Source organism: Triticum aestivum, chromosome 6D (assembly GCF_018294505.1).
Source record: "Triticum aestivum cultivar Chinese Spring chromosome 6D, IWGSC CS RefSeq v2.1, whole genome shotgun sequence".
NCBI lineage: Eukaryota > Viridiplantae > Streptophyta > Magnoliopsida > Poales > Poaceae > Triticum > Triticum aestivum.
Window position 1 is genome coordinate 372869361 of NC_057811.1, and position 72089 is coordinate 372941449.

The 72089-nt window shown below is 45.5% G+C and overlaps 3 protein-coding genes across 4 annotated transcripts; all 3 read left to right on the forward strand.

The window, feature by feature from the left end:
- The first annotated feature begins 37538 nt into the window (after positions 1 to 37538).
- LOC123145175 (uncharacterized) lies at positions 37539 to 44742 on the forward strand. Of its 2 annotated transcripts, XM_044564520.1 has the most exons (18): positions 37542 to 38104; positions 38533 to 38591; positions 38700 to 38831; positions 38924 to 39064; positions 39538 to 39594; positions 39781 to 39875; positions 40463 to 40595; positions 41226 to 41405; positions 41619 to 41812; positions 41933 to 41999; positions 42194 to 42327; positions 42541 to 42607; positions 42875 to 42937; positions 43017 to 43249; positions 43345 to 43474; positions 43561 to 43653; positions 43757 to 43960; positions 44059 to 44742. In XM_044564520.1, the coding sequence occupies exons 1-18, from the start codon at positions 37744 to 37746 to the stop codon at positions 44335 to 44337; spliced, it is 2622 nt and encodes an 873-aa protein (XP_044420455.1). In that variant the 5' UTR covers positions 37542 to 37743; the 3' UTR covers positions 44338 to 44742. The 2 variants fall into 2 exon arrangements, 1 of the variants encoding a protein (XP_044420455.1); XR_006472157.1 differs by lacking the exons at positions 43757 to 43960; positions 44059 to 44742 and having other exon boundaries at positions 37539 to 38104; positions 43398 to 43474.
- Positions 44743 to 45424: 682 nt separating this feature from the next.
- LOC123145176 (nucleolar protein dao-5) lies at positions 45425 to 49414 on the forward strand. The gene is made up of 6 exons (XM_044564521.1): positions 45425 to 45719; positions 45871 to 46363; positions 46453 to 46563; positions 46670 to 46765; positions 47385 to 48901; positions 49018 to 49414. The coding sequence occupies exons 1-6, from the start codon at positions 45573 to 45575 to the stop codon at positions 49096 to 49098; spliced, it is 2445 nt and encodes an 814-aa protein (XP_044420456.1). The 5' UTR covers positions 45425 to 45572; the 3' UTR covers positions 49099 to 49414.
- A 2560-nt stretch (positions 49415 to 51974) lies between these two features.
- LOC123145177 (60S ribosomal protein L12) lies at positions 51975 to 53171 on the forward strand. Its single transcript, XM_044564522.1, has 2 exons — positions 51975 to 52557; positions 52929 to 53171. Exon 1 carries the CDS (start codon positions 52056 to 52058, stop codon positions 52551 to 52553), a length of 498 nt encoding a protein of 165 aa, XP_044420457.1. The 5' UTR covers positions 51975 to 52055; the 3' UTR covers positions 52554 to 52557; positions 52929 to 53171.
- Positions 53172 to 72089: the final 18918 nt, after the last annotated feature.

The window sequence follows — 72089 nt, forward strand, 5'->3', positions numbered from 1 at the left end:
AATTTGTATTTAAGCACCCCTTCCCTATTCTTAACAATAAAGTCATGCGCTACCATACTCTTATAATCTAAATAAACAGTAGGCAACAATTTTTCTTCCTTTTCATAATGCCTAATAGGTATGTTATAGCATGCAGCAAGGCGTGAAGCATAAACACCTCCAAAGATGGGGCCCTTTGTACGGTTCAGACTTAACCATTTAGCAATAATACTGCCCATACTAACAGAGTCGTCACAGAATAAATCATGGAAAAATAATAATATCAGGAACACTAAGGTTTCCACAGTTTCCATGACCGATTAAGCAACGACTAGCAAATATTGCAAAGTAGCGTAAAACAGGAAAATGTATGCTAGTGATTCTTGCATCGGAAACCTTCCTAGTTTCCCCTATAGTAATAGTATCAATAAACCCATCCACATCTTTACGATGTGGTTCCTCTAAGCTACCCTGGAAAGGTATTTTGCAAACCCTGCAAAATTCATATAGAGACATCTTCTTAACCACATCATATAAATGAAACTCTACTGAAGGAGGTGATTCCTTAGGATAGTAGTCGAAGTTTTGCACAAAAGTATTGGTGAGTAAGAGATACTGTTCGCGTTGGTCGCGGAGGATGTCGGTGAGGCCTGCATTCTCAGCCAATTCATAAAAATCATCATAAATCCCGGCTGCTCTCAAGAAATCATCGGAAGGCCATTCACACGGCCGAACCTCCGCGGTGCGAGGCAGATTATATTTGGGCCTCTCTGCTTCTTCACTTTGCTTTTTCTTCGAGCTTCGGCTCGATGAGCCTCTCAAAAACCTCTTCATTATTTTCTGAAAATTTCTGAAATTTTTAGTAACTTCAAACAAAAGTAAACCAAACTCAACAAAATTGATAGCAACTACTCCTACAAGTGCCTAGAGCCTATATCATGCATTAGAACTACTTGGAACCATATAAATTTGACATGCAAGCTCAAGAACATGGTCACCTAGGCAGCACAAATTTGCAATGAATAAAGCACTAGAACAAAAACTAATTGGACCAATGGAGGAGTCACATGCCAAGGAACAATCCCCCAAAGCAGTTTTGTGAGAGGAGCTTTGAGCAAGGAGATCAAAAATCGCAGCAAAATGAGCTAGAACTCGTGCTTGAGCTGGATGGTGATTTTTTGGGAGGAAGAAGAAGTGTGTGGGTGCAAGAATAAGTGGAGGGGAGCCACCGTGGGCCCACGAGGCAGGGGGTGCGCCCTGGACCCTCGTGGCCAGGTGCTTGCTTCCCCTGCTGTGTTCTTAGTGCCAGATATTCTCAAATATTCCAGAAAAAATCATATTAAATTGGCAGGGCATTTGGAGAACTTTTATTTTCGGGGTATTTTTATATTGCACGGATAATTCAGAAAACAGACAGAAAAAAATACTATTTTTACTTTATTTCAACTAAATAACAGAAATTAGAGAGAGGGTACAGAAGGTTGTGCTTCTAATTTCATCCATCTCATGCTCATCAAAAGGAATCCACTAACAAGGTTGATCAGGTCTTGTTAACAAACTCATTTCGAGTAACATGAAACCGGAGACATTTCGAATAACACTATGTTACCTCAACGGGGATATGCACATCCCCAATAATAAGAATATCATATTTCTTCTTGACAGTAGGAAGAGGAAATTCAAAACCTCCAAAAATAATCGATGGAATTTTTCCAATAGAATTGATACTATGAACTTGAGGTTGTTTCCTCGGAAAGTGTACCGTATGCTCATTACCATTAACATGAAAAGTGGCATTGCCTTTGTTGCAATCAATAACAGCCCCTGCAGTATTCAAAAAAGGTCTTCCAAGAATAATAGACATAGTATCGTCCTCGGGAATATCAAGAATAACAAAGTCCGTTAAAATAGTAACGTTTGCAACCACAACAGGCACATCCTCACAAATACCGACAGGTATAGAAGTTGATTTATCAGCCATTTGCAAAGATATTTCAGTAGGTGTCAACTTATTCAAATCAAGTCTATGATATAAAGAGAGAGGCATAACACTAACACCGGCTCCAAGATCATATAAAGCAGTTTTAACATAGTTTCTTTTAATGGAGCATGGTATAGTTGGTACTCCTGGATCTCCAAGTTTCTTTGGTATTCCACCCTTAAAAGTGTAATTAGCAAGCATGGTGGAAATTTCAGCTTCCGGTATCTTTCTTTTATTTGTAACAATTTCTTTCATATATTTAGCATAAGGATTCATTTTGAGCATATCGGTCAAACGCATACGCAAGAAGATAGGTCTAATCATTTCAGCAAAGCGCTCAAAATCCTCATCATCCTTTTTCTTGGATGGTTTAGGAGGAAAAGGCATGGGTTTGTGAACCCATGGTTCTCTTTCTTTACCATGTTTCCTAGCAACAAAATCTCTCTTATCATAACGTTGATTCTTTGACTGTGGGTTATCAAGATCAACAGCAGGTTCAATTTCTACATCATTATCATTGCTAGGTTGAGCATCAACATGAACATCATCATTAACATTTTCACTGGGTTCATGTTCGTTACCAGATTGTGTTTCAGCATCAGAAACAGAAATATCATTGGGATCTCAGGTGGTTCAGCAATAGGTTCACTAGAAGCATGCAAAGTCCTATCATTTTTCTTTTTCTTCTTTTTAGAAGGACTAGGTGCATCTATGTTATTTCTCCGAGAATCTTGCTCAATTCTCTTAGGATGGCCTTCAGGATACAAAGGTTCCTGAGTCATTTTACCAGTTCTAGTAGCCACTCTAACAGCATTATCATTATTCTTACTATTTAATTCATTGAGCAAATCATTCTGAGCTTTAAGTACTTTTTCTACTTGCGTGGTAACCATAGAAGCATGTTTACTAATGAGTTTAAGTTCACCTTTAACTCTAGACATATAATCACCCAAGTGTTCAATCATATAAGCATTTTGTTTTAATTGTCTACCAAAATAAGCATTAAAATCTTCTTGCTTAACCATAAAGTTATCAAACTCATCCAAGCATCGGCTAGCAAACTTAGTAGGAGGGATTCCAGCTTTATCATATCTATAGAGAGAATTTACCTTTACTACCTGTGTCGGGTTATCAAGACCATGTGTTTCTTCAATAGGTGATGGATTAAAATCATGTATTTCTTCAACATGCGGTAAATTAAGACCATGTATTTCTTCAATAGGAGGTAAATTCTTTACATCTTCAGCTTTAATACCTTTTTCTTTCATAGACTTCTTTGCCTCTTGCATATCTTCGGGACTGAGAAATAGAACACCTCTTTTCTTCGGAGTTGGTTTAGGAATAGGCTCAGGAAGTGTCCAATTATTTTCATTTGTCAACATATTATTCAATAGAATTTAAGCTTCATCTGGTGTTCTTTCCCTGAAAACAGAACTAGCACAACTATCCAGGTGGTCTCTGGAAGCATCGGTTAGTCCATTATAAAAGGTATCAAGTATTTCATTTTTCTTGAGAGGATGATCAGGCAAAGCATTAAGTAATTGGAGAAGCCTCCCCCAAGCTTGTGGGAGACTCTCTTCTTCAAATTGCACAAAATTGTATATATCCCTTAAAGCAGCTTGTTTCTTATGAGCGGGGAAATATTTAGCAGAGAAGTAATAAATCATATCCTGGGGACTATGCACACAACCAGGATCAACAGAGAATTCATAATCCTTATCAGTAACAAAGATAGGTGAAGTAGCATAAGCAGGATCATATTTCATTCTAGCATTCAGAGTTTTTTGTTTAAGCTTAGCTAATAATTTCTTAAGATCACTTCTATCATTGCAAGCAAGAAAGTCTCTTTTAGTCTCTTCATCCATAACATAGCCCTCAGGCACAACAGGTAATTCATATTTATTGGGAGAGCCTTCATCATCACTTTCATCAATATTATCAGTTTCAATAATTTCATTCTCTCTAGCCCTAGAAAGTTGTTCATCAAGGAATTCACCAAGTGGCACAGTAGTATCAAGCATAGAAGTAGTTTCATCTTAAGTATCATGCATAGCAGAAGTGGCATCATCAATAACATGCGACATATCAGAATTAATAGCAGAAGCGGGTTTAGGTGTCGCAAGCTTACTCAAAACAGAAGGTGAATCAAGTGCAGAGCTAGATGGCAGTTCCTTACCTCCCCTCGTAGTTGAGGGATAAATTTTTGTTTTCTCGTCTTTCAAGTTCCTCAAAATGACCAGCAGATATAAATCCCAAGTGACTCAAAGAATAGATCTATGCTCCCCGGCAACGGCGCCAGAAAATAGTCTTGATAACCCACAAGTATAGGGGATCGCAACAGTTTTCGAGGGTAGAGTATTCAACCCAAATTTATTGATTTGACACAAGGGGAGCCAAAGAATATTCTCAAGTATTAGCAGTTGAGTTGACAATTCAACCACACCTGGATAACTTAGTATCTGCAGCAAGGTATTTAGTAGCAAAGTAGTATGATAGTAATGGTAACGGTAGCAACGGTAAAGTAAATAAGCGGAGAACAATATGTGAAAAGCTCGTAGGCATTGGATCGGTGATGGAGAATTATGCCGGATGCGGTTCATCATGTAACAATCATAACATAGGGTGACACAGAACTAGCTCCAATTCATCAATGTAATGTAGGCATGTATTCCGAATATAGTCATACGTCCTTATGGAAAAGAACTTGCATGACATCTTTTGTCCTACCATCCCGTGGCAGCGGGGTCCTAATGGAAACTAAGGGATATTAAGGCCTCCTTTTAATAGAGTACAGGACCAAAGCATTAACACATAGTGAATACATGAACTCCTCAAACTACGGTCATCACCGGGAGTGGTCCCGATTATTGCCACTTCGGGATTGTCGGATCATAACACATAGTAGGTGACTATAGACTTGCAAGATAGGATCAAGAACTCACATATATTCATGAAAACATAATAGGTTCAGGTCTGAAATCATGGCACTCGGGACCTAGTGACAAGCATTAAGCATAGCAAAGTCATAGCAACATCAATCTCAGAACATAGTGGATACTAGGGATCAAACCCTAACAAAACTAACTCGATTACATGATAAATCTCATCCAACCCATCACCGTCTAGCAAGCCTACGATGGAATTACTCACGCACGACGGTGAGCATCATGAAATTGGTGATGGAGGATGGTTGATGATGACGACGGCGACGGATTCCCCTCTCCGGAGCCCCGAACAGACCCCAGATCAGCCCTCCAGAGAGAGTTTAGGGCTTGGCGGCGGCTCCGTATCGTAAAACGTGATGAATCTTTCTCTCTGATTTTTTTCTCCCCGAACACGAATATATGGAGTTGGAGTTGAGGTCGGTGGAGCTCCAGGGGGCCCACGAGGCAGGGGGCATGCGCGCCCCCCACCCTCGTGGCTAGGGTGTGGGGCCCTTGGCCTTGATTCTTTCGCCAGTATTTTTAATATTTTCCAAAAATAAGTTCCGTGGAGTTTTAGGTCATTCCGAGAACTTTTGATTCTGCACATAAATAACACCATGGCAATTCTGCTGAAAACAACGTCAGTCCGGGTTAGTTCCATTCAAATCATGCAAGTTAGAGTCCAAAACAAGGGTAAAAGTGTTTGGAAAAGTAGATACGACGGAGACGTATCAGGGTCCCGGGTGACCACCCCCCTGGCTGCCCCGCCTCCTCCTCCACGTGCCGCGACCTACTCTCGCCGCACCCGTTCGGCCTCCTCTCCGGCGACTGCCTCCCGCCGGAGCGCTCGGCTGGACGCGGCGTGCCCGGAGGGTAGCCCGGCGCTGCCCATTCGCTAGCGGGCGGAGCTTCGTGCTGCTGCGCGGAACTTGGAGCCAGGTACCCCTTCAGTCCCCCCCTCGGCAGCTACTTGTTCCTTCTCTACTCTCGAGTCGGTTCCGCTTGGTCACCTTGCGAAAGATCGCGACTGATTCCGCGATCATCTTCGGGGGAGAGGTTGGCCCCCCTTAGCCCAGATCGGGGCCATTAGGGCCCGCGAGATCCTCGACGGTAGGTTTGCTGCGGCTACAGCAGCCCTGCTCTCACCCCTCGGCCCGCCGACCACGCCGGTGGATCCTATTCCGCCGCCTCCCCAGAGGGTTGGTGGCATCCCCCCCTGACCGCTGCCGAACTTCGGGGTTGCACCCGTTCTTGGACCGCCGCTCTCCGCGCCCAAAGCGCATCTCGTGTCCTGGGGTCAAGCAACCCCTCAATGGTTGCGTGATGTGTGCCCTCTTCTGGAACATCCGCGGTTTCGGCCATGATGGCCGCCGCCGCCAACTCATCGAGTACATGCGTGATGAACACATTGATATTGTCGCCATCCAAGAAACCATGCGCACGAAATTCTCCCTTCCTGAACTCGACCGCCAGAGCTCCCACCTCTTCGCCTGGCATTGGCTCCCTTCTAGTGGGAGCGCGGGCCATTCCGGTGGCATCCTGTTAGGTGTGAAAGACGCCACCTTCGAGGTGGGCAGTATGGACCGGGTCAGTTCTTTGTTAGCATGGAACTTTTTGAACGCTCCCTCAACTTCAAGTGGGAGGTCATTATTGTCTATGGTCCCGCCGACCACAGTCGATCCGCCTCCTTCCTCGAGGAGCTGCACCGGAAGGTCTCGGCTGCGTCGCTGCCGGTAGTGGTTGGGGGTTATTTTAACCTCCTACGGTTCACGGAAGACAAGAGCAATGCGCACGTCAACTTTGTGCTTATGCAAATGTTCAATGACTGCATTGCTGATCTTGGCCTCCGTGAGATTGATAGGGTTGGTGCCAGGTTCACCTAGACCAACCGTCAGGCTGCTCCGACCCAGTCCATCCTGGACCGGGTCCTAGTTTCCCCGGAATGGGACCTCCGATGCTCTCTTGCCTCCCTCCGGGCCATCACTCGGTTCGGTTCCGACCACGTCCCCTCCTTCTGTCTTCCGCTGACGAACGCCCCCCGACTCCTCCCCGACTTCGGTTTGAGACATTTTGGTTGTCCCAAGCTGGCTTTGTCGACGCGGTTGGTGTCCGTTGGCTGGAGGCTCGCGCCCTCTCGCAGTCTCTTTCTCGCCCCTCCTCCACTGTCGACTCTTGGCATTTCTGCGCCAAGCGAGGCCGACAGTTCATGAAGGGGTGGGGCGCCAACCTGGGGCGAGACCTCCGCGAGCGTAAGAAGGCCCTGCTGTCTGCGATCCAGGCCTTGGACCTGCGCGCCGATGCTACCGGCCTCTCCCGCTACGACCTGGAAGACCAACTCTCTATCATCTACTCCGATGAAGAGGCCTACTGGCGTTTGCGTGGTGCTCAGAAATGGGTCTTGAAGGGCGACGCGAATACGGTGTATTTCCAAGCCATAACTAATGGCCGCCGTAGGCGCAACACCACCCCCTCCTCTGGGATGGACCGACTCTCCTATAGTCCTCACAGGACATTAGGTCCCACGTCGACGGCTTCTATAGATCCCTGTTCACAGCCGATCCTCGGAGCGGCTTATCTCTGGCCCCCGACTGTTGGTCCGGTCGCCAGCTTGTTTCCGATACGGTGAGCGCGGCTCTCACGGCCCCCTTCTCCGAGGATGAGGTCTGGGCCCCATCAAGGGCATGAACCCCGCCTCGGCCCCAGGCCCAGATGGCCTTCCGGTTAAGTTCTTCCAATCCTTCTGGAATATGATCAAGCCGGAGGTCAGGGAAATCTTTGACGAGTTCTACGTTGGGTCCATTGATCTCAGGCGCCTTAACTACGAGACGATCTCGCTTATCCCCAAGGTTCCTGGCGCGTCTGACATCCGTCAGTTCCGCCCGATCACGGTGATAAATGTGATCTTCCGGATTCTGGCAAAAGGGTACGCCAATAGGGTGACCCTGCTCGCGGACCATATTACCCATCCCAACCAATCGGCCTTCATCCAAGGCCGCTATATTCTGGATGGGGTGCTAGTTCTTCACGAAGTCCTCCACGAGGTCTGCTCCAAACACCTCAAGGCGGTCTTCCTGAAGATCGATTTCCATAAGGCCTATGACACTGTTAGTTGGCCCTTCCTTCGGGAAGTCCTTCTCCGGAAAGGTTTCGATGACTGTTGGATTACTAGAGTTATGCAGATGGTCTCTTGTGGTCGCACGGTTGTGAACATCAATGGGGAGATAGGCCCTTACTTCCCCACTTTCTGTGGGGTGAGGCAAGGCGATCCATTCTCCATGTTCCTGTTCAATCTGGCGGTGGATGCACTTGCGGCCATCCTGAACAAGGCTAAGGACGCTGGCCATATTCGTGGGATCACCCCCCACTTGGCCGGTGGCGTCGGCATCTCCTTGCTCCAGTACACCGACGACACCATCATCATGGTTGAAGGCTCGGATACGGACATCGCTAGCCTTAAATTCCTCCTCCTATGCTTCCAACAAATGTCTGGCCTCAAGATCAACTTAGACAAGAGCGACGTGATGGTGATGGGTTATTGAAAGTGCAACTATCCCTGGGTGGTTTTGGTAATTCCTAACAACATATAGCTCATTGAGCTAATGCTATTTCAAGATAGATATTTCAGGAAAGCTCAATGATTGGCATGGCATGGATTAGAAAGTGGACCCTTCAAAATGCTAAGGACAAAAAAGATTGGCTCAAGCTCAAAGCACAAGACTCTACATTTTCTATTTTAGTGATCCAAGATCACATTGAGTCTATAGGAAAAGCCAATACAATTAAGAAGGGATGAGGTGCTGCTTAATGAGGTGCTTGCTCAAAATGCTTAGTGATATGCTCCAAAACCCTCCACTACTTTCTCATATCCACATATGTCCCACACCACAAGTCCAACTCGGCCCCATCGATTCTTTCTATCCGGAGCCACCGAGTTCAGTTGACATAGCCACTGCCAGAAACCCTAGTCTTTTCGGTCTCACCGATAGGGATCTCGGTCTCACCGAGATGGGATTGTAATCTCTCTGTTTCCCTTCGTAACGTTTCGGTCAAACCGAGATGAGCGATCGGTCCCACCGAGATTGCAATGCAAACACTCTGTTTCCTTTTCGTAACATTTCGGTCCAACCGAGATGAGCGAATCGGTCCCACCGAGTTTGCCTGACCAACTCTCTGTTTGACTATTACCAAAATCGGTCCCACCGAGTTTGTGTAATCGGTCTCACCGAGATTACGTTATGCCCTAACTCTAATGAAATCGGTCCCACCGAGTTGACATGTCGATCCCACCGAAACACCTAACGGTCACATTATGAACCAAATCGGTCTGACCGAGTTCTCTGAATCGGTCCCACCGAGTTTGGTGATTTGTGTGTAAGGGGTAGATTTTGTGTGGAGGCTATATATACCCCTCCACCCACTCTTCCAATACATATTTTCTGAGAGAGAACCACCTACACTTGTGTTGAGGTCAAGATATTCCATTCCAACCACATAAATCTTGATCTCTAGCCTTCCTCAAGTTGCTTTCCACTGAAATCTTCTTTCTACCAAATCCAATCCTATGAGAGAGAGTTGAGTGTTGGGGAGACTATCATTTGAAGCACAAGAGCAAGGAGTTCATCATCAACACACCATTTGTTACTTCTTGGAGAGTGGTGTCTCCTAGATTGGCTAGGTGTCACTTGGGAGCCTCCGACAAGATTGTGGAGTTGAACCAAGGAGTTTGTAAGGGCAAGGAGATCGCCTACTTCGTGAAGATCTACCCTAGTGAGGCAAGTCCTTCGTGGGCGACAGCCATGGTGGGATAGACAAGGTTGCTTCTTCGTGGGTGGAGCCCTCCGTGGACTCGCGCAACCGTTACCCTTCGTGGGTTGAAGTCTCCATCAACGTGGATGTACGATAGCACCACCTATCGGAACCATGGATAAAAAATCTCCATGTCAACATTGCGTTTGCTCCCTCAAACTCATCCCTTTACCTTCATATGCAATTGTTTTACATTCCGCTGCTATACTCTTAGAATTGCATGTGTAGGTTGTGTTGAAGATCGTTGCAGAAATTAAAAAATTTCTACGCATCACCAAGAACAATCTATGGAGTCTTCTAGCAACGAGAGGGAAAAGAGTGCATCTACATACCCTTGTAGATCGCGAGCGGAAGCGTTCAAGTGAACGGGGTTGATGGAGTCGTACTCGTCGTGATCCAAATCACCGATGACCGAGCGCCGAACGGACGGCACCTCCGCGTTCAACACACGTACGGTAGGGGAAGACGTCTCCTCCTTCTTGATCCAGCAAGGGGAGGGAGAGGTTGATGGAGATCCAGCAGCACGGCGGCGTGGTGGTGGAAGCAGCGGGGATCTCGGCAGGGCTTCGCCAAGCTCAGCGAGAGGGAGAGGGAGGCGCCAGGGGCTTGGGGTGCTGCTCCCATGCGCCTCCCCACTATATATAGGGGTGGAGGGGGCTGGTTTCTTGCCCTCCAAGTCCATTGGGGCGTTGGAAAAGGTGGGGGAAAGAAATCCCATCATTTCCCTTCCCCACCGATTGTTATCCCCCTTTTTTTAGGGATCTTGATATTATCCCTTCGGGATATGATCTTATTCCTTCTAAGGTGGGATCTTGGTGCGCCTTGACCAGGGGTGTGGGGCCTTGCCCCCACTACCCACGTTCATATGGGTCCCCCCATGCAGGTGGGCCCCACTTCGGAACCTTCTAGAACCTTCCCAGTACAATACCGAAAAATCCCGAACATTTTCCGGTGGCCAAAATAGGACTTCCCATATATAAATCTTTACCTCCGGACCATTCCGGAACTCCTCGTGACGTCCGGGATCTCATCCGGGACTCCAAACAACTTTCGGTTAACCGCATACTAATATCTCTACAACTCTAGCGTCACCGAACCTTAAGTGTGTAGACCCTACGGGTTCGGGAGACATGCAGACATGACCGAGACGACTCTCCGGTCAATAACCAACAGCGGGATCTGGACACCCATGTTGACTCCCACATGTTCCACGATGATCTCATCGGATGAACCACGATGTCGAGGATTCAATCAATCCCGTATACAATTCCCTTTGTCAATCGGTACATTACTTGCCCGAGATTCGATCGTCGGTATCCCAATACCTTGTTCAATCTCGTTACCGGCAAATCACTTTACTCGTACCGTAATGCATGATCCCGTGACCAAACACTTCGTCACATTGAGCTCATTATGATGATGCATTACCGAGTGGGCCCAGAGATACCTCTCCTTCATACGGAGTGACAAATCCCAGTCTCGATTCGTGCCAACCCAACAGACACTTTCGGAGATACCCGTAGTGCATCTTTATAGCCACCCAATTACGTTGTGACGTTTGGCACACCCAAAGAACTCCTATGGTATCCGGGAGTTGCACAATCTCATGGTCTATGGAAATGATACTTGACATTTGGAAAAGCTCTAGCAAACGAACTACACGATCTTGTGCTGTGCTTAGGATTGGGTCTTGTCCATCACATCATTCTCCTAATGATGTGATCCTGTTATCAATGACATCCAATGTCCATAGTCAGGAAACCATGACTATCTGTTGATCAACGAGCTAGTCAACTAGAGGCTCACTAGGGACATGTTGTGGTCTATGTATTTACACATGTATTACGATTTCCGGATAACACAATTATAGCATGAACAATAGACAATTATCATGAACAAGGAAATATAATAATAACCATTTTATTATTGCCTCTAGGGCATATTTCCAACAGTCTCCCCCTTGCACTAGAGTCAATAATCTAGTTACATTGTGATGAATCGAACACCCATAGAGTTATGGTGTTGATCATGTTTTGCTCTAGGGAGAGGTTTAGTCAACGGATCTGCTACATTCAGGTCCGTATGTACTTTACAAATATCTATGTCTCCATTTTGAACATTTTCACGAATGGAATTGAAGCGACGCTTGATATGCCTGGTCTTCCTGTGAAACATGGGCTCCTTGGCAAGGGCAATAGCTCCAGTGTTGTCACAGAAGAGAGTCATCGGGCCCGACGCATTGGGAATAACTCCTAGGTCGGTAATGAACTCCTTCACCCAGATTGCTTCTTGTGCTGCCTCTGAGGCCGCCATGTATTCCGTTTCACATGTAGATCCCACCACAACGCTTTGCTTGCAACTGCACCAGCTTACTGCCCCACCATTCAAAATATACACGTATCCAATTTGTGACTTAGAGTCATCCAGATCTATGTCAAAACTAGCATCGACGTAACCCTTTACGACGAGCTCTTCGTCACCTCCATAAACGAGAAACATATCCTTAGTCCTCTTCAGGTACTTCAGGATATTCTTGACCGCTGTCCAGTGTTCCATGCCGGGATTACTTTGGTACCTTCCTACCAAACTTACGACAAGGTTTACATCAGGTCTGGTACACAGCATGGCATACATAATAGACCCTATGGCCGAGGCATAGGGGACGACACTCATCTTTTCTCTATCTTCTGTCGTGGTCGGGCATTGAGCCGTGCTCAATTGCACACCTTGCAATACAGGCAAGAACCCCTTATTGGACTGATCCATATTGAACTTCTTCAATATCTTGTCAAGGCACGTACTTTGTGAAAGACCAATGAGGCGTCTTGATCTATCTCTATAGATCTTGATGCCTAATATATAAGCAGCTTCTCCAAGGTCCTTCATTGAAAAACACTTGTTCAAGTAGGCCTTTATGCTTCCCAAGAATTCTATATCATTTCCCATCAACAGTATGTCATCCACATATAATATGAGAAATACTACAGAGCTCCCACTCACTTTCTTGTAAACACAGGCTTCTCCATAAGTCTGTGTAAACCCAAACGCTTTGATCATCTCATCAAATCGAATGTTCCAACTCCGAGATGCTTGCACCAGCCCATAGATGGAGCGCTGGAGCTTGCATACCTTGTTAGCATTCTTAGGATCGACAAAACCTTCCGGCTGCATCATATACAATTCTTCCTTAAGAAAGCCGTTAAGGAATGCCGTTTTGACGTCCATTTGCCATATCTCATAATCATAGTATGCGGCAATTGCTAACATGATTCGGACGGACTTCAGCTTCGCTACGGGTGAGAAAGTCTCATCGTAGTCAACCCCTTGAACTTGTCGATAACCCTTAGCGACAAGTCGAGCTTTATAGATGGTAACATTACCATCCGCGTCTGTCTTCTTCTTAAAGATCCATTTGTTTTTTATCGCTCACCGATCATCGGGCAAGACTGTCAAAGTCCACACTTTGTTTTCATACATGGATCCTATCTCGGATTGCATGGCTTTAAGCCATTTGTCGGATCTGGGCCCGCCATTGCTTCTTCATAGTTCGAAGGTTCACCATTGTCTAACAACAGGATTTCCAAGACAGGGTTGCCGTACCACTCTGGCGCGGAACGTGTCCTTGTGGACCTACGAAGTTCAGTAGGAGCTTGATCCGAAGTACCTTGATCATCATCATCATTAACTTCCTCTCTAGTCGGTGCAGGCACCACAGGAACATCTTCCTAAGCTGCGCTACTTTCCGGTTCAAGAGGTAGTACTTCATCAAGTTCCACTTTCCTCCCACTTACTTCTTTTGAGAGAAACTCTTTCTCCAGAAAGGACCCGTTCTTGGCAACAAAGATCTTGCCTTCGGCTCTGAGGTAGAAGGTATACCCAATGGTTTCCTTAGGGTATCCTATGAAGACGCATTTTTCCGACTTGGGTTCGAGCTTTTCAGGTTGAAGTTTCTTGACATAAGCATCGCATCCCAAACTTTTAGAAACGACAGCTTAGGTTTCTTCCCAAACCATAATTCATACGGTGTCGTCTCAACGGATTTCGACGGAGCCCTATTTAAAGTGAATGCGGCAGTCTCTAAAGCATAGCCCCAAAATGAGAGCGGTAGATCGGTAAGAGACATCATAGATCGCACCATATCCAATAGAGTGCGATTACGACGTTCGGACACACCATTTCGCTGAGGTGTTCCAGGCGGCGTGAGTTGTGAAACTATTCCACATTTCCTTAAGTGTGTGCCAAATTCGTGACTCAAATATTCCCCTCCACTATCTGATCATAAGAACTTTATTTTCCTGTCACGTTGATTCTCAACCTCACTCTGAAATTCCTTGAACTTTTCAAAGGTCTCAGACTTGTGTTTCATTAGGTAGACATACCCATATCTACTCAAGTCATCAGTGAGAGTGAGAACATAACGATAGCCACCGCGAGCCTCAACACTCATTGGACCGCACACATCAGTATGTATGATTTCCAATAAGTTGGTTGCTCGCTCCATTGTTCCGGAGAACGGAGTCTTGGTCATCTTATCCATGAGGCATGGTTCGCACGTGTCAAATGATTCGTAATCAAGAGACTCCAAAAGTCCATCTGCATGGAGCTTCTTCATGCGTTTGACACCAATGTGACCAAGACGGCAGTGCCACAAGTATGTGGGACTATCATTATCAACCTTACATCTTTTGGTATTCACACTATGAATATGTGTAACACTACGTTCGAGATTCATTAAGAATAAACCATTAACCAGCGGGGCATGACCATAAAACATATCTCTCATATAAATAGAACAACCATTATTCTCGGATTTAAATGAGTAGCCATCTCGAATTAAACGAGATCCTGATACAATGTTCATGCTCAAAGCTGGCACTAAATAACAATTATTGAGGTTTAAAACTAATCCCGTAGGTAAATGTAGAGGTAGCGTGCCGACGGCAATCACATCGACCTTGGAACCATTCCCGACGCGCATCGTCACCTCGTCCTTTGCCAGTCTCCGTTTATTCCGCAGCTCCTGCTTTGAGTTACAAATATGAGCAACCGCACCGGTATCAAATACCCAGGAGCTACTACGAGTGCTGGTAAGGTACACATCAATAACATGTATATCACATATACCTTTGGTGTTGCCGGCCTTCTTGTCCGCTAAGTACTTGGGGCAGTTCCGCTTCCAGTGACCACTTCCCTTGCAATAAAAGCACTCAGTCTCAGGCTCGGGTCCATTCTTTGGCTTCTTCCCGGCAACTGGCTTACCGGGCGCGGCAACTCCCTTGCCGTCCTTCTTGAAGTTCTTCTTACCCTTGCCTTTCTTGAACTTAGTGGTTTTATTCACCATCAACACTTGATGTTCCTTTTTGATCTCCACCTCCGCTGATTTCAGCATTGAATATACCTCAGGAATGGTCTTTTCCATCCCCTGCATATTGAAGTTCATCACAAAGCTCTTGTAGCTCGGTGGAAGCGACTGAAGGATTCTGTCAATGACCGCATCATCCGGGAGATTAACTCCTAGCTAAGTCAAGCGGTTGTGTAACCCAGACATTTTGAGTATGTGCTCACTGACAGAACTATTTTCCTCCATCTTACAACTGAAGAACTTGTCGGAGAATTCATATCTCTCGACCCGGGCATGAGCTTGGAAAACCATTTTCAGCTCTTCGAACATCTCATATGCTCTGTGTTGCTAAAAACGCTTTTGGAGCCCCGGTTCTAAGCTATAAAGCATGCCGCACTGAACGAGGGAGTAATCATCAGCATGCTGCTGCCAAGCGTTCATAACGTCTTGTTTCTCTGGGATGGGTGCGTCACCTAGTGGTGCTTCTAGGACATAATCTTTCTTGGCAGCTATGAGGATGATCCTCAGGTTCCGGACCTAGTCCGTATAGTTGCTGCCATCATCTTTCAGCTTGGTTTTCTCTAGGAACGCGTTGAAGTTGAGGGCAACATTAGCATGGGCCATTTGATCTACAAGACATATTGTAAAGATTTTAGACTAAGTTCATGATAATTAAGTTCATCTAATCAAAATATTCAATGAACTCCCACTCAGATAGACATCCCTCTAGTCATCTAAGTGAAACATGATCTGAGTCAACTAGGCCGTGTCCGATCATCACGTGAGACGGGCTAGTCAACATCGGTGAACATCTTCATGTTGATCGTATCTTCTATACGACTCATGCTCGACCTTTCGGTCTTCCGTGTTCCGAGGCCATGTCTGTACATGCTAGGCTCGTCAAGTCAACCTAAGTGTATTGCGTGTGTAAATCTGGCTTACACCCGTTGTATTCGAACGTTAGAATCTATCACACCCGATCATCACGTGGTGCTTCGAAACAACGAACCTTCGCAATGGTGCACAGTTAGGGGGAACACTTTCTTGAAATTATTGCGAGGGATCATCTTATTTAAGCTACCGTCGTTCTAAGCAAATAAGATGTAAAACATGATAAACATCACATGCAATCAAATAGTGACATGATATGGCCAGTATCATATTGCTCCTTTGATCTCCATCTTCGGGGCGCCATGATCATCTTCGTCATCGGCATGACACCATGATCTCCATCATCGTGTCTTCATGAAGTTGTCACGCCAACGATTACATCTACTTCTATGGCTAACGTGTTTAGCAATAAAGTAAAGTAATTTACATGGCGTTATTCAATGACACGCAGGTCATACAAAAAATAAAGACAACTCCTATGGCTCCTGCCGGTTGTCATACTCATCGACATGCAAGTCGTGATTCCTATTACAAGAACATGATCAATCTCATACATCACATATATTTCATTCATCACATCCTTTTGGCCATATCACATCACAAGGCATATGCTGCAAAAACAAGTTAGACGTCCTCTAATTATTGTTGCATGTTTTTACGTGGCTTCTATAGGTTTCTAGCAAGAACGTTTCTTACCTACGTAAAACCACAACGTGATATGCCAACTTCTATTTACCCTTCATAAGGACCCTTTTCATCGAATCCGATCCGACTAAAGTGGGAGAGACAGACACCCGCTAGCCACCTTATGCAACTAGTGCATGTCAGTCGGTGGAACCTGTCTCACGTAAGCGTACGTGTAAGGTCGGTCCGGGCCGCTTCATCCCACGATGTCGCCGAAACAAGATAAGACTAGTAGTGGTAATAAAATTGACAACATCTACGCCCACAACAAATTTGTGTTCTACTCGTGCATAGAAACTACGCATAGACCTAGCTCATGATGCCACTGTTGGAGATCGTTGCAGAAATTAAAAAAATTCTACGCATCACCAAGAACAATCTATGGAGTCTTCTAGCAACAAGAGGGAAAAGAGTGCATCTACATACCCTTGTAGATCGCGAGCGGAAGCGTTCAAGTGAACGGGGTTGATGGAGTCGTACTCGTCGTGATCCAAATCACCGATGACCGAGCGCTGAATGGACGGCACCTCCGCGTTCAACACACGTATGGTTGGGGAAGACGTCTCCTCCTTCTTGATCCAGCAAGGGGAGGGAGAGGTTGATGGTGATCCAGCAGCACGACGGCGTGGTGGTGGAAGCAGCGGGGATCTCGGCAGGGCTTCGCCAAGCTCAGCGAGAGGGAGAGGGAGGCGCCAGGGGCTTGGGGTGCTCCTCCCATGCGCCTCCCCACTATATATAGGGGTGGAGGGGGCTGGTTTCCTGCCCTCCAAGTCCATTGGGGCGTTGGCAAAGGTGGGGGAAAGAAATCCCATCATTACCCTTCCCCACCGATTGTTATCCCCCCTTTTTTAGGGATCTTGATCTTATCCCTTCGGGATATGATCTTATTCCTTCTAAGGTGGGATCTTGGTGCGCCTTGACTAGGGGTGTGGGGCCTTGCCCCCACTACCCACGTTCATGTGGGTCCCCCCATGCAGGTGGGCCCCACTTCGGAACCTTCTAGAACCTTCCCAGTACAATACCGAAAAATCCCGAACATTTTCCGGTGGCCAAAATAGGACTTCCCATATATATATCTTTACCTCCGGACCATTCCGGAACTCCTCGTGACGTCCGGGATCTCATCCGAGACTCCGTACAACTTTCGGTTAACCGCATACTAATATCTCTACAACTCTAGCGTCACCGAACCTTAAGTGTGTAGACCCTACGGGTTCGGGAGACATGCAGACATGACCGAGACGACTCTCCGGTCAATAACCAACAGCGGGATCTGGATACCCATGTTGGCTCCCACATGTTCCATGATGATCTCATCGGATGAACCATGATGTCGAGGATTCAATCAATCCCGTATACAATTCCCTTTGTCAATCGGTACGTTACTTGCCCGAGATTCGATCGTCGGTATCCCAATACCTTGTCCAATCTCGTTACCGGCAAGTCACTTTACTCGTATCGTAATGCATGATCCCGTGACCAAACACTTGGTCACATTGAGCTCATTATGATGATGCATTACCGAGTGGGCCCAGAGATACCTCTCCGTCATACGGAGTGACAAATCCCAGTCTCGATTCGTGCCAACCCAACAGACACTTTCAGAGATACCCGTAGTGCACCTTTATAGCCACCCAGTTACGTTGTGACGTTTGGCACACCCAAAGCACTCCTATGGTATCCGGGAGTTGCACAATCTCATGGTCTAAGGAAATGATACTTGACATTTGGAAAAGCTCTAGCAAACGAACTACACGATCTTGTGCTATGCTTAGGATTGGGTCTTGTCCATCACATCATTCTCCTAATGATGTGATCCCGTTATCAATGGCATCCAATGTCCATAGTCAGGAAACCATGACTATCTGTTGATCAACGAACTAGTCAACTAGAGGCTCACTAGGGACATGTTGTGGTCTATGTATTCACACATGTATTACGATTTCCGGATAACACAATTATAGCATGAATAATAGACAATTATCATGAACAAGGAAATATAATAATAACCATTTTATTATTGCCTCTAGGGCATATTTCCAACAGGTTGATTGCTTGACTTGTGCTAAGTTGTTAAAATCTGCCAAGAACTAAAATTGGGAAAAGGCTAGATTTTTATTTGGTCAAGTAGTCTAATCACCCCCCCCCCTCTAGACATACTTTCGATCCTACAAGTGGTATCAGAGCTTTGGTCTCCATTTGCTTTGATTTCCATAGCTTTTGGTGGTCATAGCCTTGGTTTCACAACCTAGGAGAGTATGGCGTCTAGCGAGGGAAATTACCACCGTAGAGGTCCTTACTTTGATGGTACAAGTTTTGCTAGTTGGAAGCATAAGACGAAAATGCATATTCTTGGACATAACCCCGCCGTTTGGGCTATTGTGTGTATTGGCTTGCAAGGTGAATTCTTTGATGGGAGAGAACCAAACCGTGAAGCTACCGCGGAAGAGTTGAAGATGCTACAATACAATGCTCAAGCTTGTGATATTCTCTTCAATGGATTGTGCCCCGAAGAATTCAACAAAATCAGCCGTCTTGAGAATGCAAAGGAAATTTGGGATACTTTGATTGATATGCACGAAGGTACCGACTCCGTCAAGGAATCCAAATTGGATGTGCTTCAAAGTCAACTTGACAAGTTCAAAATGAAGGATGGTGAAGGTGTCGCCGAAATGTACTCTAGGCTTGCTCTAATCACAAATGAGATTGCTGGCTTAGGAAGTGAAGAGATGACCGAAAAATTCATCATCAAGAAGATCCTAAGAGCCTTGGATGGAAAATATGATACCGTGTGCACATTGATCCAAATGATGCCCAATTACGAAGATCTCAAGCCAACAGAAGTCATTGGAAGAATTGTTGCTCATGAGATGTCACTCAAGGATAAGGAAGAGCTTCACAACAAGTCTAGTGGTGCTTACAAAGCCTCGTGTGATGCTCCCACATCATCAAGTGAGAAACAAACCTTCAATGAAGAATTGAGCCTAATGGTAAAGAACTCCAACAAGTTCTACAAGAGTAGAAGCAAATAAAGAAGTTCCAAGTCAAGGTCCTACAATGACAAAAGATCTTCTAGTCGTGAGCGTAATTGCTACAATTGTGGAAGACCCGGACACTACTCCAATGAGTGTACGGCTCCCTACAAAAGAAGAGAAGATTCTCCCAAAAGAAGAAGTGGAAGAGAAGAATCACCACCAAGAGAAAGGAGGAGTAGAGATGATCGTTATGAACGAAGACCCTCTCGGAGAAGCAAGGACTCGGAAAGGAAGGATAAGTCATCAAGGAGCTACACAAAAAGAAGACATCAAGCTCATGTTGGTGAATGGGTATCCGGCTCCGACTCTGACAATCACTCCGAAAGAAGTTATCACTCCGACTCCGAATATACTCAAGATGAAGGTGTTGCCGGCCTAGCACTTGTGTCAACCAACTCCTACGACATATTTGACTCACCAAATGAAGGAATTGGAAGATGCTTCATGGCCAAAGGTCCAAAGGTAACACATCCCGAGTATGTTGATTTCAATAGTGATGAAGATGATTTGCTAGGTGATGATGATTTACTTGTTGACAACTCTAGTGATGAAAACTATGATGAAATGTCAATTAATCATGCTAATCAAGATAAAACGAATGATGATGATAAGAAGGAGATTGAGCGTCTAACTAAAGAACTAAACACTCTTAAGTTAGCTCATGAAACTACCTTGGAAAATCATCGAGAACTTTTAAAGACTCATGATAAGCTACGCTTTGAAAAGCTCAACCTTGAGCAAGAGCATGAGTTTCTAAAGGCAATCAATGATGATCTTCGCAAGAAAAGTTCTTCTTACATTGCCAAGCGTTTACTCTTGTCTACTTACATGCCACAAGTTAAATCTAGCAACAAGAACAAGAAAGATTCTTCATCTAGTAGTAACAACAATCATGCTAAATCCAATATTGTTGTTTCTAGTAGTTCTCTTGATTGCACTAATGATTCTCTTAGCCAAGTTACACTTGAGCAAGAAAATAGCTTATTGAAGGGAATTATAGAGAAAGGTGTTTACAAGAGCCTTGCCGGAGGTAAGCAATTTGAGGAAATTGTACGCAAGCAAGGAAGACACCGGAAGAATCAAGGTGTTGGTTTTGAACGAAAGTTCAATGCCAATGGAGTTGAGTGGAAAAAGATCAATACCCCAAGACGAAGTTTGTTCCTCAACAAGAGAAGTATGATCCTACTTCTTTCAAAGGGACACAAGCTCAAGATGATCTTCCACCACAAGACCACAAGCAAAAAGGCAAGGACAAGCTTCAAGAGGACATTGATGCATTTGAAGAAGCACCCAAGGCCTTGGTCAAGTGGGTTCCCAAGACTACATCAAGTTCTACTTCATCAAGTACAACTACAACTCCAAGGATTCCCATCAAGATGGTGTGGATCGAGAAGAAGAAGAACTAGAGAGTTCTTGAGGGTGACTCCGCCAACATACTTCACTCTTATCATTTTGGCAAGGACAAGTGCAAACAACTTCCATATCTTGCACTAGTTCAAGGAGTCACAAACCCTCTTGTTGGTAAGACAAGGGACAAGGTAACCTAATGCTTTCATGGACATCATCTTGTGTATGCATCACTCTATGTCTATGGATATCCTTGTTTGTTCCTTGTGGGACTAACCCGTGTAGGTATTGAAAGTGCAACTCACTCCAAAGGATTGCTCCAAATGATCTACATCAACATTGAGCATCTACATCTTCAACACCTACATGAAGTCATCATCGACAAAACCCAAGGTTAGTTCATCCCTTTAAGGGGGGATATCACATCTAGGGGGAGCTTTACTCTTAATCAATTGAGCTAAAGCAACTCTAATGGTGTGAACACATCAATGCTTTATGAAAAAGTGGTAACCCCACTTGTGCTTAAACGATGAGTATGACCTATGATCAAATGTTCCCATTTTACTCCTAAGTCAATATACTCATACATAGATGACCTAGTCATCGCCAATTGCTTGATAGATGCTAGAGTGTTTGTGCATGCTTTTGTCACATATTTCATTTGCCATTTTATTGTGTGAGCATGTTGGTTGCATATTTTACTCATTCGAGGACATCCATTTGTTGTTTTGATTGTTTGGCTCTTTCTCTTTTGCCAAATGGATGGACAAGAATGCCTAAGAACTCCCTCTAGCTATCTATGCTCTTCTCATCTCAAACTCTATTCATGCTACATCATAAAGTTTGATCAAGTCAGATTCGAACCACTCTGTGTGAGGAGCACTCGGAGTTCCCGATTCATCATAGACTTAAACCTCCAAAACCTCTTTGTGCATCTCGGTCTGACCGATTCATCCCTTTCGGTCCTACCGAGTCACTAAGTTGATCTAGGGTTTTCAATCTCGGTGCAACCGATTAGAACCTTTCGGTCACACCGAGTTGCAGTAACTGCTTGCAGTTTTGCATCTCGGTGCCACCGAGTCGTTCCACTCGGTCACACCGACAGGATCAGGTTATATATACCAACGGGCCAAATTTTGGAAATTTTTCCGAACCTCCTCGCCCGCGCATAACCTGCTCTGCCTCTTCGGGTCTCCGGATCGTCCTCTCGTCGCCAGCGACCTCCCGCCGCTGGTCTCCGCCGCCGTCAACGGAAATCTTCACCGACGTTGCCGCCGTAGCAAGTTCGTCGCCGAACTAGGGTACGAACTTGATCTTTGTGCTAATCCTTAACTCCGATTCTTAGCACATTGCTTTGCCATGATTCTTGCCATGATTGAAATCATCCTGTCCAGCGGAAACATCCCGTAGATTAGTTTTGATTTGAAAATTTAGGGTTAGGTCTCCGCCGAATTCATCTCGGACCGACCGAGTTGTAGAAATCGGTCTCACCGATTGGCTTAGGCCAGAGCACACGCGTTTTCGGTCTGACCGAAAATTGCAAATCGGTGTGACCGAGTTCGATTCTTTGTGAAACCCTAGCAGTCTCGGTACCACCGAGTTTACAAATCGGTAGATCCGAAATGCTTTCTGTGAAGAACTAAAACTAAGTTTTTAAGTCATCCTTTTTGCAAAACTCATGTACTTTGTGATGCTCATCTACTCTACCTCATCTATAACCTATTCATTAGGGGTCTGTTGTCAGAGTATTTGCAGAGATGTCTGACCAGAGTGATAGTCAGAATAGGTCTGAGCAACATGTGCAGATGAGTGAGGGTTTAGATCCCTCTAGCAGCTATGATGAAGGCAGCAGGAGCACACCAAGCAATCTGCCAAAGGCTGCCACCAGGACAAGGAAGAAGAGGAATTCTGACTCTGAAGATGAAGATTATGTGGCAGTTGAAGATGAAGCCACTTCAAAGAAGAATGTACTAAAGAAAGAGTATGGCACAGCTACAACAAAGCCTGGTATGAAAACTAAGATGCCAGCAAGAAGACAGCCCATGTCAAAAGTCAGAACATCAACTGCTGAAGCTTCAAAATCAGCTGCTGAAGAAGCTGAAAAAGGGAAGAAGAGGAAGGAGAGGGTTAATAAAACAATGGCCAGAGTCATTGGAAAGCCCTCCATGATGCAAGAACATTCAGAAGAAGAAGAAGGGGAAGAGGATGCTGCACCAGCACCCAAAGCACAAAAGCTTATGGCAGATGCAATCAAAGCAGGGGCTGCTCCATCAAAGCCCAAAGCTGCTCCCAAGGCTGCTGCTCCAGCTCCAAAGCCGAAGCCCAAGAGGAGCACCAGGAATATCCATGCTGAAGAAAAGAACAAGGCCCCAGTGCCTCAAGCTGCTGAAGAAGAAGAAGATGATTCTGTTGTTTTGAGGAAGCTGAAGCCCAAGATCCCAGACCACATTGATGCACACCCAGTTGCAGAAAACATGAAGATCAGGAAGGATGCAGGATTGAGACTATGGAGACAGTCTGATCCATATGCTATCAGAAGAAGGACTGCTGTGGACTACAGGTTTCACACTAAGGAACAGCAGGACTTCTATGAGACTGTTTTGCTTGACAAGAAGCCCATTGTGTGTGATATGAGATGGGTTGACTGGGAATTCATCAAGGAAAATGAGGATCACTTCCCTGGAGTGCTTGACAGCTTTAAGGCATGTGGAGTGGATACTTTTGTTGCCCAGAAGCTCACCAAGTGGAATGATGAGCTCATCATGCAGTTTTACTCCACTGCCCACTTCTATCCAAATGGAAGGATTGTGTGGATGTCTGAGGGTACTAGGTACCAATCTATAGTTGATGAGTGGGCCAAGCTTATAAATGTTCCTGAGGAACATGAGGATGACTTGGACATTTATGCAGAGAAGAAGAAAGACCACAACAGTATGGCTAACATGTACAAGGAGATCCCAGATGCTGCTTTGGATACACATAAGTTTGGATCAATTCACTACCTGCTGTCTGGTCTGCCAACAATCAACTGGATCTTAAGGCACACACTGCTACCCAAGTCAGGTGATCACAAGATGATCATAGGACATGCTATAAACTTGCTGCACATATTTGACGTCCCACAGAAGTTCAAAATTATGAGCCTGATTATAGAGACAATCAAGAGGACTGCAGCTGATCAGAAGAGAAGTTGTGGGTATGCCCCACATATTCAGGAGCTAATCAACTCAAAGATGGGTAAAGGCAAGTACATCTTGGATAAGGAGCACCTGCCCATCTATCCTGAATTTGAAAACAACACTGTTGTGATGAATGAGAATGAACCATCTTCAGCTCAAGCACATGAGAAGAGAGAGAAGGCTAAGGCAGAGAAGGCTGCAAAGATGCCAACAGCAGAGGAGGCATCTCAGGTATTCTTGAAGAGCAAGCAAGACCAGCTTGGGTATCTGATCCAATCCACCTTGAGGATTGAGAAGGGCTTGGCCACCCTCACCAAGAACCAGGAGAGTCTGGAGAGGATCATTGAGCAGAAATTCTATGACCTTGATGTCAAGGTGACAGAGATCCAAACTGGCAGTTGAGCAACTTCAGGAGGAAGCAGAGGAGAAGAAGGGTAAGTCTACCACAGATGCTTTTGCTAGAGTGCCCAGAGGACAGAGATCTGCTGCAGTGCTAGTGACAGACACCAGAGCCACAGCATCAGCACCAGCAGCTACAACTCCAGTTCCACCTCCACCAGCTCCAGCTACTTCATCAGAAGCCTTCGTTCTTGGAGTTCTCTCGACACCTCCTACTGAATATCAAGCCTGAGAGTCATTTAGCACTATGCATTTTTGAACTTTTTTGTAACTTGTTGCCAAAGGGGGAGAAAAATGTATAGATCATAGGCTTCGAGAGAGAGAGAGTGTTGGTTTTTACCTCTCTTTGCACTTATTTGGTTTGGTTTGAACTTTATGGTGTGCTTGTGTGAGCTACTTGTGAGATACTTGTTTGATCTTGTGTTTGATCATATGCTACCCTTAATGCTTGTTGGATGATATTATCTCTTATATCCTAGATGATCATTCACTTGTTTTGGTGATGAGTGCATGCTTTAACTTCTATCATTTTGAGCGCTCCACCAAGATGTATGTGACATGGAAGAGTAACCCATGATCCTAATCGATTGTGCATTTGCATTCAAAAGCAAATTTTAAATAATGCACAAATTTAGGGGGAGCTCTTGCTTATCACATACCTCTCAAAGCGACGATGTTTTTCAATACTATTTATCATTTGTCGAAGCTTTGATCTATATGTTGTCATCAATTACCAAAAAGGGGGAGATTGAAAGTGTAACTATCCCTGGGCGGTTTTGGTAATTCCTAACAACATATAGCTCATTGAGCTAATGCTATTTCAAGATAGATATTTCAGGAAAGCTCAATGATTGGCATGGCATGGATTAGAAAGTGGACCCTTCAAAATGCTAAGGACAAAAGATTGGCTCAAGCTCAAAGCACAAGACTCTACATTTTCTATTTTAGTGATCCAAGATCACATTGAGTCTATAGGAAAAGCCAATACTATTAAGAAGGAATGAGGTGCTTGCTCAAAATGCTTAGTGATATGCTCCAAAACCCTCCACTACTTTCTCATATCCACATATGTCCCACACCACAAGTCCAACTCGGCCCCACTGATTCTTTCTATCCGGAGCCACCGAGTTCAGTTGACATAGCCACTGCCAAAAACCCTAGTCTTTTCGGTCTCACCGATAGGGATCTCGGTCTCACCGAGATGAGATTGTAATCTCTCTGTTTCCCTTCGTAACGTTTCGGTCAAACCGAGATGAGCGATCGGTCCCACCGAGATTGCAATGCAAACACTCTGTTTCCTTTTCGTAATGTTTCGGTCCAACCGAGATGAGCGAATCGGTCCCATCGAGTTTGCCTAACCAACTCTCTGTTTGACTATTACCAAAATCGGTCCCACCGAGTTTGTGTAATCGGTCTCACTGAGATTACGTTATGCCCTAACTCTAATGAAATCGGTCCCACCGAGTTGACATGTCAGTCCCACCGAAACACCTAACGGTCACATTATGAACCAAATCGATCTGACCGAGTTCTCTGAATCGGTCCCACCGAGTTTGGTGATTTGTGTGTAACGGTTAGATTTTGTGTGGAGGCTATATATACCCCTCCACCCACTCTTCATTTGTGGAGAGAGCCATCAGAACATGCCTACACTTCCAATACATATTTTCTGAGAGAGAACCACCTACACTTGTGTTGAGGTCAAGATATTCCATTCCAACCACATAAATCTTGATCTATAGCCTTCCCCAAGTTGCTTTCCACTCAAATCTTCTTTCTACCAAATCCAATCCTATGAGAGAGAGTTGAGTGTTGGGGAGACTATCATTTGAAGCACAAGAGCAAAGAGTTCATCATCAACACACCATTTGTTACTTCTTGGAGAGTGGTGTCTCCTAGATTGGCTAGGTGTCACTTGGGAGCCTTCGACAAGATTGTGGAGTTGAACCAAGGAGTTTGTAAGGGCAAGGAGATCGCCTACTTCATGAAGATCTACCCTAGTGAGGCAAGTCCTTCGTGGGCGACAGCCATGGTGGGATAGACAAGGTTGCTTCTTCGTGGACCCTTCGTGGGTGGATCCCTCCGTGGACTCGCGCAACTGTTACCCTTCGTGGGTTAAAGTCTCCATCAACATGGATGTACGATAGCACCACCTATCGGAACCACGGATAAAAAATCTCCATGTCAACATTGCGTTTGCTCCCTCAAACTCATCCCTTTACCTTCATATGCAATTGTTTTACATTCCGCTGCTATACTCTTAGAATTGCATGTGTAGGTTGATTGCTTGACTTGTGCTAAGTTGTTAAAATCTGCCAAGAACTAAAATTGGGAAAATGCTAGATTTTTATTTGATCAAGTAGTCTAATCACCCCCCTCTAGACATACTTTCGATCCTATAGTTATTCTCCGACTGAGGCCCTTGACATTGCCAACCGCCTCAATTGTCGCCTGGGCTCCCTCCCCACGACCTACCTGGGGACGCCCATTAGTGATTCTCGGCTTACCGTTGCTGACCTGCGTCCAGCGGTGACCAAGTTGCAAACGCGCATTGAGCCTTGGCAGGGTCGGTGGCTTTCGAAGGCGGCCCGGACGATTCTCATGAACTCCTCCCTCTCCAGCCTCCTCTTGTTCCTTATGAGCTTCTACAGCCTTCACGAGACCCTCCATCACGAGATCGCCAAGATCCAATCCCGCTTCTATTGGGCCGGGGACAATAATAAGCAGAAATATCATATGGTTAGTTGGCCCGACATCTGCAAGCCCCGGGAGCAAGGAGGCCTCGGCATCATGTGCTCGAAGCGCATGAACATTGCCCTCCTCCCCCGCTGGCTCTGGCGCATCTCACAAGGGCACGGTGGGCTGTGGTTAGACATCATCCGGAACAAATACTTGCGTGGCCAACCACTGGCATTCTTGTTGGGAATCGTAGCATAATTTTAAAATTTTCCTACGCTCACCAAGATGCATCTATGGAGTATACTAGCAACGAGGGGAAAGGAGTGCATCTACATACCCTTGTAGATCGCGAGCGGAAGCGTTCCAATGAACGTGGATGACGGAGTCGTACTCGCCGTGATCCAAATCACCGATGACCGAGTGCCGAACGGACGGCACCTCCGCGTTCAACACACGTACGATGCAGCGACGTCTCCTCCTTCTTGATCCAGCAAGGGGGAAGGAGAAGTTGATGGAGATCCAGCAGCACGACGGCGTGGTGGTGGATGTAGCGGGTCTCGGCAGGGCTTCGCCGAGCTTCTGCGAGACGGAGGGGTGTAGCAGGGGAGGAGGGAGGCGCCCAAGGCTGTAGGTTGCTGCCCTCCCTCCCCCCTTTATATAGGCCCCCTGGGAGGGGGGGCGGCGGCCAAAGCCCATCTAGGGCAAGGGGCAGCGGCCAAAGGGGGGGAAGGGGTTGCCTTGCCCCCCAAGGTAAGGGGGAAGCCCCCCACCCTAGGGTTCCCAACCCTAGGCGCATGGGGGGAGGCCCATGGGGGGCGCCCAGCCCACTAGGGGCTGGTTCCCTTCCACTTTCAGCCCATGGGGCCCTCCGGGACAGGTGGCCCCACCCGGTGGACCCCCGGGACCCTTCCGGTGGTCCCGGTACAATACCGGTAACCCCCGAAACTTTCCCGGTGGCCGAAACTTGACTTCCTATATATAATTCTTCACCTCCGGACCATTCCGGAACCTCTCGTGACGTCCGGGATCTCATCCGGGACTCCGAACAACTTTCGGGTTTCCGCATACATATATCTCTACAACCCTAGCGTCACCGAACCTTAAGTGTGTAGACCCTACGGGTTCGGGAGACATGCAGACATGACCGAGACGCCTCTCCGGTCAATAACCAACAGCGGGATCTGGATACCCATGTTGGCTCCCACATGTTCCACGATGATCTCATCGGATGAACCACGGTGTCGAGGATTCAATCAATCCCGTATGCAATTCCCTTTGTCAATCGGTATGTTACTTGCCCGAGATTCGATCGTCGGTATCCCAATACCTTGTTCAATCTCGTTACCGGCAAGTCTCTTTACTCGTACCGCAATGCATGATCCCGTGACTAACGCCTTAGTCACATTGAGCTCATTATGATGATGCATTTCCGAGTGGGCCCAGAGATACCTCTCCGTCACACGGAGTGACAAATCCCAGTCTCGATCCGTGCCAACCCAACAGACACTTTCGGAGATACCCGTAGTGCACCTTTATAGTCACCCAGTTACGTTGTGACGTTTGGCACACCCAAAGCACTCCTACGGTATCCGGGAGTTGCACGATCTCATGGTCTAAGGAAAAGATACTTGACATTGGAAAAGCTCTAGCAAACGAAACTACACGATCTTTTATGCTATGCTTAGGATTGGGTCTTGTCCATCACATCATTCTCCTAATGATGTGATCCCGTTATCAATGACATCCAATGTCCATAGTCAGGAAACCATGACTATCTGTTGATCAACGAGCTAGTCAACTAGAGGCTTACTAGGGACACGTTGTGGTCTATGCATTCACACATGTATTACGATTTCCGGACAATACAATTATAGCATGAACAATAGACGATTATCATGAACAAAGAAATATAATAATAACCATTTATTATTGCCTCTAGGGCATATTTCCAACAGTCTCCCACTTGCACTAGAGTCAATAATCTAGTTACATTGTGATGAATCGAACACCCATTGCGTCCTGGTGTTGATCATGTTTTGCCCTAGGGAGAGGTTTAGTCAACGGATCTGCTACATTCAGGTCCGTATGTACTTTACAAATATCTATGTCTCCATTTTGAACACTTTCATGAATGGAGTTGAAGCGACGCTTGATATGCCTGGTCTTCTGTGAAACCTGGGCTCCTTCGCAAGGGCAATAGCTCCAGTGTTGTCACAGAAGAGAGTCATCGGGCCCGACGCATTGGGAATCACCCCTAGGTCGGTAATGAACTCCTTCATCCAGACTGCTTCCTGTGCTGCCTCCGAGGCTGCCATGTACTCCGCTTCACATGTAGATCCCGCCACGACGCTTTGCTTGCAACTGCACCAGCTTACTGCTCCTCCATTAAAAATATACACGTATCCGTTTTGTGACTTCGAGTCATCCAGATCTGTGTCGAAGCTAGCATCGACGTAACCCTTTACGACGAGCTCTTCGTCACCTCCATAAACGAGAAACATATCCTTAGTCCTCTTCAGGTACTTCAGGATATTCTTGACCGCTGTCCAGTGTTCCATGCCGGGATTACTTTGGTACCTTCCTACCAAACTTACGGCAAGGTTTACATCAGGTCTGGTACACAGCATGGCATACATAATAGACCCTATGGCCGAGGCATAGGGGATGACACTCATCTTTTCTATATCTTCTGCCGTGGTCGGGCATTGAGTCGTGCTCAATTGCACACCTTGCAATACAGGCAAGAACCCCTTCTTGGACTGATCCATACTGAACTTCTTCAATATCTTGTCAAGGTATGTACTCTGTGAAAGACCAATGAGGCATCTTGATCTATCTCTATAGATCTTGATGCCTAATATATAAGCAGCTTCTCCAAGGTCCTTCATTGAAAAACACTTATTCAAATAGGCCTTTATACTCTCCAAGAATTCTATATCATTTCCCATCAACAGTATGCCATCCACATATAATATGAGAAATGCTACAGAGCTCCCACTCACTTTCTTGTAAACACAGGCTTCTCCATAAGTCTGTGTAAACCCAAACGCTTTGATCATCTCATCAAAGCGAATGTTCCAACTCCGAGATGCTTGCACCAGCCCATAGATTGAGCGCTGGAGCTTGAATACTTTGTTAGCATTCTTAGGATCGACAAAACCTTCCGGCTGCATCATATATAACTCTTCCTTAAGGAAGCCATTAAGGAATGCCGTTTTGACGTCCATCTGCCATATCTCATAATCATAGTATGCGGCAATTGCTAACATGATTCGGACGGACTTCAGCTTCGCTACGGGTGAGAAAGTCTCATCGTAGTCAACCCCTTGAACTTGTCGATAACCCTTAGCGACAAGTCGAGCTTTGTAGATGGTCACATTACCATCTGCGTCCGTCTTCTTCTTAAATATCCATTTGTTTTCTATGGCTCGCCGCTCATCGGGCAAGTCAGTCAAAGTCCATACTTTGTTTTCATACATGGATTCTATCTCGGATTTCATGGCTTCTAGCCATTTGTCGGAATCCGGGCCCGCCATCGCTTCTTCATAGTTCGAAGGTTCACTGTTGTCTAACAACATGATTTCCAGGACAGGGTTGCCGTACCACTCTGGTGCGGAACGTGTCCTTGTGGACCTCCGAAGTTCAGTAACTTGATCTGAAGCTTCATGATCATCATCATTAACTTCCTCCCCAGTCGGTGTAGGCACCACAGGAACATTTTCCCGCGCTGCGCTACTTTCCGGTTCGGAAGGGGTGACTATCACCACATCAAGTTCCACTTTCCTCCCACTCAATTCTTTCGAGAGAAACTCCTTCTCTAGAAAGGACCCGTTCTTAGCAACGAAGATCTTGCCTTCGGATCTGAGGTAGAAGGTATACCCAATAGTTTCCTTAGGGTATCCAATGAAGACACATTTTTCTGACTTGGGTTCGAGCTTTTCAGGTTGTAGTTTCTTGACATAAGCATCGCATCCCCAAACTTTTAGAAACGACAGCTTAGGTTTCTTCCCAAACCATAATTCATACGGTGTCGTCTCAACGGATTTCGACGGAGCCCTATTTTAAAGTGAATGCGGCAGTCTCTAAAGCATAGCCCCAAAATGAGAGCGGTAAATCGGTAAGAGACATCATAGATCGCACCATATCCAATAGAGTGCGATTACGATGTTCGGACACACCATTTCTCTGAGGTGTTCCAGGCGGCGTGAGTTGTGAAACTTATTCCACATTTCCTTAAGTGTGTACCAAATTCGTGACTTAAATATTCTCCACCACGATCTGATCGTAAGAATTTTATTTTTCTGTCACGTTGATTCTCAACTTCACTCTGAAATTCCTTGAACTTTTCAAAGGTTTCAGACTTGTGTTTCATTAGGTAGACATACCCATATCTACTTAAGTCATCAGTGAGAGTGAGAACATAACGATATCCTCCGCGAGCCTCAACACTCATTGGACCGCACACATCGGTATGTATGATTTCCAATAAGTTGGTTGCTCGCTCCATTGTTCCGGAGAACAGAGTCTTGGTCATCTTACCCATGAGGCATGGTTCGCACGTGTCAAATGATTCGTAATCAAGAGACTCCAAAAGTCCATCTGCATGGAGCTTCTTCATGCGCTTGACACCAATGTGACCAAGGCGGCAGTGCCACAAGTATGTGGGACTATCGTTATCAACTTTACATCTTTTGGTATTCACGCTATGAACATGTGTAACATCACGTTCGAGATTCATCAAAAATAAACCATTGACCAGCGGGGCATGACCATAAAACATATCTCTCAAATAAATAGAACAACCATTATTCTCGGATTTAAATGAGTAGCCATCTCGAATTAAACGAGATCCAGATACAATGTTCATGCTCAAAGCTAGCACTAAATAACAATTATTGAGGTTTAAAACTAATCCCGTGGGTAGATGCAGAGGTAGCGTGCCGACGGCGATCACATCGACCTTGGAACCATTCCCGACGCGCATCGTCACCTCGTCCTTCGCCAGTCTCCGTTTATTCCGTAGTTCCTGCTTTGAGTTACAAATATGAGCAACCGCACCGGTATCAAATACCCAGGAGCTACTACGAGTACTGGTAAGGTACACATCAATTACATGTATATCACATATACCTTTGGTGTTGCCAGCCTTCTTCTTGTCCGCTAAGTATTTGGGGCAGTTCCGCTTCCAGTGACCACTTCCCTTGCAATAAAAACACTCAGTCTCGGGCTTGGGTCCATACTTTGACTTCTTCCCAGTAACTGGTTTACCGGGCGCGGCAACTCCCTTGCCGTCCTTTTTGAAGTTCTTCTTACCCTTGCCCTTCTTGAACTTAGTGGTTTTATTCACCATCAACACTTGATGTTCTTTTCTGATCTCCCCTTCCGCTGATTTCAGCATTGAATACACCTCAGGAATGGTCTTTTCCATCCCCTGCATATTGTAGTTCATCACAAAGCTCTTGTAGCTTGGTGGAAGCGATTGGAGGATTCTGTCAATGACCGCGTCATCCGGGAGATTAACTCCCAGCTGAGACAGGCGGTTATGCAACCCAGACATTCTGAGTATGTGCTCACTAACAGAACTGTTCTCCTCCATTTTACAGCTGAAGAACTTGTCGGAGACATCATATCTCTCGACCCGGGCATGAGCTTGGAAAACCAATTTCAGCTCCTCGAACATCTCATATGCTCCATGTTTCTCAAAACGCTTTTGGAGACCCGGTTCTAGGCTGTAAAGCATGCCGCACTGAACGAGGGAGTAATCATCAGCACGCTGCTGCCAAGCGTTCATAACATCTTGGTTCTCTGGGATTGGTGCATCACCTAGCGGTGCTTCTAAGACATAATCTTTCTTGGCTACTATGAGGATGAGCCTCAGGTTCCGGACCCAGTCCGTATAGTTGCTGCCATCATCTTTCAGCTTGGTTTTCTCTAGGAACGCGTTGAAATTGAGGACAACGTTGGCCATTAGATCTACAAGACATAGTGTAAAGATTTTAGACTAAGTTCATGATAATTAAGTTCATCTAATCAAATTATTTAATGAACTCCCACTCAGATAGACATCCCTCTAGTCATCTAAGTGAAACATGATCCGAGTTAACTAGGCCGTGTCCGATCATCACGTGAGACGGACTAGTCAAGATCGGTGAACATCTCCATGTTGATCGTATCTTCTATACGACTCATGCTCGACCTTTTGGTCCTCCGTGTTCCGAGGCCATGTCTGTACATGCTAGGCTCGTCAAGTCAACCTAAGTGTATTGCGTGTGTTCCGAGGCCATGTCTGTACATGCTAGGCTCGTCAACACCCGTTGTATTCGAACGTTAGAATCTATCACACCCGATCATCACGTGGTGCTTCGAAACAACGAACCTTCGCAACGGTGCACAGTTAGGGTGAACACTTTCTTGAAATTATTATAAGGGATCATCTTACTTACTACCGTCGTTCTAAGCAAATAAGATGCATAAACATGATAAACATCACATGCAATCAAATAGTGACATGATATGGCCAATATCATCATGCTCCTTTGATCTCCATCTTCGGGGCACCATGATCATCTTCGTCACCGGCATGACACCATGATCTCCATCATTGTGTCTTCATGAAGTCGTCACGCCAACGATTACTTCTACTTACATGGCTAACTCGTTTAGCAATAAAGTAAAGTAAATTACATGGCGTTATTCAATGACACGCAGGTCATGCAAAATAATAAAGACAACTCCTATGGCTCCTGCCGGTTGTCATACTCATCGACATGCAAGTCGTGATTCCTATTACAAGAATATGATCAATCTCATACATCACATATATCATTCATAACATCTTCTGGCCATATCACATCACATAGCACTTGCTGCAAAAACAAGTTAGACGTCCTCTAATTGTTGTTGCAAGTTTTTACGTGGTTTGTAGGTTTCTAGCAAGAACGTTTTCTTACCTACGTATGACCACAACGTGATTTGCCAATTTCTATTTACCCTTCATAAGGACCCTTTTCATCGAATCCGTTCCGACTAAAGTAGGAGAGACAGACACCCGCTAGCCACCTTATGCATCTAGTGCATGTCAGTCGGTGGAACCTGTCTCACGTAAGCGTACGTGTAAGGTCGGTCCGGGCCGTTTCATCCTACAATGCCGCCGAAACAAGAAAAGACTAGTAGCGGCAAGAAGAATTGGCAAACTCAACGCCCACAACTGCTTTGTGTTCTACTCGTGCATAGTAACTACGCATAGGCCTGGCTCATGATGCCACTGTTGGGAATCGTAGCATAATTTTAAAATTTTCCTACGCTCACCAAGATGCATCTATGGAGTATACTAGCAACGAGGGGAAAGGAGTGCATCTACATACCCTTGTAGATCGCGAGCGGAAGCGTTCCAATGAACGTGGATGACGGAGTCGTACTCGCCGTGATCCAAATCACCGACGACCGAGTGCCGAACGGACGGCACCTCTGCGTTCAACACACGTACGGTGCAGCGACGTCTCCTCCTTCTTGATCCAGCAAGGGGGAAGGAGAAGTTGATGGAGATCCAGCAGCACGACGGCGTGGTGGTGGATGTAGCGGGTCTCGGCAGGGCTTCGCCGAGCTTCTGCGAGACGGAGAGGTGTATCAGGGGAGGAGGGAGGCGCCCAAGGCTGTAGGTTGCGGCCCTCCCTCCCCCCCTTTATATAGGCCCCCTGGGAGGGGGGGCGGCGGCCAAAGGGGGGGAAGGGGTTGCCTTGCCCCCCAAGGCAAGGGGGAAGCCCCCCCACCCTAGGGTTCCCAACCCTAGGCGCATGGGGGGAGGCCCATGGGGGGGCGCCCAGCCCACTAGGGGCTGGTTCCCTTCCACTTTCAGCCCATGGGGCCCTCCGGGACAGGTGGCCCCACCCGGTGGACCCCCGGGACCCTTCCGGTGGTCCCGGTACAATACCGGTAACCCCCGAAACTTTCCCGGTGGCCGAAACTTGACTTCCTATATATAATTCTTCACCTCCGGACCATTCCGGAACCTCTCGTGACGTCCGGGATCTCATCTGGGACTCCGAACAACTTTCGGGTTTCCGCATACATATATCTCTACAACCCTAGCGTCACCGAACCTTAAGTGTGTAGACCCTACGGGTTCGGGAGACATGCAGACATGACCGAGACGCCTCTCCGGTCAATAACCAACAGCGGGATCTGGATACCCATGTTGGCTCCCACATGTTCCACGATGATCTCATCGGATGAACCACGGTGTCGAGGATTCAATCAATCCCGTATGCAATTCCCTTTGTCAATTGGTATGTTACTTGCCCGAGATTCGATCGTCGGTATCCCAATACCTTGTTCAATCTCGTTACCGGCAAGTCTCTTTACTCGTACTGCAATGCATGATCCCGTGACTAACGCCTTAGTCACATTGAGCTCATTATGATGATGCATTACCGAGTGGGCCCAGAGATACCTCTCCGTCACACGGAGTGACAAATCCCAGTCTCGATCCGTGCCAACCCAACAGACACTTTCGGAGATACCCGTAGTGCACCTTTATAGTCACCCAGTTACGTTGTGACGTTTGGCACACCCAAAGCACTCCTACGGTATCCGGGAGTTGCACGATCTCATGGTCTAAGGAAAAGATACTTGACATTGGAAAAGCTCTAGCAAACGAAACTACACGATCTTTTATGCTATGCTTAGGATTGGGTCTTGTCCATCACATCATTCTCCTAATGATGTGATCCCGTTATCAATGACATCCAATGTCCATAGTCAGGAAACCATGACTATCTATTGATCAACGAGCTAGTCAACTAGAGGCTTACTAGGGACACGTTGTGGTCTATGCATTCACACATGTATTACGATTTCCGGAAAATACAATTATAGCATGAACAATAGACGATTATCATGAACAAAGAAATATAATAATAACCATTTATTATTGCCTCTAGGGCATATTTCCAACAATTCTGCCAACGGTCTGGTGGATCCCAGTTCTGGCAGTCAGTCATCCAACTGCTCCCCGTCCTCCGCATTGGGACCTCCATTTCGGTCGGATCGGGAGCAGCGACCATGTTCTGGTTTGACCGATGGGCGGGCGACGCCCCCTTCGCTGCCCGCTTCCCCGACCTCTTCTCCATCGCTGTCGTCCCAACGATCTCAGTTCAACAGGCCTTCATTGAGTTAGGGCGCCTCGCGTTTCGGAGGCCATTTGGGCCTCCGGAAGTTGCCGCCTGGCATGAGCTGTTTGATTGCATTGCTCTCCATGAGCCGACTGTCGATGCAGGCCCGGATGAGGTTCGGTGGCGCCTTGAGCCTTCGGGCCAATTCTCCACCAAGTCCCTCTACTCGGCTATCGCCCCCTCCTCCGCCCGCCCCCCTCCAGGCGGTGTGGTCCATTCGTCTGCCCCTAAAAATTCGGATCTTCATGTGGCAATGGATCCGCGGCCGGCTCCCGTCTGGAGTTGAGGTCCGCAAGCGCAATGGCCCGGGTTCTGGCCTTTGCCCTCTCTGTGATACCCCCGAAGACTCGAACCACATCTTCTTCGCCTGCTTGTCTGCTCAATTCGTTTGGAGCTGCTTTAGAGAGGCGGTTGGTGGAGATTGGTGCCACACCAACTTCCCCGACCTCTTCGCCGAACTCCAGGCCTCCCCTTTGCCCACCCGCCACATTAGGTGGTTCGAGATTGGGTTCTCGCGTGGACCCTCTGGACGATTCACAATAAGCTTGTGATTCAGCGCACTCCGCTTCGACGGTCTACTGACGCTCTCTTCAAACTGTCTGGTTACTTGCAGCTTTGGCGGCCGCTTAGCCGCCCTCGGGACCGGGACGCCATCTCCGTCTTCATCGCCGACCTCCGCTCGATGGCCGTCCGCCTGTCGCCGCCTCCTCCAGAGCCTAATTAGACGTCTGTTTGCTCCCCGGCCTTGGCCCCGGCTGAGCCTTGTCCTTTATTTTGTGTGTGTGTTGGGCTTGTTGAGCTGTGCCCTCAGCAGTACTTCTGGACCTCTTGTTGTCTGACTTGGGTGTGTGTTCTGAACTAGTCCTTGTATATGTGCTTTTGGCGGTTTGCTTTATTTATAAAGCGGGGCGAAAGCCTTTTTCGGTAATAACGTTTTTGATAAATAAATACCGAGGCAAGCAAAACTCATGATCTAGCGAGTAGTAGTAAAAGAAGAAAAGAGAACCGTAAGGCCTTGTTCGGTTAATCTCCTCTCAAGAATTGGAGGAAATTTGGACGAATTTCGGTACGGGATTTAATCCCCCTCAACCCCCTTTAAATCAGCACAACGGGAGGAGCTAGAGGGGACAGGCGGAGTGAGCAACGCCGTTCCGTCCCAGCCACAGCCACCCACACAAACCCAACACGCCTCGGCGTCCTCACCCGGTCACCCCCTCCCCACCACTCGTCGCCACTCCCGCGCCGTGCGTGCCAGAATGAGATAGAAACTCCCCGCCCGCGCACGGCCGGAGAGCACCCCCGCAACCGCAGCGGCCCGCCCGACTCGCATGACGCCGTCGCCGGCGTCCACGTCAGCCCCCGACCTCGGCATGCTGGGCCGCCGCCTCGTGCTGCTTCCGGCGAGCGCCGCGGCGTCGTTGGTGCGCGGGGAGCGGAGGAGGGCGCGGTTGCGGCTGGGGTGCGTGCTCGAGCACGTGGCCCCGCGGCTCGCGCTGGCCTCAGCCGCGCTCGTAGGGGCCGGGGAGGTGATCGCCGCGGCCGCCGTCGCGGGGGGAAGCGGCGGCGCGGTTCACGGCGCCGTGGCATCCACGATCGCGCAACTGGCGGTCTCGGCCGTGGCGATCGCGTCCGGGGCGTGCCTGTCGACCAAGGTCGACTTCCTCTGGCCTCGCATCGAGCAGCTGCCTGGTAGATACCCTCTATGCGTAACATGTAATTTATTCGCAATAAGCAATTGTGAATCATATCTCTATGCTTCCATTCCATATGTGCGATTAGCTAATAAGCTCTAGTAATCGCGTTCTAGACCATCTAAATCATTGCGTCTTAGCTTTTATATATAGATTTGAAGTAATTTATTCGCATGCTTGAATTGTTGGAAGCAGCAGTTGAGTGATGTATGCATCGCAGAGCATTTTACACCTTATAGTGTACTCTTGTAGTAGTATAACATAACAAATCAGTAATTGGTTTGTTTTTACTGCTTAGTTAACATTGTAGCTCCAATAAGCCAGTAACGCTCCTAATCTCCTATGACCGCAGGCCCTGCACCCATTTAAGTAAGATATGCATCCGTTGTTTTGCCTACCTTACACTTTTATTCTGTATACGTGCAGATACTCTTGTATTTGAAGGAGTGGAGGTGACAGGATATCAAATATTTGAGGATCCAAAGGTATTAAAACATTAGAGACATTCTGAACAAAAATTGTCATATATATGTATTCACCTGAACTTTGACATTTTTACTCTTTTATTTGACATCCTCAATCCCGTGATACAGGTGCAGAAAGCAATTGCATTTGCAAGTACAGCTCACATTGGGCAATTTAGGAGAACAGGTGACCCATATGTTACACACTGCATACATACGGGAAAAATCTTAGCTGCCTTGGTCCCATCCACTGGAGAAAGAGTATGGCTCCGCTGCCCTTCTGTTTCTATAGGTTTTAGTTGATGAATGCTCTCCTTCTTTCATCTCTAATCCCATGGTTGCATCTCATGTAGGCAATCAATACCGTTGTTGCTGGTATTCTTCATGATGTTATTGATGATACAGCTGAGAACCTGAAGAGCGTAGCAGAGCAATTTGGGGATGATGTTGCAAGCTTGGTATCTGGTGTATCAAAACTGAGCTACATAAATCAGGTTATTCATTTGTTAGTAAAGCATTCTATATAAGCATTTCTCTGCTAGTGCTAGCATTGATTCATAAGTGCTATCTCACTACCATACAATATTGGGATGCAAATCATGATGGTGAAGACATGATTGATATAGCAAATGTGCTTATTATTGCATGATGCACGCTGTATTACTAAAATTGTTGTTAATGAATGCAGTATACCATGACATTCCTACCAGTTTTAAGTTCCATCTCAGTCTTTTTTTCTCCTGATGCTGAGTTATTTTAAATTTTCAGTCTACTTGCTTCAGATGTCTCAATACACCATATGCATGCCAATTTGCTCTGTCCTTGTTGCATAATGCAGTTCATCCCTTCCTATTGTTATCTTGAAAGATCATAATCACTGCATTATGTAACACTTTCTGTCGTCTGTACTTTCTTTCTCTTCAACATGTTTTTGCCATTGTCCATGACTATGAGCTTTACATTACAGCTACTGCGCAGGCATCGGCAAAAAAACACTGGCGGAAGCACTCTTACTTCTGAAGAAGTATGTTCCATTCCTTATTAAGCTACTCTTAGAGATTGTTAATGTCCACTCTCTTTTCCTATGATTTTTCTTACTAATGAAAATTAGTTCCGAACAGTGCATTGGTATATTTGTAATTTGCCATAAAAACATATGATGCTGCTCCCGAAAAACTCAGGAATTTATGATTGTCCTGTTGTCAGCCAGGCAAACAACCTGCGTGCTATGCTATTGGGGATGGTTGATGATCCTCGTGTGGTGCTTATCAAGCTGGCAGACCGCTTGCACAATATGCGAACAATGTAAGTTATTTAGGCTTCTCCTTACTATGTAGCTTGCTGTACACGTAAAACCTGCCGTTTAATCTGAAGTATTTAGTATCTTCAATTGTAATACTCCCTCTGATCCATATTAGTTGTCACTGCTTTAGTACAACTTTAGTACAAAGTTGTACTAAAGCAGCGACGATTAATATGGATCGGAGGGAGTACCGATTTTTCTGGCTTGTCACATGACAATATCCTTGACAATACCTCCATGGTATGTTTTTTGTGAGCTTCTAATGATTCTCATCAGCAATTTCTGTTTCACCTTACCATAAAGACCAACTGCTAGAGTCAGTGATGCAATATGAACCAGCCTTAACTATCTTGTTTGTCTTGTTCCCATCTGGAACTTACTGTGTATTTCCCCTTCAAACCAGCAGCGGTACTTGTTTTGAGTCATTTATGTCCATCAGCATCGTAACACACTCCTTTAGTTGCCTTATTGCCAGCACCTAAGCATTCTCTATATGTATTGAAATGCTCCTACTTTTAACTTAAGTATGCTTTCAAATAGCTATTGGATTATGTAAATGGTTGTGTGCTTACTAAGATCAGCATTTCAGCTATGCTCTTCCCATTCCAAAAGCTGAGGCTGTTGCTCAAGAGACATTAGCTGTCTGGTGCTCACTTGCTTCTCGATTGGGAGTCTGGGCTTTGAAAGCTGAGCTAGAAGACTTATGCTTTGCTGTCCTTCAGGTTTTTATTCTATTAAGCATATGGGTTGCCTCCGAAATGTTACTTTTGTTCATCTGTAATATTACCCCGTGTGATACGTCTTTTGGCTTTACTTGGTTCTGGATACATACCACGTGGGCTTTATGTTGTGTATTTGTTGTTATGCTCTCTTCAAATTTCAAGAGATACTTTGTTCATCTCATGGTTAATAGCCATTATATTGTTGTAACTTTGAGTGTTTGATGCAAGATTTGTTTGCATGCCACACCACTTGATGGGTCCCTCAAACATGTTGATTTGATGCTTAGGAGCCATTTTATAATGCATGATTGTGATAAACTAGATCTCTTTTCACTGTTGGACCAAAATGCTTAAAATATGTTTAGGCAGACCAATTAGTAATATTTTGTGCATTTGAAAGGGCCAAAGAGACCATATTCCATTTAGTACTGGGCATATGCTGTTTTTTTTTGGATGAAAGCATAGGCTGTTATTTTGACCTATTCATCGAGTTATTCATGTCTTGATCTTGCATCTGCAATGAGGTTATCATGGTACCTCTTGTTTAGTACCATTATAGTTTGTAATGCCTTATTTTATTCCATGCATCATTATTTTTAAATGTTTCTTATCTCCTTCAAATTCTCGCAGCCCCAAGTTTTCATGAAAATACGATCTGAACTTACTTCGATGTGGAATTCTACCAGCAAGGATAAAAGCATGAGAAGGTCATCAATTAGAAGTGATTTGCTTGCCTCCACGAAGGAAGTGCACGCGACTTCCACCCATGATTTACTTAGTTCGAACGACCAAGAACAATCAAATATGGAGGTGCGTTAGTAAATGAATATGTTCACTAGCAACATATACTAAACAATCAGATTGACTAACATCGATATGTCATGCAACTTTCACTTATATTGCCTCCCGTACCTCGCTTCCCTCATCAGCATATGTATGATTGAACACAATAAATTCTTATCATTCTCCTCAAACTGGTATGCTTGATAGCTTATCTTATTATAAATCCTTCCTTCACTGCAGGATTTATTGCGAGCTGTATTGCCATTTGACCTCTTTTTGGATCGGAGAAGGCGCTCTGACTTCCTTAATAATCTCCAAAGTAATTCTGAAGCATCCATACGAAAGCCTAAAATTGTTGATGACGCTGCTATTGCATTAACATCTTTAGCAGCTTGTGAGGAAGAACTTCAGCAGGAATTGCTTATAACAACGTCGTAAGTTCACAACCTAGTGATCTTAGGGATGCCCAACTTCTCACATCTAATTATCTAAATCTGCGTGCCCACTAGTAGCATTGCGGTTCTCATTCTTGAATTACGCTACATCTTCTGCAGGTATATACCTGGGATGGAAGTTAGGCTGTCAAGTAGACTGAAAAGCTTATATAGCATCTACTGTAAGGTACCATTAGTCGATTGTTTGACTACATACAAATAGTATTATTCGTGTTGTTTAAGTACATGTGTAACCAATGCATTATGATCATAAATTCGAGAATGTATGTTGGAGTTGTCAGCCTTACTGAAAGAATTTTCTTATGGCGTGCACTTCTGCATGTTGGATTTGTTAGTTACTGACACATTTTGTATCAACAGATGAAAAGGAAACGTGTAGGCATTAGACAAGTATACGATGCTCGTGCGTTGAGGGTGATTGTTGGAGACAAAAATGGTGCATTGCATGGACCTGCAGTCAGGAGTTGCTACAGCATCCTTGATATAGTACACAGGTTTCCTGTGAATTTAATTATTTATGTGGAGCTACCCATGTCTAGAAGGTCTAGATATGCTAAAGTTGCTACTTGACCAAATAAATGCTTCATTTGATGTATCGGTGTAGCATCATCATATTTCCGTGTAACTTGGCCTTTTTATCATTATGGATGTTCTTTGTGGCTAGTTTAAGTTCATATTTTAATTGTCTGCTTTATCTGCATGTGCAGGTTATGGACTCCAATCGATGGGGAGTTCGATGACTATATTATCAACCCTAAGGGCAGCGGTTACCAAGTAAGCATCATCTCTCACCAAATAAAACATCTTGTAGCCAGTATTAATGCGGAAGTATGAATTAATCCAAAAATTCGAGTGTGCTTAGTTTGCATGGGAACTGCTAATCACCCAAGCTAGTAATGGTATTATGCTGTCCATACCATGAACTAGCTTAGAGTTGAACCCTGACCTGCTTGTCGAATCAATTACTAGACTGTCTTGTTTACTGACTCCTTCCATCCCCTATTTGCACTTCAATTTTCTGGTGGCTATTTTCTGTTCTAGTCACTCCATACAGCAGTTCAGGCATCCGATAGCTCACCGCTGGAGGTCCAAATTAGGACCCAGGTAGATAAAGTTTCTTCTTATTTTGTTGAATAGATGCTTAACAGTTCGTCCTGATCCTGTTGGAGGTTGTTGTCCACAGCGAATGCATGAGTATGCAGAGTATGGACTGGCTGCGCATTGGTTGTACAAGGAGAGCAGTGTTAACACGGGAAGTGGCATGGGTAACAAGATAAAACAAAGTACGTCGTATGCATCAAGTTCTTCAGAAGATGAAATAACAGACGGGGTGCCCTCAAAGTATATTTCTATGAAAGTGGGGCATCCGGTCCTCAGAATTGATGGTAATCACTTACTGGCAGCTGTCATTGTCAGGTATAGCTTCAACTTCAGTTATGAACATACTTTGTTGTTTATTTTGTAGCATTGTTATTGCAGTTGATATCTGATTTGTGTAAGTCAAATTGCAGCATAGAGAAAGGGGGTAAAGAATTGCTTGTTGCTGTACGTTTTACCCTTGAAGCTTCTGAAGATGTAGCTGAGCGGCGATCTTCCTTTCAGTTGAAGCGTTGGGAGGCTTATGCTAGGCTTCATAAGAAGGTATATCTGATGATGACAATTTTTTGTTTATGGATTCTGCGTGTGAGAAGGCGTTTATTTCTATCTCACACTCATACTTATTTTAGGTAACTGAGAAATGGTGGTGTGCACCAGGACATGGTGACTGGTCAACAAACCTGGAGAAGTACACACTATGCCGGGATGGTATATACCATAAGGTTTGCATGGCTGAAACATTACTACTTCGTATCAATTTGTCTCTACTACATTGTTGTTCATATGGTTGATTGATATCTCGTACACCTCTAATATCTTTTGTAGCAAGACCAATTTGGGAGACTTTTGCCGACATTTATTCAAATAATTGATTTGACGGAAGAGGAAGAGGAGGAGTACTGGATGGTTGTATCTGCAGTATTTGAAGGCAAAGAAACCTCCACTCTGACATCTGAATCGAGCAACGGTGATAGATCAACTTCCGACCTTCCAATCTCTACTCCCTTGAGTGATCCCATCAACAACAAGGTCAACATGTTGCTGCCATTTCTGACATTTACTTTGTTTAATGTTTAGTGAAAGGAAACCTCGAATCTCACTGCTTATATTCACTATATTTGTCATAGGTTCATTTGCTCAGGACAATGCTTCAATGGGAGGAGCAAGTACGCCGTCGAGCATCGGTAGCGGAGAGAAGTCTCGGCTCGCTGACCGATCCAATTCTTCGTGAGGTGGCCATCATCTGCTGGCCGTATGGGAAGATAATGAGGATGAGTACTGGCAGCACAGCCGCTGACGCCGGTAGAAGAATGGGCGTGGATGGGAAGCTGCTTTGGGTCAATGGCCAACTTGTGCTGCCTCAAACCGAGCTCAAGGATGGAGATATAGTGGAAGTGAGGACGTAGTAGTTCTCAGGGTAATTGATCAGATTGGCTCATTGATACATACAGGGGATGCAAAATGCAAAAGAATGCTAGACGTAGCCAAAACCTCGGAAGTGTACAGTCCATCTGTGGAAATCGAAAATAATCGAAGGAAGCAGGCAGGGAGTAACAAGGTGTTGTATTCTGTACATATGCGACCAGGTACCAACTGTACGTGTCGGTAGTGGTGTACTAATTTCAGCATGTAAAAAAATGTACATATTTGTTCTGGATCACTTGTACTTCTCTGGTGTCGAACACGAAACTGCCAAACTGGCTATGGCATGCTCATTTCAGTTCTCGTAGTCGTCGCTAGGTAGTCTATGAATATGAATGTAATTTTTATTATTTTTGATGTTTGTTGTACTGCCATGATTGGAGATAAATTATCAGTCCCCCCCCCCATCAAAAAAATATCACTAGCTGAGAAAAATACATCATTACAATATTTTAAGCAAATAGGATGGGAGAAAAAACTGGGATGTTCGAACATAGAGCGTCATTGATTTTTTAAGTAGTACTTTTTTTTTTTTGTGCCGCAAGCAAACCCGTTCCTTTTCACACACCCCAGCAACAAGGAAAACAGTTTCGTTCCACACGGAAACCCGGTCTCTGTGAAAATCGATGAGGTTTCTATTGGCTCGGCAATAATGTGATAACCAATGAAAAACGAACGATCTCCATTTATGGCAAAATCGGGAAGCCTCGAAGGATCCACCCACAGCCCCCGGAATCAATCAACGCCTTCCAAACTCGCAAAGCGAGGCGCGTCTACGCCTCACGCTATCCCGGGACCCACGCCGCAGCGAGACTGGTAAAAACCGGGAATAATCAATAGGGACAGATCTGTGGACAGCGTGTCCGGTCGCTCACTCGTACGGCGTCTCTCGCCCGGGCCCGCGCGCAGCGACGTGACTGGGGACAGCCTAGAGGGTACGCGGAGCCCCCCGGAGCCGCCACGCGATCTGGCCTGGCCCCTGTTCAAACATTCAAAAAAGAGGCCAGAGGGCAAACCCTAGGCGAGCGGAGCGCCGCCTCGCCTCGCCCCCAACGGTCATAAAGCCCTCCCCGAACGCGCGCTCCTATATAACCCCTCGCCCCCCGATTAGCCCCGCCGCATCTCAGCATTCATTTCGCCATCCACGAGCAAATCCATCCGCCGCGCCGCGCCAAGTCGGGAGAAGGAGGAGGTAGGTGAGAGACAGGAGACGGGAGCGATGGAGATGGAGATGCAGACGGCGGCGGCGGACATGGACTTCAACGCCCTCTCGCGCCGCGAGCTCCAGGCGCTCTGCAAGCTCAACGGCGTCCGCGCCAACATGACCAACCTCGCCATGGTCGAGGCCCTCCAGTCCCTCGCCGCGGTAACGCGCCCTCCCTCCTCGGTTTCCCCCTTCCGATTCGCGTTATTGTTTTTGAGATGTGGATGTTTCGTTGCGGGACTCGTTAGGGTGGGGATGAGTTTGGGCGTGGGGATGGCTGTTTGATGCGGGTTTTGTTGCTGTGGATTATTAGGTGGATGGGATCGACCAGATCGGCACCACGCTCTGCCTCCCGACCCCAGGCAAGTCGGCGATGAAGTCGGTCCTCAAGGCCACGCCGGCGGCCGCGGATGACCAGCAGCAGCTAGGGAGCCCGCTCCCGCGCGGCCGCCGCGTCTCGGTCAAGTCGCCCGAGGCCATCCGGATGGACGTCGAGGAGGGCGAGGACGAGATGAAGCGGAATCTCACCAAGGAGATCGTGAGGACCCCCGGCGTCGCGCTGCGCAGCACCAGCCGCCGCCCGCGGGCCACGCCCGCACCCCTCCCCCCGACTCCCGCGGCGGGCCCTCTGCGGAGGAGCCAGAGATCGATCAGGAAGACTGAGAAGGCCATGGAGGTCGAGGTGTCCACCACAAAGAGATCGACTAGGAAGACTGCGAGATCGAAGGCGATGTTTGATTTGGACCAGGAAGAGGCGGATTCGACCGAACTCAAGGATGAGAAGGTGCAGGAAGCAGAGCCCAAGGGTGAGAGTGATTTCCTTCCCCTAATCAGTATGTTTGAATGTTCGATTGCATGGGGGCAGTTTTTTGATGCGAGCATTGTGATCATGCAGCCGTTACTTCTGATGAGAAGTGCGATGATCCTGAGGAGGAGGAGGAGGAAGTTACAAAGCTTCCGGAAGAAGGAAACAGCAAAGCGGATGAACCTGAGCAGGGAGATGAAGGTGATTATGTTACTGATTCTGGTTACTGTTAGAATTATGTGCCTGTTATAAGTTGCTTTCTGTATTGTTTGAGAATAGTTACTGATTCGACTTCCTGATTGTGCAGTGGTTTCTTCTGTTGTGCCCACTGAATCTGCTGACAAGAGCTGTGAAGATTCTAAGCTGGAGGAAGTTGTGGAAGAGGCTACCAAGCTCCAGGAAGGTTAGAAGGTTCACATCACCGATGCTTCAGAGTCCTTTCAGCTAATCCTTGAATAAGACTAGATTGTGGCATTTTAAAATTCATCAATTTGTTTCTTGGCTTATCTGTACTGTTTAGGCATATAGATTTGCATTTTGACATTCATTCATCTGGTTCTTGTTTATCTGTAGTACTGATTAGCACTCTGGATTGTTCATTTGGACTGGAATGCTTCATTTCAAACCTTCATCTGTTTGTCTGTACTTATCAGGAGCTTTCTGAAATGTATCCATTTGTTTTTAAACTCTAGGCTGTGGCAGTTAAAAATCTATCCATTTATTCCTGTGTTATTTGTAGTCGGTCTAGATTTATATTTCAAATTTCATTCATATGTTACTTGTTTATATGTACCCATTAGTACTCTGGATTGTTGCATTAGGACTAAAATGTTTCATTTCAAACTTCATCTGTTCATCTATAGCGATTCTGAAATGTATCCATTTGTTCCTTGCTTTATCTGTAGCCAATATGACTTAACTGTAGCATCCCTAAATCCACCCATGTCATTGCTTTTGTATTTTATAAATTTTGTCCTTTATCTGTTGATTCCATTTGCTAATTATGAACCATGATGCATCAGAAGCTGCAGTTGAGGAAGAACAGAAGCTTGCCAGTGCTGAGAAGTCTGTTCCCTTGTCAGCAATGGAGGATTCACCTATCTTAGGTGTCCTTTCCAAGGCCACACCTGAACCAGCTATCAATAACGTTGAAGGTGCCTCAACTGAAGATGGTGAAAGCAGCAAATGGTCACCTGTGTTCGAGATAGTTGATGAGATCAACAGTGCCAGTGAAGAAAAGGAAGTAGCTGCTGTTGAAGTGCCAAAGGAAGCCATCAACGAAGATGATTTCAGTTCCACCGCTGAGGCATCTGATGTTCCTAACAAGATGATCCCAGCTGCTGTGACAGAGAAGGAAGTCGCTGGTGATGATTTGAAGGAAGATGCTTTCAATTCCACCGTTGAGGCTTCTGATGCTCTTAACGAGAAGATGACCCCAGCTGCTGTGACAGAGAAGGAAGTTTCTGCTGATGATTTCCAGGAAGATGCTTTCAATTCCACCGTTAAGGCTTCTGATGCTCTCAATGAGATGACCCCAGCTGCTGTGACAGAGAAGGAAGTTGCTGCTGCTGATTTCAAGGAAGATGCTCTCCATTCCACCATTGAGACTGCTGATGCTCCTAACAAGATGACACCAGCTGCGGTGACCGAGAAGGATGTTGCTGCTGATGATATTAAGGAAAATGCTTTCAGTTCCACCGTTGAGACTGCTGATGCTCCTACCAAGATGATCCCAGCTGCTGTTACAGAGAAGGAAGTCGCTGCTGATGATTCGCCGCAGAGTGATCTGACAGAAGAGGAGAGTGCTGAGGAAAATGACCTCGATGGAGTGGGCAGTGAGGAGGATGACCTCAGTGAGTACAGCAGCGAGGAGGATGACCTCAGTGAGTACAGCAGCGAGGAGGATTCCCTCGAGGAGGAGGATATGCAGAAGGTGAGCGACTCCGCTGTCGTGAACTTTTATTCTGATGAAGAGGAGGACCTTGAGGAGGAGGATATGCAGAAGGCTAATGACTCCACTGAAGCTAACTTTGATTCTAATAAAGAAGAGGAGGATCTCAAGATGCTGGAGACAGTTGAAAAGCCTAAAGAAAATGAGGAGAGTGGAGAGGAAGATGATTTCAGCGCTGATCTGTCATCAGAGTTTGACGATGTTGAATTCAGTGATGCTGAAACTGAAAGCCACAGCTCTCAGGTGGCGCTTGAGGCAATCCATGCTGCTACTCCTGCCTCATCTGCAGCCAAGACTGTTGACTCTGCCACCACTAACATGAGCTTAAGGAAGCTTAAAAGTGCTTTGAAGGAGGGTTTTGAAGAACTTGAAGCCAAGACTGTTGACTCTGTCATCACCGAAGAACTTGAAGAATCCAGCGAGGGCAGTGAGGTTTCTCAGCACGCCGAGACCATTGTCGAGACACTGGACAAGGTCATCATCACTGAGGATAAGAGAGAAGAGTGTGCAAAGCAAAATGTCGCCCTTGCTAACATGAGCCTAAGGAAGCTTAAGAGTGCTTTAAAGGAGGGTCTTATTGCTGCCAAGGTAATTACAATTGACAAAGCTTTGTTAATACCATTATCTCATCTCTGCTAATTTATATGCTGTTCCTTGTACTGGACGTACACTGACTTCTGATGCCTGTGCTTTATCTGGCGCAGGAAGGGAAGAACCTGGCCATCACCACCGATGAAGGCAGCAGGGTGGCCCTCGCGGAGCTGGATGACAACGCCGAGTACTGATCGGTGCAGGAGTTCACTGGAATCATCAAGCATCTGGTGGGACTGAATGAAGGAGAGACGGCTCTAGTTGTGAAGTGATAACTAGGCTTTGCTTTTTTCATTTCCAAATGCTGCCGAGGAGTGAAACGCTCAATTTTTCGTGTGTGTGTGTGGGTCGAGAGCATCGGGTTGTGAAACCATGGTTTCTCTGAACCAACCTATACAGTTTGTGTCGGTTCTGGTCGTTCGTGCTTGTTATGTGGTATATGTCGAATGGATATGGATTATATAATGAGTAATATATATACCAGTCCATTAGGCTGCTGTGCCCTGTTAATCAAATGTGAACCTAGCGATTTCAACTGCTTCTTGTTTGTTTCAACTGCCCAGGAATGAATTTGCCGTGAGTTATATCATCATTAGTCATTACTCATTCATAGTCAAAACTTATGGATTGATTTGGCCATTGTGTCTTCACAGTCATAGTGTTGGTGTCTTGTTTTGGAGCAACAGAGTCATAGTGTTGGTGTCTTCACATCCATACGCTATTAGTTTGGCCATTAGATGCTAGCTGCAGTGCTCTTGCGTGAGCGTCTTGTTTTGTATGCAAACAAACTGTACAGATTGTTGCTCTTGGGTTTTCGTCCTGCAGGTGGTGCCCAGATCGCTAATGGTTAGCTGGGTTTCTTTTTTTCGATAGCTCGAACCTGATCCTTTCCCCTCTTTGTTCTGTCTTATTTTGAGAGAGAGATCGTTCTCTGTGTTTGAACTGCTCATTTCTGTTATGTGTATGGGGTGGACAATGAGAGAGTAATCATAGAAGTAGAACACTGTATGAGGGATAGGAATATTGTAGCTCATTTGTTAGGTGCCCATGTGGAAGGATCCCATACTTGTGTCTGGACGGGAGATCCTCTGACTTTCGTTGTATCTAGCCTAGTGGACGATGTAACTATGTTCGAAAATTAATAAATTTGCCATGATGGCTTTTCCTAAATAATTGTATAATGGAAAATGGGGTTATCCCGGTTGAAAAAAATAAAGTAGTACTACAAATAAGAGTCCTTAATGGGTTCGAAAGTTTGTAGTCCTAAGATTTGATCTGCAATATTCACGTGAATGCTTCATTTTAATAATCAGAAAGAGATTGCCGGCCAAGGAGTTTCAGCTTGAAGTATCCTCAAACTAAATCAAGTGCGTCAACGATCTCTGGTTTTTCTTTTTCTTTTTTTTTTATAAAAAAATCATGTACTTTTTTCAAATTCCTGAATTTTTGGAAATGTAAACTTTTGAAAAATCCATAAAAAAATCAAATTCATGTTTTCTTAATTAATAATATTTTTTTGCTTTCATGAACTTTTTTCATATTGATGAATATTTTTTGGATCAGCGAACATTTTTTGAATTCATGAACAATGTTAAAATTTGTGAACTTTTCCAACATTCATGAACTTTTTAGAATTTGAGAACATTTTTGTCAAACTTGCATTCATATTCGTGAATATTTGGGGGTTTTGAATTTGTGAACTTTTTTGCCAAACTCGTCTTCATATTCATGAACATTTTTCAGTTTGCAAACATTTTTCAAATACGTGATTTTTCTCATATTCCTGAACATTGTTTGAATTCGAGAATATTTTTGTCAAAATTGTGTTCATATTCATGAAAAATTTCTGAATTAGATATCTTTTTCATATTCGAGAACATTTTTCTAAATCAGTGAACTTTTTTCCATTTTGAAAGATTATTGTCAAACTCGCGAGCACTTTTTTGCTTTCATCATTTTGTTCAGAGTTAAAAAAACCAATTTTTACTACTAATTGATTATTTTATGAACAACAGCTGGCATATGAGTGTGTTTTCTTAGACAATCTTATGAATGTGTCTACGTTGGTAGCTCACGGCCGAACCGAATCGACTGAGCGAGGGACCGGAGAGATTGGGCCATGGCCCGCTACGCTCGCGCCAAAGACGCTAGAGAGGAGGTCTGATGCAGTTCGCTATACTTGGAGCAACCAATTATGGTTTACCACTTGGAGGGCTCCGGCTGAGACCATTTTCTTGGTCGAGGAGCGCACCAAGTGGTGCACCCATTCGCCGCCATGTGTTGCGCACTAGGTGTACCATTGGGATTGTTTTCTGTACCCATTTTGGGGTTCGTTTGGTTTTTCCAACCTTTGCTTGGTTTCCCTTGGTTTTGGCCGGTCTTTTTTGGGAAGCATTGCTTTTTCGCGAGAAGCAAAAGTTGTGTTTTCGAAAAAGAGTAAAATATAGTTGTGCTTCCACGAGAAACATAAATGTGCTTACCGAAAAGGGGAAAAATACAGTTATGCTTCCAAGAGCCGTGCTACTCGAAAAGGGAAATACACAATTGTGCTTCCAAAAAAAGTTGGAAAATGCATAGTGGTGCTTCCCTTTGCACAATTGTGCTTTCAGGTTTGGTTTTCGATTTTCCTGACTTTTGGTCCTTTTTTCTGGTTTATGATATTTTTTCTTTGTTTTTGTTTTTTTTATATTTTTGGTATCTCACGGTGAAAATTGTTCATGATTTGGATGCAAGGTGCAAGAGATAAAACGTTTTGAGAAAATGAATCTACGGAAAAGGACTCTCAAGTAGCGAAAAGTTGGCACACATGCAGTGCGCACTTGTCACCATCGTAGAAGGTGGGAGTGAGCTTTGTAAGGGTACCCCTAATTACTTATTTCATATTATATATATATTTTAATAAAAAACACCCACTACTTCAGCCCAACATGTGCGGCGCAGCCCATTTAATCTCCCAAACGGCCTGATTCTGACGATCCTTCACGGCCCAATACACACACACCACCGAATTAGCCACCAAACCCTAACCCCCATCCACCCCAGACAGTATATAATCTCAACACAAGCGCGCCGCTCAAACCCTAGCATCTCCAACTCCAGCCGCCGCCACACACTCCCCACAGCCAATCCTCCCCAGCCCAAGCTCGCAGCCATGCCTCCCAAGCTCGACCCGTCCCAGATCGTGGAGGTGTATGTCCGCGTCACCGGCGGGGAGGTCGGCGCTGCGTCGTCCCTGGCCCCCAAGATCGGCCCGCTCGGTCTCTCCCCAAAGAAGATCGGAGAAGACATCGCCAAGGAGACGGCCAAGGACTGGAAGGGCCTCCGCGTCACCGTCAAGCTCACCGTGCAGAATCGCCAGGCCAAGGTGTCCGTCGTCCCCTCCGCCGCAGCCCTCGTCATCAAGGCGCTCAAGGAGCCCGAGAGGGACCGCAAGAAGGTCAAGAACATCAAGCACAGCGGCAACATCAGCCTCGACGACGTCATCGAGATCGCCAAGATCATGAAGGTCCGCTCCATGGCCAAGGAGATGGCCGGCACCGTCAAGGAGATCCTTGGCACCTGCGTCAGCGTCGGCTGCACCGTCGACGGCAAGGACCCCAAGGATCTGCAGACGGAGATCGACGACGGCGAGGTGGAGATCCCCGCTTAAGAAGGTAATGACCAGATTCTTGTTTGGCAGTAATTATTTGTTGCTTTGCTGGTACCAGAAATGCTGTTGTGGTTTGCCAACTTGTTAGGGAGAGTGTGGCATGTGATAACATCTCATATGGACTTGAATTATGATAATTAAAGCTAGGTAGAATGTGGCAAGATTATTTGTTGATCTAGTGCTCATGCTAGTAACTATAGATGATTGTAAGTAGATTCCCTGGATTGTGAACTTGTATTGTTAGGATGAATGTTGGTCATGCTAGTCTATTTTATTCTTTTGTCTGGTCACATTGTATTCTTTGCTATGAATTTAACATTCTGTTCTTAAACTGCGTACAAATCCATTGTAACAGCTTTATGTTTAATCATGCAGGCTTGGCTTTGGGCAGGTTGTTATGTGAGGCTGCTGAAGTAGTTTCTCCTATCTAGATGCTTCCTGATGCAGTTGAGAGAATGGATGTGATATCTTCACTTGTTCTACTCGTGCTGAAGAAGAAACTTTTGTCATGCTTTAGTGGTTCCATTGTGAGACTATTTTTTACTGGTTTAATGAGTACCTTGCGGAATCAATCAATGTTATTATGGCAGCTAGAATATCATATGTTGAGTTTTGTCATTGATGTTTTGAGCGATTCTTATGTATTGTTAGTCGCTGCATTTGCTTTGCTGTCTTGTTGCTTAGGGCAGTTGATTGCCGCTGGATTATTTCATCACTAGATACATTGAATTCAGTTATCATGAAGAAAAATGCCTTATTTGATCTTAACCAAATTGAAAATTCAGTTATCAAATTGAATTGCAAAATCATCTTATATTTAGATACGGAGGAAGTAATGTAAAAGAATTCAGACATGGATTCAGAATGACTGGACTGTAGATTGTACCATTTTTCTTCATCCTTGACAGCCATTTTGCATTTGAAGTTAGGTCTGCCCAATTTTCTGAAAGACTTGAATTTTGCTCCGTCTTGACCTGCTATTGTTTGAAAATTTGTCTGTCTGGGCTATTTATATTACCGTTCTTTATTCAGTATGACAGCGACGCCATCAGTGAAAAGTTAAACCTGTCAGAAGTTGACTTGCGAAAAGCAGGCCATACCCAAAGCTTAAATACACCCAGCCCCACAACTTCAATCCAATAATTTACCTTTGATTCAAAGGATTCTTGGAGGAACTTCGGAGGATTCTAATCCTTAGGAATTTTTTCTATATGGGTTGTTTTTTTATATGGGTTGTTTGATTTGTAGGATTGTAATTTGTAAACCATAGGAATTTTTTCATAGGATTCATTTGCACTGTATTTCGTATGTGTTGCTGTCCAAACCATCTCAGTCGCCATTGGACAAGCTTTTCTTCAATCGGTGTTATCCCAACTTCAACTCTATCTGGTATATCATCATTTTGAATTCGGTCCTTCTTTATGTGGCCACACATCCATCTCAACATGCATATCTTTACACCACACCTAAGTGTTAAACATGTTGCTTTCTAGTCGACCAACACTCAGCGTCATGCAACATTGTGGGTTGAATCGCTGTCCTCCCTGTAGAATTTACCTTTTAGTTTTTTGTGGCATTGTGTTGTCACAGATAATGCCAGAAGACCTTTTAGTTTTTGTGGTACTCTGTTGTCACAGAGAATGCCAGAAGCTTGGCGTGTCTTTAACCATCCGGCTTTGATTCGATGGTTCACATTTTCATCGATATCCCCATCATTCTACAATATTGACCCTAAATATCGAAAGGTGTCCTTATAAGGCACCACATGCCTAGTAGTACTGAAACTGTACCTCATGTACTCGGTTTTAGTTCTACTAAGTCTAAAACCTTTCAATTATAAGGGTTGTCTCCATAGTTCTAGCTTCCTATCGACCCCCGTCCGACTATCATCGACTAGCACCACATCATCCGCAAAGAGCATACATTATGAGATATCTCCTTGTATATCCTTTGTGACCTCATCCATCATCAAAGCAAAAAGATAAGGGGTCAAAGTTGACCCTTGGTGCAGTCCTATTTTAATCGTCGCCATCACTTGTTCGAACGCTTGTCACAATATTATCGTAATGTCCTTGATGAGGGTAATGTACTTTGCTGGGTCTTTGTGTTTCTCCAAGGTCCACCACATGACATTTCGCGGTAGTCCTTCTCCAAGTCAATGAACACCATATGCAGGTTCTTTTACTCCCCGCATCTCTCCATAAATTGTTGTACCATGAAAATGACTTCCATGGTCAACCTGCCTATCATGAAACCAAACTAATTTTTTGTCATGCTTCTTAAGCAGTGCTCAATGACTCTCTTCCTTAGCTTTATTGTATGTCTCATTAGCTTAATTCCATAGTAATAAGTACAACTCCGAACACCCCGCTTGTTATTGAAAATTGATTGGTACTAATATACTCCGTCTTCATTCTTCTGGCATTTTGTTTGCCCGAAAAATCTGGTTGAAAAGCTTGGTTAGCCTACTATCACTATGTCTCTAAGGCCTCTACACACCTCAAAGGGGATACAATCAGGGCCCATCGCCTTGCCTCCTTTCATCCTCAATTATCAACACCGAATCAAAAAAAAATTACCAGGGATTGGGGCCGAGATCCACAAGGAACAATAGATCCTCTTGTAAGTTTCGAATTCACCTTACTTATCTGAAAAATTACCTTACAATAGATTATCACCAAGTTTGTATGAGCTCACAAGCCCAAAATCAGTGTTGTTACCATGGTGAATTGGGAAAAAGATGTAACCTTTTTAGGATATTTACCATCCCCATTGCATTCAAAAATAGCAAGCTCCCTAGTTCCTTTTGTGACAATAAGCTTATCAGACCATAATCAGGAATGTTACCGTGCGAACAATCAGATAGAAAAAATGTATCCTTTTTAATCCCAAAATCACCTGGTTTCTCTACAAAACTTAGCAAACCCCCTTGTGTCATTTTGTTACAAGAACAAACTGATAAAACAAGAAGAGAAAGGCAAAACTACATTATGGTTTTCGTTTTAAGATTGGTATGATATCGAGTCAAACTTTACAGAAAAAAGAATAAGAACGTTGTCATTCTGTTTATGAATAAGTTATCAGCTCATGTGTATCAAACTTACCATAGAAAAAATACCACCAAAAACTGGTTTCTTTTGTTTGAAAAAATTGATGTAAAATATGATGTTGAAGAAGCTCATGCTACACTGAATAGTTCCCTAGCAGTGTAAAAAATGTGTTGTTGACATGAAGGAAAACTCATGCTATTTGAATGAAGAGCTGCCCTCTGATCCCCGTGCAAAAAAAAGAACATGAACCGAAAAAGTATAAAAAATCAGTGAACATGTATAATTTTCCTTTCTGTTGACGATGAAACAAATTGTGTATGATGATACTAACACGCGGACATAAAAAATAAGCAGGTGCTACAATGGCGTCTAACCTTAAAGGTAATGCAGCTGGCATACTGAGTGGTGCAAGAATGAACCACTAGGATGAGAATGCACGTACGACGAGCATAGTTCTGCCAGCCCCAACATCCCTATCGCAAGTAAAAAATCTATGTGCACTTACCAACCTTCATGTGTATAAACTACCATGATCACAACTATGTTGTTTACCGTTATTTCTGGTTAGAAATTATCAGCCTTCTGGTGTGTAAACTACCAAGATAACAAAAAAGAATATGATATTTTACCAGTCTATATGTAAGGTTCTTACCAGACAACGTGTGTATAAACTACCGTGTTCATAGTGTATCAGTTATCAATCTTTGTGAATCACGAGACTAATATGTGACTAAACTACCGTTTAAACAATATGAAAGTTACCTGGCATCTTGAATGGAGTTTACCACACCAGAAAAACTGATAGTATGTTTCCATGTTGCATTGTAGGTGCTCGTACGATGAGCATACTCCGTAGCTTGCCTTGTACAAAACCAAATGCTAGCATGGGAGCTTTGGGGAGCCAACAGGTAGTGAACTGGCAACTCCAGAATCAGGTACGATCAACTCTAATCAAGGATACGACAACATGGAAGTGTATTCCATGCCTAAGCCTCGTAATCCAGGAATGAAGTTTGGCAGTATGAAAAACGTCGTGAGCACCACAACGTTTATGCACGGAGGCATGGTTTTTGGATAAGACATGAGAGAGAGAGAGGGAGGGAGAGGAAGGGAGGGAGAGGGAGGGAGGGAGAGGTGGATGGAAAACCACTCACAGACAAGGAGGAGTTGTAGGATGTGCAAAACCCATCCAATGTTATGAAGAAGAGGAAAAGGGGAAATGTTGCGAGGACTGAATGTCAAGCCCACACGTACGATAACCCACAAGTATAGGGGATTGAGACAGTCTTCAAGGGTAGTATTTAACCCAAATTTGTTGATTCGACACAAGGGAGCCAAAGATGAGCATTAGCAATTGAGTTGTCAATTCAACCACACATGGGAAATAATATTTCTGAAGCAAAGGGTTTAGTAGCACAGTAGTTTGATAGTTTTGGTAGTAGCAGTAACAGTAGTAATAGTAACAGGAACGATAACAGTGTGTGATGATTGTAACAACAACATCAGTAACTTAGCAAAGATCAATATGAGAAAAGTGCAGGCATTGGATCAGCGATGGATATTTGTGTTGGAGGACATTCATCATATAACAGTCACAACCTAGTGTGATACACAATAGCTCCAATTCATCAATTCAATGTAGGCATGTATTCCGTATATAGTCATACGTGCTTATAATAAGAACTTGCATGACATCTTTTGTCCTACCCTCCCGTGGCAGTGGGGTCCATAAGGAAACTAAGGGATATTAAAGCCTCCTTTTAATAGAGAACCAGAATAAAGCATTAACACATGGTGAATACATGAACTCCTCGAATTACAGTCATCCCCGGATAGTATCCCAACTATTGTCACTTTGGGGTCTACGGATCAGAACAATAACAAGTGCATATAACTAGCAGATAGGATCAAGAACTCAAATATATTCATGAAAACATAGAGGGTTCAGATATGAAATCTTTGCACTTGGGACTAGTGAAAAGCATTAAGCATAGCAAAGTCATAGCAATATCAATCTCATAACATAGTGGATACCAGGGATCAAGCCCTAACAAATTGACTCGATTACATGACAAATCTCATCCAACCCCATCATCGTCCAGCAAGCCTACGAATAAATTACTCACTCCCGATGGTGAGAATCATGGAATTGTTAATGGAGAAGGGTTGATGATGACGACGACAAATTCCACCCTCCGGAGTTCCGAACGGACTCCAGATCAAGGGATTACTCACTCCCGGTGGTGAACATCATGGAATTATTGATGGAGAAGGGTTGATGATGACGACGGTGATGAATTCCACCCTCTAGAGCTCCGAACGGACTCCAGATCAACCCTCCCGATGAAGAGCAGGAGGTAGCGGCGGCTCCATATCGTAAAATGTGATGGTTCCTTCTCTTTGATTTTTTCTCTGCGAGACGGTACTTATGGAGTTGGAGTTAGGGGTGACGGAGGCCTATGGTACCCATGAGCTCATAGGGCATGCCCCTGAGCTTATGGCTCTGTGGTGTCCCCCTCTAGTAGTTCTCTTCACTAATATTTTTTTTATATATTTTGAAATTAATCTCCGTAAATTTTCAGCCCAATCCGAGAACTTTTATTTCTGCACAAAAATAACACCATGGTAGTTCTACTAAAAACTGCATCAGTCCGGGTTAGTTTCATTCAAATCATGCAAATTAGAGTCCAAAACAAGAGCAAAACTGTTTGGAAAAGTAGATACATTTGGGACGTATCAACTCCCTCAAGCTTAACTCATTGCTTGTGCTCAAGCAATTCAGTTGAAAAACTAAAAGTGATAACGAAAAACTTTTACAAACTCTTTTGTTCTCGTTGTTGTATATATACTTAACCAGCGTTCAAGTTTTTTGCAAAGATTATGAACTAACCATGTGAATGATAACATTTAGGTCTCACATTTACTCATGACAATAACATAACCAACTAGCGAGCGATAATAAAATATAATCATGATATAATATGATAACATGGTATCTCGCTAGCCCTTTCTGAGACCGCAAAACATAAATGCACAACACCTCTGAAGTTCAAGCAGCGACTAAACATTGTAATTCATGATAGAAGAGACCCAGTCATGGTCACATCCAACATTAACTACTCAATGCATGTTAAACTAAGAATGACAATAACACTCTCAAAGTTGGTGCCTGAATGAGAAGGTGATGACTCAACAATAAAAGTAAATAACATGGAAGTAAATGGAAAAGCCCTTCGTAGAGGGAAGCGGAGATTTGTAGAGGTGCCAGAGCTCGAAGCTTAAAACAGAGATGAATACATTTTGAGAGGTGTGCTTTTCTTGTCAACGTCATAACAAAGGATTTCAATATCTTCCATGCTAAACACATTATCAGCTGTTCCCATGCGTAAGGGTAAAGTTTACTCCCCCTCAACCGTATAAGCACAAGCCATGGATAGCCGAATCCTCGGGTGCCCTCGAAACAATACAACTTTTCGGGGGTGTTTGTTTTATTATATTTTTCTTTATTTTCAGTTACAGGACCGGGCATCCCAATTACCAGCCTCTCTCGTGCAATGACAAGTGAATAAACACCCATCATGATAGTAACCCACTTAGCATGGAAGATATTGACCGCCCCATCGCTCCATGAGCGGTACAGGCACACAAAACAAATGTTTATTTGAATGATTAGAGGTGGCACATGCAATTTACTTAGAACGACAAAGTAATACCGCAAATAGGTAGATATGGTTGACTCATTTGGAACAACTTTGGGTTTAAGGATTTGGATGCACATGTAGTATTCCCGCTTAGTACAAGCGAAGGCTAGCAAATAGATTGAGAAGCGACCAACTAGAGAGCGACAACGGTCATAATCATGCATTGATAATAATTAACATTGAATATGAGCATGAGTAGGTTATAAATACCCTGAACATAAATATCATGAAGGTTGCGTTGGTTTTGAATCAACTACATGTGTGAACATGTGCCAAGTCAAGCCACTCGAATTGTTCAGAGGAGGATACCATACTAACATACTACATCACGACCATTTTAATGCATATTGACACTCAAGATAAATCATTATCCACTCCTAGATATTTAAGCATGGCATGAAAAACTATAATCTCTAATTGTCATCACAATCATGTTTACTCATAATATACTGAATCAAGATTGACTGAGTTAAACATATTTACAAAAAGACAAGAAGAGTTCATACCAGCTTTCCTTCACCGCAATCACTTCATCAAATCATCGTCATTATTTCCATTCACTTGCACGACCGAATGATGTGAAAGTAATAATAGTGCAAGTGTGTTGTGGACTAAGCTGGAATCTGCAAACATTTTATTCAAAGGAGAAGACAAGGTAATGTTGGCTCTTTGTTAGATCAGCATTAATGCATATGAGATCCATTCATCAATTTCATCATGGTCTTCTCCTTACGACAACTCGAAGAAAAGAAATTCAGAGAAAACACTAATACGTCTCCAATGTATATTTTTTTGATTGTTTCATGCTATTATATTATCAATCTCGGATACTTTATCTGCATTTCATGCTATCTATATCATTTTTGAGAACTAACCTATTAACCAAGTGCCTAGTGCTAGTTGCTTTTTTCAGCTTGTCTTTAGTTTTCCAGAAAATTAGTACCAAACGGAGTCCAAAGGCTACGAAACTTTTTGATGATTTTTTTTCTAGACAAAAGAGGCCCTAGAAGCTTCGGAAGGAGACCAGACGCGAAGCAAGGAGACAACAAGGCAACATGGCACACCTAGGGGGTAGGGCGCGCCCTATTACCTTGTGGGCCCCATGTGGCTCCGTCTGACCTAATTCCACTTCTATAAATTCTCAAATATTTGGAAACCCCCAGAAAGGCACCGAAACACTTTTTCCGCCACCGTAAGCTTCTGTTCTTCCGCAATCCCATCTGGAGGCCTTTTTCGGTACTCTGCCGGAGGGACAATCGATCACGGAGGGCTTCTACGCCATCCTTGCTGCCTTTCGATGATGCATGACTAGTTTACTACAAACCTACGGGTCCATAGCTAGTATCTAGATGGCTTCTTCTCTCTCTTTGATCTTTAATACAATGTTCTCCTCGATCTTCTTGGAGCTCTATCCGATGCAATCTTCTTTTGCGGTGTGTTTGTTGGGATCGGATGAATTGTTGGTGATCAGATTATTCATTGAAAGTAACTGAGTCTTTTGTTAACTTTATTATGCATGATTATGATAGCTTTGTATTTCTCTTCGATCTATCCATTTGTGTTGGCCAACTAGATTGATTTATCTTCAGTGGGGGAGGTGCTTTGTAATGGGTTCAATCTTGTGGTGTCCTCACCTCGTGACAGAAGGGGTAGCGAGGCATGTATTGTATTTGTTTCCATTAAGGATAAAACTATAGGGTTCATTCATATTGCTTGAGTTTACTTTGTCTACATCATATCATCTTGCTTAAAGTGTTACTCTGTTTGTCATGAACTTAACACCATAGATGCATGCTGGATAGCGGTCGCTTGGTGGAGTAATAGTAGTAGATGAAGGCAGGAGTTGGTCTACTTGTCACGGATGTGATGCCTATATGTGTGATCATTGCCATGCATATCATCATACATATGTGCTTTTCTATCAATTGCACAACAGTAATTTATTTACTCACCATATGCTATTGTTTCGAGAGAGAAGCCTCTAGTGAAAACTATGGCCCCCAGGTCTACTTTTATCATATTATAAAAACCAAAATTACCTTGTTGCAATTTATTTACTTTTATTTTTATCTACCTATCTAGCTATCTATCACTATTAGAATTAATCCTTGCAAGTAACGAGTTCAAGGGGATTAACAACCCTCTTGCCCGCGTTGGGTGCAAGTATTTACTTTGATGTGTGTAAGTGCTGGAGAAGGGTGTTTTATTGGTTCTCCTATTGGTTCTATAACCTTGGTTCTCACTCAGGAAAATACTTATCTCTACTGTACTGATTCACCCCTCCTCTTCCGGGAAAATCCCAACGCAGTTTACAAGTAGCAGGAAGAATTTCTAGCGTCGTTGCTGGGGAGACATCATCCAATTCTTGTCAGGTTCCTACATACAAACTATCATCTACTTGCTCTACTTTTTATCTGCCTCTCTTTTTCATCTCCCTCCACTTCTCTAAAGAACAAAAACACAAAAATATTTTGCTTTGTTACTTTGCTTGTTTGCTTGCTTTGCTTGAAGTTGCTATCACCTCTGAATTTGAGAAAGTTATTGTTGAAAATGCTATTCAAGGTAGCACTAGTGATACTCTTAAGGATAAGCCTAAGTTGTTTGATCTTAAGCATGATCCTTCGGAAAATAAATCTCCTACAATTTTTGAAACTAAAACTTATCATGTGGGTAGTGGGAATATTATTGGGAAGAATATCATTCAAGAATTCTTTACTTGCACGAGAGTCATACCAATAATTAAAGGATCTATTCTTGACAAAACAAATTGCTATGTGGATGCTATTGCTATGCTTGTGGTTAAATTGGAAAGAAAAGCTCTGCATTTCCATCCCTCTTTACAAAATATATTCTTTGAACTCCCCAACATCCATAAACCCAAGGCTAAAAAGAACGCCACCATTACCCTTATGCGTGAATTTGGTTATATAATTAGAGAAGCTAGGGATATATTTGCCTTAGATAAAATTGATTTCGAGCATCCTCCTATAGAAGAGATCTTCCATGATAAGGAAACCATACGTAGGCTGGAATCTAATGACTATTTTGCTTACGGTGAAAATATTAGAAGGAGAGTTCCCTATGCTAAGTTAACTGAAACCTTGTACCACAATACTTGTGATAAATTTGAATGGATCACTAAGGGGATTTGTGAAGGGTTTAATGAAGAGTGGTTTGAAAGTATGTCTAGAGATCCTATTGATGATGAAGTGCATGTTTTGTATGAAGATCTCTATGGTGATGATTCGAAGTTTGAAGTAATGAACCTTAAAATTACCGAACAAAGTCGCTTCAACTATTTAAGTTCTACTAGAAAAGTAGAACATGAGAGTAGGGAATTAATGAGACAAGTCTTGGAAGACTTGATTAAAAGGATTTGGAAACTAAGGATGAGAATACTTGAAACATTGCCTTACACCTAGCTAGGGGCGTAAAACAATAACGCTTGTTGGGAGGCAACCCAATAGTTATCTTAAAATTTTGCTTTTACTTTCTGTTTTGGTGTGCCGACACAATTATTGCTACTGTTATAATTGTATTTCTATGTTTAATTTAGTGTTTGTGCCAAGTAAAGCCTTTGGGATGATTTGGTTGATAGTTGACTTGATTCTGTGAAAAAACAAAAACTTTTGCGTCCAGTGCTGGAGTTACTATAATTCACTGGAGCGTGATAAAATTCTGAATTTTTTACACATGGTTGATATACAAATTTCCCGCGTTGTCCTAATTTTCAGATTTTTTGGAGTTACATAAGTATAGTTTTTGTTCAGGTCATTACAAACTGTTCTGTTTTAGACATATTATGTTTTTTTATTGAATAATGCGCTTGTTTTAATGATGCTATGGATTATATCGGGGGGTATACGTCATGGAGAAAATTTAGAATACGATATATATTATACATGAATAAAATATTAATGGGTTCATAACAGTATGTAAAGTTTATGATTTGTCTATTATACTAACGGATCTCACGAGGTTTCTGTTGAGTTTTGTGTGCTGAACTTTTCACGTTTTGGGTGAGATCATGATGGATGAAGGAATAAGGAGCGGAAAGACCCTAAGCTTGGGGATGCCCAAGGCACCCCAAGTTAATATTCAAGGAAGACCCAAGATCTAAGCTTGGGGATGCCCTGGATGGCATCCCCTCTTTCATCTACAATCTATTGGTATGTTACTTGGAGCTACATTTTTATTCATCACATGATATGAGTTTTTCTTGGAGCGTCTTGTATCATAGTTTTGCTTTGGTTTTCTTTTAGTTTGACACAATCATTGTTTGCAGGACACACCTTTTGAGAGGGACACACACTTATCGTGATTTGTTAGAATACTCTATGTGCTTCACTTATATCTTTTGAGCTAGGCAGTTGCTCTAGTGCTTCACTTATATCTTTTAGAGCACGTCGATGATTATATTCTATAGAAATGATTGCACTCTCATGCTTCACTTAAATATTTTTGAGAGTATTAGTTAGCAATTGGCAATATGTACGGGTTATAAGACTAGTCTGAGAAGGATAGGGATTCAAGGGGGATATAATAAAAACTTTCATGCAAACCACTAAATATTAAACATATGGTTTAATTGTATTGATGTCGTAATAGGAAAGAATATTAGTTCATGATCATTGGTTAGTAGAAATATCGGTATTAAAGTTTGTTATTAACTTCACATATAAGTGTTGTGTAACACCCCTATGTAATAAGCTACAGTAACCCTCTCTGGTTAAACTAAGTCATTTTGCTAAACAGTGCTTGATCATCTTTTGACCCATATCTCATTTTAAATTCCACTTTGAAATCAAATTCAAATTATAAGTGAATCAAATAAATTCACAAATATGAAAACTAAAAAGTTCATGTGATGGCAAATAATCCATAGATAATTATGGTGGAGAAACCAACATTTTATAAAATGGTTTAATGCCCTAAAAAAATTAAAACAGGGGCCAAAACAATATTTTAATTGCTTTTTAAATTATAAAAATTCCAATCTATTTTATTTTAATGCCAAACTTTTTGTGGCAGTGGCTTAATTTACAACACTAGTTAAGGAGCAAGTTTTATATTTTATAAAACTAAATTACTTTTGAAAATAAAAGGAATCGGAAACAAATAAAAGAAAAATAGAAAATGAAAAAAAGAAGAAAAAGAAAGAAACCCTCATGCCCCTAGGCCTTAGGCCAACTCCACCGCGTGACCCCATCTTGTCCGGGTGCGTCCGTTTGGGGTAAAACGGACGAATAGCGCGGCCCAACACGCGGCCTCAAACAGACAAATGTCTGGATTCCGTCCATTTTCGACCCATCCCCGGCCCAAACTTGCGCTCGGTTTGGGGTGAAACGGACGCGCGCGGACGGCCTCGACGCACGCCCTTGTCCCCCCCATGGCTCGCCTGTCGGGGACACTAGCAGTCCCTCCGCTCCCAACGCTTCCACCCTCTCTCCCCGCCCCGCCCCGCCGCCGGCGCCGCCGCTATTCTCCAGCCGCCTCCTCACCGCGCAGCCCCCGGCCGTCCATACCAAACCACGTCTCGACATGGCCGCCACCACGCCCGCGCTTTCGCCGTAGTTTTGGCCGTCGAACGGAGGAGGTTTGGCCATCGCCATCTTTGCCGGTGGCAGAGGGGACACGACCACCGGCGACGTACCACGACAACTTCCGACAAGAGCTCCAGAGCGGACAGTAGCCAGCCGACAACCACCCCTGCTGCGTCGAGGTGATCATCGCGGCCTCTTCGCCACCACGACCGCAAGGTGTTCGACATTTTGCCCACAAAGGTATGGACAGTGGAGACGAGTTTTTCTTCCATCACTTCCTTTGTTCATCGGACGATTCGTCGTCGGATGATGAAGATCTTGTGGTGGCTGCACTGGTCGTTCACGACCACATTCAACGGCAGCTTCCTCGGTATAGGGGGTCACTCCCTGGCCGTGCTCCCAACCTGAACCGCAACAGGGAGAGAGGCCACACCCTGCTCTATGCCGATTACTTTGCGAACACCCCGCTCTTCAAGCCGGATAAATTCCGTCGCTGTTTTCGTATGGCAAGGCATGTGTTCAATCGTATCCGAGAGGGAGTGGTTGCTCATGTCCCATACTTCGAGTGCAAGACGGATGCCCTTGGCAAGCTTGGATTCTCCTCTTACCAGAAATGCACCGCGGCCATCCGCATGCTTGCATATGGAATTCCAGGCGATCTGGTTGATGAGTATGTGCGCATGAGTGAGACAACATGTCTGATGTCAATGTACAAGTTCTGCCAGGCTGTGATCGAGGTGTTTGGCCCAGAGTACTTGAGGCAGCCAACTGCCGCTGATACAGAGAGATTGTTGGCGACCAACGCAGCTAGAGGCTTTCCAGGCATGCTTGGCAGCATAGATTGTATGCACTAGGAGTGGAAGAACTGTCCATTTGCTTGGCAAGGACAGTACAAGGGGCATGTCGGCGTGCATTGTCATATTAGAAGCGGTGGCTTCGTAGGATCTTTGGATATGGCATTCTTTCTTCGGCATGGCAGGTTCTCACAACGATATCAACGTGCTGCGGCATTCTCCAGTCTTCGCAAGGCTTGCAGAAGGCCACTCCCCACCTGTCAACTTTGAGATCAACGGCCACCAGTACAACAAGGGATACTATCTAGCTGATGGTATATATCCTCAGTGGTCAACTTTTGTGAAGACAATCTCGAAACCCCAAGGTGAGAAGAGAAAGAGATTTGCCCAAATGCAAGAGAGTGCTAGAAAGGATGTGGAACGTGCTTTTGGTGTGCTTCAATCCCGGTGGGGTATCGTTTGAAACCCTGCACTGTCATGGGATGAAAGGAAGCTTTGGGAGGTGATGACTGCTTGTGTGATCATGCACAACATGATCGTCGAGGACGAGCGTGATGAGAGTATCTTCGACCAAGGATTTGATTATCAAGGTGAAAATATTGAGCCCCTGCACCAAGACCCGGCCACATTTGAACAATTTGTCCAATTCCACCGTGAGCTGCATGATTGGCACACTCATTTGTATCTTCAAAATGACTTGGTTGAGCACGTGTGGGATCACATTGGCAACCAATAGATGTATTGGTTCATTTTATGTTCAGTCAAGACCATTTTGATTTGGTTGTAAAACTATTTTATTAAAGACAATTTCAATTGGGTTGTAAAACTATTTTAATTTTCAGACAAGTATTTGGACGTGCAAACTAGTTTTGATTAAAATATGGGCATTTTTGGCCCCGACGGACAGGACAGGGCAAACGGATGCGGCCGCGCGCTGGGCGCACGGCCACCGCATCCCAGGACACGCCCGGACACGACCCCATTGCCCTACCCAAACGGACAGAATCCGGACAAAACGGACGTCCGTTTGGGGTCGCGCGGTGGAGTTGGCCTTAGGCCACAGGGATAGGCCCAGGCCGACCTAGACCAGCTGCTGCGGTCGTCTCCCTCCTTCCTACTGCTCACACGACCGAGCGTGCCCGTCGGTCGCCACCCGACCGCCTCGCCGCCCCACCGCAGGGGGGATAAGATCGCCAGCTCCGCGGCTCCTCGGGCTCCCCTCCCCACTTGTCCACTCGCTCACCCCCACTCCTCCCCTCTCGCCCCAGATCTCCTCCCCCAGCAAGCACCCGAGTGCAGCCATGGCCTCACCGCCGTAGAAGCCGTGGCTATCGCCCTCCCCATGCCTCGGGACCGTGCACAAGGGACGCGTCGCCGACCGCTTCTTCCTCCTCGCCGCTGGATCGAGGCTCGAGAGTTACATCGACACCGCCCGCGCCGTCTTCTTCCTCCTTTCACTACAAAAAAAGACACATCCGTGACATTTTGGGCCGAACGAATTTTTTTCTGTCATACATATGACACTTCTATGACGATAATTGTGACAAAACCCGGTATCATCATAGATGTGGTGGGCTCCTACTTCTATGACAAAAAATCATGACAGAAAATGGGATTTTCGTCCTGGGCGGGCCGGAGACGCAGCTGCATGACATTCTTTGGGCCGTCCATGATGGAAAAAACCGTGGTAGAAGCGAGGGGGAGGAAAATTTCGGGGAGTTCCCGGTTACGGTGGGAGGTCGGGGGCCGAGCGATGCGCGTTTCTCTCGTACACGTACGCGCGTGTGTGCGAGGCGTTGGCTCTAACTGAACCCGAGCGATTGCACTGCAGGCTACGCGTTACTGAACCCGAGCGATCGATCGATGGCTGTTAACTGAACCCGATCGAGCGATTCCTTCGCTACTGCTGCTAACTGAAGCCGATCGATTGGATGAACAGTGAGCGTTGCGGGGGGGGGGGGGGTTGGATGAACAGTGAGCGGTGGCGTTGCCTCTGGATGAATAGGACCCCGTGGTGTGGTGGAGGGCTGGATGAACAGTAGACGGTTGAGGGGTGCCCGTGGAGGGGTGGTTGAACAGGATCCCGTGGTGTGGAGGGCTGGATGAACAGTAGACGGTGGAGGGGTGCCCGTGGAGGGGTGGTTGAACAGTAGCCGGTCGAGTAGCGCGCGGTGGAGGCTGTATGCACAGGAGCCCGTGGAGGCTGGAGGAGGTCGACGGTAGCCCGTGGAGGCTGGAGGAGGTCGACGGTGGAGATGAACAGTATCCCGTGGAGTCCCGTTTTGCGGTACGCCACACCCCTCCCGATGAACAGGACCCCCGTTTCGACCGTAGGAGGTCCGTTTCGTCCGTTTTGCGGTACGCCACACCCCTCCCGATCAACAGGACCTCCGTTTCGACCGTAGGAGGTCCGTTTCGTCTGTTTTGTGGTACGCCACACCCCTCCCGATCAACAGGACCCCATTTCGACCGTAGGAGATCCGTTTCGTCCGTTTTGCGGTACGCCACACCCCTCCCGATCAACAGGACCCCCGTTTCGATCGTAGGAGGTCCGTTTCCTCCGTTTTGCGGTACGCCACACCCCTCCCGATCAACAGGACCCTGTTCCGAACGTAGGAGGTCCGTTTCCTCTGTTTTGCGGTACGCCAGGCCTCGTTTCCATCGCATGTTCCGTCCAAGCCCTCCCGATGAACACGACCACGCATTTCGTTCCGACCCAGCCGGTTGGCTCCCACGCGTTCCGTTGCCTCCCAATGAACATGACGCATTCCGTTGCCTCCCCATGAACACGACGCATTCCGTTGCCTCCCCATGAACACGACGCATTCCGTTGCCTCCCCATGAACACGACGACGACGCTGTTTCTCCGTTCCGACCCAGCCATGTACACGAGCCCTGGCCGTACGTATGCGCGAGTAGGCGTTCGAGACCCCGCCCGTATGTACACATACGTGGCCGTATTTTCTTTCTTGCACCCTGGCCGCTGTACGTACGTGTACATGCTATGTGCGCGCCTCTACTACGACACGTGTGCGCCTCTACTACGACACGTGCACGCCTCTACATCGACCAGTATGTACGTACACGTTCGCGACCAGAATGACAACGCTACGTACGCTTCGACTAGGTGGGTCCCGACTGTCAGGCACTTCCTTGCCTGCGAAGATGTAGCTGGTGGGTCCCAGCAGTCAGGGGGGCGAATCTTTTTTTTTGCCCGGACGCACTTCCTTGCGTGCGAAGATGTAGCCGGCGGGTCCCAGCAGTCAGGGGGGCGAATCGTTTTTTTTGCCCGGACGCACTTCCTTGCGTGTGAAGGTGTAGCTGGTGGGTCCCAGCAGTCAGGGGGCGAATCGTTTTTTTTGCCCGGACGCACTTCCTTGCGTGCGAAGATGAAGCTGGTGGGTCCCAACAGTCAGGGGGAAACGTTTTTTCCGCGAAATACAGTGGCCCGTCCAGTGGGTCCCAGCTGTCAGGTGGAGGAATCATTATTTTCCACGTAATAAGGAGGCACTTCCTTGCTGCGGCCGCCCAGCTGTCAGCCTCTCCACGTACAGTCCACGTCCGATGGAAGTCGTTCCTTGACCACGTTGACCAGGCCGCACCGAGAGCACCATGGCGGTGGACGACGGTGAGGCCTAGGAAGGGGACGACGCAGAGCCGGGGAAGACGCGGCAGTGGAAGCCCGCGCGGAGAGGAGTACGAGGGTTCACTGGTTCGACTGCGGTGTGAGGCTGCCGTCGCCGCAGGGCCTGGCCAGCGGTGGGAATAGTAGGGGGCGGTGAGGCCTCCGCGGCAGCACAGCCGGCCACGGGAGGCAGGAGCATGCGGCACGACCGGCGCTGCTTTGGGCGGCTAGAGCAAGAAGACCAGAGGTTGAAGAAGCACTACGGCCGTTGGATGGACATCGTACAGTCACTGGAGCTAGAATCGTTCATATTGACTAAGTTGACAAAGCCCTCCGTCCCCGTCAACTTAGTTGGCCCACAAGTCATCCTCCCACTATGGTGGGTCCCAGCTAGCAGGGGGTATTCATTTTTTTGTGCGTAATAAGGAGGCACTTCCTTGCGTGCGAAGATATAGCGGGTGGGTCCGACATTTCAGCGGGGGGAACGCTTTTTTCGCGAAATACAGAGGCCCTTCCGGTGGGTCCCAGCTGTCAGGTGGAGGAATCATTATTTTGCGCGTACAGTCCACGGCCGATGGATGTCGTTCGTTGACCACGTTGACCAGGCCGCGCCGAGAGCACCATGGCGGTGGACGACGGCGAGGCCTAGGAAGGGAACGACACGGAGCCGGGGAAGACTCGGCAATGGTTGCCCACGCGGTGGGGAGTACGAGGGTTTACTGGTCCGGCTGCCGTCGCCGGAAAATAACAGGAGGTGTGGGTGAGTAGAGGAATGGCCTGGCCAGCAATGAAGTAGGGTGGGGCGGTGCGGCCTGTGCGGCAGCACAGCCGGCCACGGGAGGCGGGAGCAGGCAGTCCCACCGGAGCTGGTTTGGGCGGCTGGAGCAAGAAGATCAGATATTGAAGAAGCAGCACGGCCGTTGGATTAACATCCAACGGTCACTGCTGCTAGAATCGTTTGTGGACTAAGTTGACAAAGCCAAAGTACACGTCAACCTAGTAGACCCACAAGTCAGCCTCCAAATCTGTCCCAAACAGCATACAGCCCGAAATTTCTAGCCAGATTCAAATTAATTTTAAATCTAAATATACCTTAATTTAAATTCAATGAAATTTTACCCGCACAAAAACAATGAAATTTAAAATATCAAAATCCGAAAGAAAACAGTATTTTGGAACTAATTGCCTGTTTGCTGTATTTTTTCATTTTACAGCCCATTTATTATTACTTATAGCCCATTTCTTATTACTTATAGCCCATTTTCTGGGCAAAATGCATCCCTCCTCGTCTTGAAAGATTTCCGGCCCAGCAGGGCGTAGAAAAGCAAGTAGGCCTACGTTGGTTATTCTGCAAAAAACAAAATAGCTGGCTAGCCATTTTCAGAAAGGAAAAAAACAAACTGGGCTGGTCATGTGCTAAACATATGAAATAAAAGCCTGGGCTAGACGGGCCACGGGTCCCGCACAACCCAGTTGATACCCTTCTCCGTCCCGAAAAAACAAAATTACTGCGCGCGCTGCTGGGTCCCTACTGTCATCCTCACCATGTACAGTCATCTCCTTATTCCTCTCGGTTGTTGACCATGTTGACAACACCGGAGGGCGGCGCCGCGGCGAGCGAACCAAGGCGGAGGACGATGGTGAGGCCTCGGACGGGAACGAACAGGAGCCGGGGAAGATCACAGCCAGCCGTGGGAGGCGGGAGCAGGCGGTCCCGCCGGCGCTGGTTTGGCTTTGGCGGCTCGAGGAAGAAGAGACTGAAGAAACGCGACAGACGTTGAATGTCAATCCAACGGTCAAGGTTGGCACAATCGTTTGTTGACTAAGCGGACACCAAGTAGCATACTTTTTTATATATAGGAAGAAAACTGCGAGGAAAATGCGTTCGTCTGCCGTCCTCCTCACAGGGAACGTTCGCCACATAAGTGACTAGCACCCTTGGTTTTCAACCGAGAGGTCTTGGGTTCGAGTCCCAGGAACTCTCAATTTTGTCCTCCTTCCTTCCTCGCAAAAAAGGGAAAGAAAATCAAAGACTTGGGAAGGCGTACAGAACAAGCTAGTGTACCAGTAAAGAGACGTTGCCGAGTTTTAGAAAAAAGAAAGACGTGCTCCTGTAGCTGGTTCGAATCCAAACCTAGACTATGACTATATATGGTGCTATGCTACTCTGCAAGTAATGAAACTGACATATCCAACGTTCGCTTCTCCTCTTCTCTACTTACTCTGCCTAGCATCAGAAGCTCTGGCCGCAGCAACCATGTCCGCTGGCTGCTCGTCCACCTGCTCTTCAGCAGGCAACAACCAGATATGCGCCAAGTCGCCACCCGTACCATCGCCTGTGGGTCTCATCACACCCCCGCCGGCACGCGCACCGCAGCCGATTGCTCATCGCAACCCGCTGCCGTTGGTGTGGTGCCACTGCTGCAAATCACGCAGAGTCATCCGTCGCGTCTCAACCACAATCCGCAACCCTGGCCGAGTCTTCTACAAATGCCCGAATCATGGGGTAATAATATGTTTAAGTGTTGTTCTGCTGCTTTCAGTTGCTGATTTTTTTAATAGTTTGGTTGATGATCTTCCAATTTGATTCGTGCAGAAAAGGGAAGATTCGTGTGATTTGTATTTCTGGGAAGTTGCTGATGTGGGGGAATGCAACTACGCTGATTATTTGGTTAGCCGAGGAATCCCAATACCAGCAGGTTGGGGTGTTGGACAAGTAACTGAAGGAACGGCAGAAGAGGAAGATGCAGAGCAGAAGGTTAAAGATGCAGTTCCTCTGATCATGGCCAAGCAACAGCTGCTGAACGGCCTTGACAGCAATGA

Bases quoted from the DNA above. Each gene is read 5' to 3' on its own strand.
- LOC123145176 (XM_044564521.1), top strand. From the start codon at position 45,573: ATGGAGATGGAGATGCAGACGGCGGCGGCGGACATGGACTTCAACGCC. The intron at 46,364-46,452 runs GTGAGAGTGATT...GTGATCATGCAG, and splicing joins GCAGGAAGCAGAGCCCAAGG to CCGTTACTTCTGATGAGAAG. The intron at 46,564-46,669 runs GTGATTATGTTA...CTGATTGTGCAG, and splicing joins ACCTGAGCAGGGAGATGAAG to TGGTTTCTTCTGTTGTGCCC.
- LOC123145177 (XM_044564522.1), top strand. From the start codon at position 52,056: ATGCCTCCCAAGCTCGACCCGTCCCAGATCGTGGAGGTGTATGTCCGC.
- LOC123145175 (XM_044564520.1), top strand. From the start codon at position 37,744: ATGACGCCGTCGCCGGCGTCCACGTCAGCCCCCGACCTCGGCATGCTG. The intron at 39,065-39,537 runs GTTATTCATTTG...TTTACATTACAG, and splicing joins AACTGAGCTACATAAATCAG to CTACTGCGCAGGCATCGGCA. The intron at 42,938-43,016 runs GTAGATAAAGTT...TGTTGTCCACAG, and splicing joins AGGTCCAAATTAGGACCCAG to CGAATGCATGAGTATGCAGA.